The sequence below is a fragment of the Somniosus microcephalus genome, chromosome 5 (assembly GCF_052327205.1).
Source record: "Somniosus microcephalus isolate GS21.2 chromosome 5, FLI_Smic_1.0, whole genome shotgun sequence".
NCBI lineage: Eukaryota > Metazoa > Chordata > Chondrichthyes > Squaliformes > Somniosidae > Somniosus > Somniosus microcephalus.
The window spans coordinates 87620648-87692736 of NC_140991.1; positions in this window are offsets into that span (position 1 = coordinate 87620648).

Below are 72089 nucleotides of genomic sequence, written 5' to 3' on the forward strand. Positions count from 1 at the left end.
GTATTATCGCATAGATTCCCTGATGGCTCGGAGCGGCCGATAGCTTTTGCATCACGCTCATTAAACTCAGCTGAGTGTAACTATGCCCAGATCGACAGGGAGGCACTCAGCCTGGTGTGGTGGGTGAAGAAATTCAACCATTACCTACACGGACATAAATTTCCCTTGTTGACTGACCATCAACCCCTCGTCTCCATATTAAACCCTAAAAAGGGCGTTTTCATTATGACAGCGCAAAGGCTACAGAGGTGGTCCCTTTTCCTAGGAGCACACCAATATGACATAGAGTACAAAGGAACAAAACAGCATGGGAATGCTGACGGGTTATCGCGGCTACCGTTGCCAACGGTGGAAGAGGCGCCTACAGTGGACCCAGTGGAGATATTCCACTCGACCATAGTGGAATGTCTACCGGTGACAAATTCTACCATTGAAAAGGAAACGCGAAATGACCCGACTCCCTCACGAGTCTACAATTTAACGGTGAAGGGATGGCCAGTGTGGTGTATGTGCCTTTAAGAGCCCCCTGTGTACTGTAATGCCGGTAATGGCCACTCGGGCTATATAAGCCTGTATATTGTCTTGTATCTGTTAGTTCACCTCCAGACTTTGTTCAGTAAACACCTGTGAAACCTACCCCTGCCTTCCGTGTCTCTATTAACACACGGATACAACAGTGGTGATGAAGTGGAAACGGACTTACCTGCAATTTGGCAGCACCTCAAAAAGATCGATTCCTCAGACGAAAGTCAAAGAAAAGCAAGAAAAAAAACTGTGGTTTCACCAGCTAGCCGAGCTGGTGGCAGGTACTGCAATAATCCTTCCTGGGTGGCAGGCTGGGGCTCCATCAGTTGGCTCTGCAGCGGAGCCGAGCAGCGAAGGCGGAGGCAAACACAGACAGAGGGTGGGAGCACTCGGGAGACGGCCGGCGCTGCACAGCAGGTCGGCGTTCGGACAAGCAGAGGGAGGGAAAAGTCCCAGAGAGTCCGGCGGGAACGAGTCTCCACCTGTAAATAAAAACCGCGGATAACAGCATTGTCATCAGCAGCAGCGGTGGGAAAGCGCGGGAGGCGCCATTTTCTTTTTCCAAGATGCCTAAGGCTGGCAATATTAATGCTTTCAATAACGATATAGAGAATTGGACCACATATGTGGAAAGAGTGGAGAAATATTGCACAGCGAATGAAATAAAAGATGATAAAAAGGCACCGGTACTTCTAAATCTAATGGGCGCAAGGACATACGGGCTGTTACGAAACTTAATCACTCCAGCCAAACCGATGGACAAGAATTTTAAGGAGATTGTTGATACCCTACACTGCCAATTCGGGACAGGACTGGCAGGTTCTCTATGAGACAAATTCGTCTGCGGTCTCCTAAGTGAAGGAACACAAAAAAAGCTACTTTCTGAGAAAGATTTGACACTGGACAAGGCTTTCAGTGTGGCTGTATCATACGAAGCAGCAGCAAGAGGAGCTGCAAAGATACAGCAAAAGCCACAGGACTTCGGCACCCATGAACTGACACGGGGTTTCGAGAGATGTTATCGCTGCGGCAGATCCACCCATGACCAGAGGGACTGCTGGTTCAAGGACAAAGCATGCAGGCAATGCGGAAAGATGGGACACATTACACATGTATGCCGATCTGGAAACAAAAAATCCACTGACAGGAAAAAAATCAATAAAGAAAAGTACAAAAAGGTACAAATGATGACGGGCAGTAGCTCCGAAGACCAGAAGAGTGATAGCGACTCCGGAAACAAGAGACTAAGCTCTCTCAAATTACATAATGTAATTGCCAAAGAAGATTACCAGACCATTTGGGTTACCCTCACGATAGCGGGGTCCCCAGTTAAAATGGAGCTAGATACAGGATCAGCTCTGACCGTCATAAGTCGACAGGATTACGAGCGGCTATTTCCGCATATACCTTTGAAAGACACATCCATTATCTTGAAAACATATACGGGGCAGAAAGTATACCCCAAAGGGAAAATAAAGGTGCCTGTTGTATACAACGGCAAGGAAATACAGAAGTTGTATTTATACGTTCTGCAAGATGGTGGTCCACCGCTGTTGGGACGTGAATGGATCAGGAAGATACGTTTGGACTGGCACTCCATTCAGGCACTGACGGTGACCAGTAAGAAAAAAAATGATGATGACATCATACCTGAACGATTAAAAGACATCTTGGCCAACGCCAAAGATGTGTTCCAACAGGAACTAGGAACCTTGAAAGGCGTCACCGCCTCAATAAAGGTGGAAGATGCGACAATTCCCAAGTTTTTTAAGGCAAGGCCGGTGCCATACGCAATTCGTCCAGCAGTCGAGGCAGAGTTGGAGAATTTGGAAAAGACAGGCGTGTTATCCAAGATAGATTGGAGCGAGTGGGCAACACCCATCGTCCCGGTCATGAAGAAAACGTTAAATAATGATAAATCTGAAGAACAGAGAAAAATTCGCATCTGTGGGGACTTCAAGGTGACTGTAAACCCAGTCCTTCACACGGTACAGTATCCTCTTCCGAGGATAGAAGATATTTTCGCCTCACTATCCGGAGGGAAACGTTTCACAAAAATTGACTTGGCACAGGCATATCTACAGATGGAGGTTGAGGAGGCCTCTAAAAAAGTATCTCACAATAAACACACACAAAGGCCTGTACCAGTACAATTGACTGGTTTTCGGAATAGCATCAGCTCCAGCTATCTGGCAAAGAGCTATGGAACAAGTCCTGCAAGGGATTCCTGGGACTCAATGCTACCTAGACGACATCCTTGTAACAGAAGAAAACGACAACGAACACCTTGCCAATTTGGAGAAGGTACTCACTAGGCTGAGAGAACGGGGCCTATGAGCAAACTGCCCCAAGTGCGAATTTTTCCAGAAACAAATATCATATTGTGGCCACATAATTAATGAAGAAGGGTTGCATAAGTTCCCTGAGAAAATTGAAGCGGTCATAAAAGCACCAGCACCTGAAAATGTCTCACAATTAAGGTCGTTCCTGGGATTGATAAATTACTACCATAAATTTTTACCGAACTTGTCAACTGTTCTGCACCCTCTTAACGAACTGCTACAAACGGGAGTAATTTGGGAATGGAGCGAGGACTGTAAACGTGCCTTCCATAAATGTAAAGGCTTGATCACGTCCAAGGAAGTTTTGGCTCATTGCAACCCATCACTGCCAATCAGACTGGCGTGCGATGCATCCCCTTACGGCGTAGAAGCGGTATTATCACATAGATTCCCTGATGGCTCAGAACGGCTGATAGCTTTTGCGTCACGCTCATTGAACTCAGCTGAGCGTAACTATGCCCAGATCGACAGGGAAGCACTCAGCCTGGTATGGGGTGTGAAGAAATTCTACCATTACCTACATGGACAAAAATTTACCTTGTTGACTGACCATCAACCCCTCGTCTCCATATTCAACCCTAAAAAGGGTGCTCCCATTATGACAGCGCAAAGGCTACAGAGGTGGTCCCTTTTCCTAGGGGCACACCAATATGACATAGAATACAAAGGATCAAAACAGCATGGGAATGCTGACGGTTTATCGCGCCTACCGTTGCCAACGGTAGAAGAGGCACCTACAGTAGACCCAGTGGAGATGTTCCACTCAACCATAGTGGAATGTCTACCAGTAACAAATTCTGCCATTGAAAATGAAACGAGAAATGACCCGACTCTCTCGCGAGTCTACGATTTAACGGTGAAGGGATGGCCAGCACATGGTGAACCACTGTTGCCAGCATTCTCGCAAAGAAGAGAACAGCTGTCAGTGTGCCGAGGAACCTTGATGTGTGGATCCAGAGTGGTGATTCCACCCAAACTCCAGGATAAAGTGCTAAAGGAGCTTCACGAGGGGCATCTGGGTGGAGTGAAAATGAAGAACCTAGCTAGAGCATTTGTGTGGTGGCCAGGTTTCGATGGAGACATCGAAGAAATGACCAAGAGCTGTCTAGGATGCCAGAAGGTCCAAAACACCCCACCACAAGCCCCTCTACATCCATGGGAGTGGGCCTCATCTCCATGGGAAAGGGTACACATCGACTTTGCTGGTCCATTTATGGACTCAATGTTCTTAATCGCGGTTGATGCACACTCCAAGTGGCCGGAGGTAATAAAGATGTCCTCCACCACCACGGAAAAAACAATCACAGTATTAAGGACCATATTTGCCAGGAATGGGCTGCCTGAACAGATCTGTTCTGATAATGGACCGCAATTTGTGTCCGAAGAATTCAGGAAGTTCTTTAAAAAAAATGGGGTTAAGCACTACATGTCCGCCCCATACCATCCCGCCACCAATGGATTGGCTGAAAGGTTTGTCTAGACCTTCAAGAAGGCCATAAAGGCCATGGGTAATGAAGACATAAAACTTCAGCATAAGGTAGATAACTTCTTGTTTGCATACAGGAATGCAACACATGTGGTTACAAACCAAACTCCCGCCATGATGTTCTTCAATAGAAGCCTAAGATGCCGGCTGGATTTGATCAAGCCAAACATCAGAAGGGACCTGGAGAACTGACAATTTCAAGGCATGAATGAAAGGCCAACTAGAACCTTCCAGATAGGTCAACAAGTTTTGGCCCGGGACTACCGTACCGAGAAATGGCAGCCTGGAACTATTTGTACACGACTAGGACCGCTGATGTATACTGTGGACATTGGAGAAAGCATAATAAGGCGCCATGCTGACCAGATCATAGAGTCATCCGAAAAGGGACAACCTACACCACAACTCTATACGCCTAATGATGAAGTAGAGATACCCATAGTATGTACCTCCGATCCGGTGATACTGGAACCAGATGAACCCGACACTGTCATTCAAGCCGAATCAGCCTTGCCAAAAGAACCTACTACACCACCAGAAACTACTACACCACCGAGGCGTTATCCGGACCGAGTCAGGAAGCCTCCAGAAAGACTGACTTATAATTGATTAACTGCAGCAATGTGTAGATTATTGTTCTTGTAACATGTTAATTAATGATTACTTAAAATATTATGTACTGGTTGTCTAAAAGGGGAGGAATTGTGGTGTATGTGCCTTTAAGAGCCCCCTGTGTACTGTAATGCTGGTAATGGCCACTCGGGCTATATAAGCCTGTATATTGTCTTGTATCTGTTAGTTCACCTCCAGACTTTGTTCAGTAAACATCTGTGAAACCTACTCCTGCCTTCCGTGTCTCTATTAACACATGGATACAACAGCCAGCACATGGCGAACCACTGTTGCCAGCATTCTCGCAAAGAAGAGAACAGCTGTCAGTGTGCCGAGGAACCTTGATGTGTGGATCCAGAGTGGTGATTCCACCCAAACTCAAGGATAGAGTGCTAAAGGAGCTTCACGAGGGGCATCTGGGTGGAGTGAAAATGAAGAACTTAGCCAGAGCGTTTGTGTGGTGGCCAGGTATCGATGGAGACATTGAAGAAATGACCAAGAGCTGTCTAGGATGCCAGAAGGTCCAAAACGCCCCACCACAAGCCCCTCTACATCCATGGGAGTGGCCCTCATCTCCATGGCAAAGGGTACATATCGACTTTGCTGGCCCATTTATGGACTCAATGTTCTTAATCGCGGTGGATGCACACTCCAAGTGGCCGGAGGTAATAAAGATGTCCTCCACCACCACGGAAAAAACCATCACAGTATTAAGGACCATATTCACCAGGAATGGGCTGCCTGAACAGATCTGTTCTGATAATGGACCGCAATTTGTATCCGAAGAATTCAGGAAGTTCTTAAAAAACAATGGGGTTACGCACTACACGTCCGCCCCATACCATCCCGCCACCAATGGATTGGCTGAAAGGTTTGTCCAGACCTTCAAGAAGGCCATAAAGGCCATGGGTAATGAAGACATAAATCTACGACATAAGGTAGATAACTTCTTGTTTGCGTACAGGAATGCAACACATATGGTTACAAACCAAACCCCCGCCATGATATTTTTCAATAGAAGACTAAGATGCCGGCTGGATTTGGTCAAGCCAAATGTCAGAAGGGACGTAGAGAACCGGCAATTTCAAAGCATGAATGAAAGGCCAACTAGAACCTTCCAGATAGGTCAACCAGTTTTGGCCCGGGACTACCGTACCGAGAAATGGCAGCCTGGAACTATTTGCACACGACTAGGACCGCTGATGTATACCGTGGACATTGGAGAAAGCATAATAAGGCGCCATGCTGACCAGATCATAGAGTCATCCGAAAAAGGACAACCTACACCACAACTCTATACGCCTAGTGATGAAGCAGAGATACCCATAGTATCTACCTCCGATCCGGTGATACTGGAACCAGATGAACCCGACACTGGCATTGAAGCCGAATCGACCTTGCCAAAAGAACCTACTACACCACTGAGGTGTTATCCGGACCGAGTCAGGAAGCCTCCAGAGAGACTGAATTTGTAATTGATTAACTTCAGCAAATGTGTATATTATTGTTCTTGTAAAAATGTTATTTAATGATTACTTAAAATGTTATGTACTATTTATCTAAAAGGGGAGGAATTGTAGTGTATGTACCTTTAAGAGGAACTATGTTTTTGAAGCCCCCTGTATACTGTAGTACCAGTAGTGACCACTCGGGTATATAAGCCTGTGTAGCATCTTGTGTTGTTAGTTCACCTCCAGACTTTGTTCAGTAAACACTTGTTAAATCAACTCCTGCATTCCGTGTCTCCATTAACACACGGATCTAACATTCGGGGTAGCATCAGCTCCGGCTATTTGGCAAAGGGCAATGGATCAAGTCCTGCAAGGGATTCCAGGGACCCAGTGTTATTTGGACGACATCCTGGTCACGGGCGAAAATGACAGTGCTCACCTCGCCAACCTGGAGCAGGTGCTCACTAGATTGAAGGAATATGGGCTCCGAGCTAATCGCCACAAATGCGAGTTTTTCCAGAAGCAGATCTCGTATTTGTTATGTTCATTAATAAATAGACATTCTTATGAACACAGCTAGCTTTTGCTAGCTACTTTTATTGAGCACATGTGGACTTGTACAGCATCTTGTAGAGGCTTCCATCTTGACTGCTGCCTTGTGGGTAGCCTAGCCTCGTGGGTAATGTAGTCTTAATATATATATAGCTGGGTAGTGTAGTCTTATACATACAGCTATATACAGCTCTACAGCTCCACCTAGTGTCCACTATAGAATGACATGCTATTGATCACTACATCCCCCTTTCTTTGAGGTTGAACAAAATCAATATCAATCAACTTTCAAGAAAACAATAAAGATAATATCAGTAACACTTTTGTTAGTGCTCTATAAACATAAACATTTTCAAAACAGTCAACACATTTTCAAAGCTTTACATTGTAGTCAAAGATTAAGTCTATCAGGCTTTTTTACTTCACATGTGGATCTTCTCAACACCGGTAAGTCTGATGTGTCTTCATGAGATTGTTCTGGCGGTGAATGACAAGATGCAGTTGCGGCATTGTCATCAATCTGCTCTTGTATAGATCGAGGTCTCCTTGCGATCTTTGGTTGGAGAGGGTTTCAGTGTTTCCTTCACTCTTCATGCCATAACTCTCAATGTAGTCAATGCACTCTCGAAAAACTGCTGGCAGCTAGATCCCATCATACAGCATAGTCCTCTCAGCAGCCTCGGCTAATGGAACACCAAAGATTGGCCTGAGGGAAGAAGGAGTATCCACCGGAACTGCTTCCTGCTGTGGTGCAGGCTTCTTCTTTTTCTTTTTCTTTTTCTCTTTCCACTGCTTAACAACATCTGCTGCGGTTATATCTTTGGACTTTTTCTCCTTGTGTTTTTCCTCTTTGTGCTTTTCTTCCTTTGGCTTCTCTTTGACCTTAAAGTCTTTTTCTTTCTTCTTGGAGAAACTAGGCTTTTTGAAGACATGGATACCCTTTGGCCTTTTCATCCTTGATGGGCTCTCTGCTTCATCACCTGAGTCATCTGGTCTGCTTATGGCACAGTTTATACGGTAGACTCTCTTGACCAGTTCTAAGTCTTCACAAGCTTTGTCACCCAGTAGTGAATCAAGCCTTTCAGCCACAACAGAAAACATGAGATGATGCACTTTGTCTTTGACTGTCACTTTAAGTCTGCATACACCTAAGCTATCTATTTTCTGTCCATTATAGTCCTTCAGTAGTACTGACTTTTTCTGTATTTTGGGCTTTTCTTTCATATTGTTAATGTCACTCATACTGATTAAGTTTGCTTTTGCCCCAGTGTCTAGTTTCAAGGTAACTAATGCTCCATTTACCTGCAGTGGGATCATCCATTTATCCTCTTTTACTGCATTAACTTTATGTTCAGCATTGTCCATTTCTGAGGGCTGCACATTTTCTATATCCTTTTTGATATTGTCACATGACACCATTCCTACAAAAAATGTCTCACTTAAATCAGTGTCCTCAATTACATTAACTCGTTGCCCTTTCTTAGTTTTTACTTTTGAAAAGCATTGTTTGGCAAAGTGATTCTTTCCATTACATTTGTGCACATTTTTCCAAACGCTGGACATTGTCTGAACTGGTGTTTGTAACCACAGCGTTTACAATTAAAAATGTCATCCTCCGATTGCTTTTCATTTCTGTTCTGCCCATGTTTCTTCCCCTTATAGGACACAGCACCGACAGCAGCATTATCACTCATTACAGTCGCATCATTATTGATTTCACTGAAAGTCTTCGCGTGCTTTCGAGCTAGCTCGCTGGCTTGGCATATTTTCACTGCATTTTCCAAATTTAGTTCGGTTTCTCTCAACAGACGTTCCCTGACTTTTTTTATCATGAATACCAAACACAATCTGGTCACGAATCATGGATGCTTTGAGCTCAGAGAAATTACATGTCTGTGCTTTCAGTTTCAGATCAGTTATAAAGCTATCAAGTCTCATTTTGCTGCTGTGTCCTTGAACAGAACATGTATCTTTCATAGGTCTCATTCTTTTTGGGAAAACAATGTGCATCAAATTTCTTTAGCACATCGTCTAATTTGTCTCTGTTCTCTGCTGGATTAAATACAAATGTATTAAATACCTCTATCGCCTGTGGGCCTGCAACCGTAAGCAGCAACGCTATTTTCCTTGCATCTGGCTTCGTACCGAATCCGATGGCTGCAATGTAGAGTTCGAATTGCTGTTTAAAAGTCTGCCAATTGTAGTTGATTTTTTCTGTGAGTTTCAAACGCTCTGGTGGCTTCAAATTCTCCATGTCGCTTTTCACAATTTTCAGCAGATCTTCACCACCCTGGTACCATGTTATGTTCATTAATAAATAGACATTCTTATTATGAACACAGCTAGCTTTTGCTAGCTACTTTTATTGAGCACATGTGGACTTGTACAGCATCTTGTAGAGGCTTCCATCTTGACTGCTGCCTTGTGGGTAGCCTAGCCTTGTGGGTAATGTAGTCTTAACATATATATATAGCTGGGTAGTGTAGCCTTATACATACAGCTATATACAGCTCTACGGCTCCACCTAGTGTCCACTATAGAATGACATGCTATTGATCACTACAGTATTGTGGCCACGTTATTGATGAAGAGGGGTTACATAAGTCCCCTGAAATGATTGAGGCAGTAGTCAAGGCTCCAGCACCGGAAACTGTCACAACTGAGGTCGTTCCTCGGGCTGGTGAACTACTACCATAAGTTCTTGCCGAATTTGTCTACAGTTCTACACCCACTGAACACCCTACTGCAAACGGGGGTACCATGGAAGTGGAGTGACGAATGTAAACGAGCTTTCCAGAAGAGCAAAGCATTGATCACATCAAAAGGGGTGTTGGCTCATTTCAACCCAGCACTACCAATTCGGTTGGCGTGTGATGCATCACCCTATGGCATTGGAGCGGTGCTGTCGCACAAATTGCCGGACGGCTAGGAGAGGCCAGTAGCCTTTGCATCTCGGTCACTAACCTCAGCCGAGCGTAACTACGCCCAGATTGACAGGGAGGCCCTCAGCCTAGTGTGGGGAGTGAAAAAGTTCAATCACTATCTGCACGGGCAGAAGTTCACCTTGCTGACTGACCACCAACCACTTGTCTCCATCTTTAATCCAAAGAAGGGCGTTCCGGTGATGACTGCACAACGACTACAAAGATGGTCACTTTTTCTAGGGGCGAACCAATATGAAATCGAGTATAAGGGCACGAAACAGCATGGAAACGCTGATGGGCTATCACGCCTGCCACTGCCTACTGCGGAGGAAGCACCAGCAGTGGACCCTGTCAAAATATTTCATTCGACTATAATTGAACGCTTGCCAGTAACTAACGCTGATATAGAGAAGGAGACCCGAAATGACCCGACACTGTCTCGGGTATATGACTTGACGTTGAAGGGATGGCCAACACATGGTGACTCACTGTTGCCAGCATTCTCATCCAGAAGAGAACAGCTGTCAGTATGCCAGGGGACCTTGATGTGTGGATCCCGAGTGGTAATTCCACCCAAGTTAAGGGAGAGAGTGCTCAATGAGCTTCACGAAGGCCATCTGGGAGGGGTGAAAATGAAAAGCCTTGCTAGGGCTTATGTGTGGTGGCCGGGGATCGATCAGCAAATCGAGGACCTGACAAAGAGCTGCTCAGGATGCCAGAAGGTCCAAAATGCACCACCACATGCCCCTCTACACCCATGGGAGTGGCCCTCACCTCCATGGCAACGGGTGCATATTGATTTTGCTGGTCCATTCATGGACTCAATGGCCTAGAAATTCAGTATAGCCACTTTTGGGGCGGTAAAGTCGGGCGGGCGCTAAAGTTAGCGCCCGCCGGAAAGTGGAGGCCACTTCGCCGAAATTCAGTAGCTTTGGCCAAGGAGTTTGGGCGAGCGCTGAAACTGGCGTTGCACTCCTATCTTTATACGCTAAGCCGGCGGTGCGGACTGATAACGCCAAGGCCGGGCGCAGCGCAGGTGCGGTCATGTTTTGATTGACAGCAGACACCCTGACGCCGGCCAGCTCTTAAAGGGGGAAGGGTCGAATTTGTCTGCAGCCACGCCCTGGATAGTGGAGCCCTGCAGCTAGGCCTGAACACTGCTGGTGGACCCAAATAGCGCCTGAAGCCATGCAGAAGGCGCGTGAACGAGCGCAGCGCTTCTCAGAGCATGCTTTGAGGGTGCTGCTTAGGGGGTTGGAAAAGAACAGAGAGATCTTGTGCCCGGACAGTGGCAAGAAGGCTCCCAGGAGGCAGTACAGGAGAGCCTGGAGGGAAATCGCCCTGAGGGTGTCAGCCAACAGCGATGTCCCCAGGACTGCTGACCAATGCCGCAAGAAGTACAACGACCTCAGTCGGTTGGTCAGGGTGAGTACCCTTTCCAGTGTCCTCCTCATCCTTGCATGTGCACCTCACATTATGGGCAAAGGGACCTCAAAGGCCTAATGGCCAGCCCTCCTCCCACAGCTATGGCACTGGCATGATCATCAATAGCACTCGCTGCACTTAACACACTGGCCAAGCTATTCGACCATGGGAGGCAGTGCACACAACAACAGGGCACCACACTGTACTTAGAGGCCGTCCTTTCTCTTGCAGGCCAAGCTGGCGCGGAATTTGAAGAGCCAGACTCTCACCGGGGGTGGCCGTCCCCAGTTCCAGCAGCTCAGTCAGCTGGAGGAGAGTGTGGCTCGACTCGTGCGTGGCCGGGTGACTGGCCCCGTTGCTATTGGAGATGCCGACCCTGTGCTGGGACCCAATGGTAAGGACATGACCGTTTGGACCTCTCTGGTTCCCCTTGCGCTTCAGATCTACATCCTTTGCCACTGTCCCACCAATGCGCATAATGGCACCACTCATGCCTCCCTCGCTGACGCCCTGTCCTCACTCTAAAGCTACTCTTGTGCCTTCCTGCTTTCAGCTGGTGAGGAGGAGGTCCCTGAAGCTGAGAGTGCCAGTCCCTCGGAAGAGGAGGACGACGAGGACCAAGAGGAAGGCGGCACATCGGGGGAACCCTCATCCGCGCCAGGGGATGGCAATGGAGGGGACACGTCTTGCCTGGAGGAGAGCCAGGGGGAAGTGTTGCAGGGGGGTGTAGCTACTGGGCCCAGTGGCGTCCAGGCACGCGGGAAGGGTCGGGCAGCACGGCTGCCTTCTCCCCAGAGGGGGGAAGTGTTGCAGGGGAGGGCAGTTGTTGGGCCCAGTGGCGTCCAGGCACGCGGGAAGGGTCGGGCAGCATGGCGGCCTTCTCCCCAGAGGGGGGAAGTGTTGCAGGGGAGGGCAGTTGCTGGGCCCAGTGGCGTCCAGGCACGCGGGAAGGGTCGGGCAGCTCGGCGGCCTTCTCCCCAGAGGGAGAGTCCGCCCTCCAGTCCGGAGACGGTCCTCGCCCAGGAGGTGCGCCTCCTTGATGAAATGTCCGCGGCCTCGGAGCGGCGCCACAACGAGTTCATGGGGGTTGTGGGACAGTTGCCTTAGGCCATTGAGTCCCTGGCTCATAGTGTGGCCAATTTTGGGGACTCACAGGCCAGGGGTGTCGAGCAACTCGCGGCAGCACAGGACGCGAGTCGCGAGTTCATGAGTGGTGCCGTCCAGACACTGGCTGATCTGATGCGGGCACAGACCAGGGCAGTTCGCGCACTCACTTCTGCCACACTCGCTGTGTCACAGAAGCATCGCCAGGGCACCCGCCGCCCTGCTGCAGCACAGCGGTCTGGCCTTCACCAGATTGCAGCGCTTGCTGCAGTGCCAGGCCGGCCGAGTGCCAGTGTCTCTGGCGACCAGCGAGCGCCTGGCATCAGCCAGCTTGCCCCCATTGCTGCAGCTGCCACTGCCACTTCCCCAGCCAAGGTGCGACGAGCTGCTGGAGAGACTGATGCTGGCCAGCCACAGCTGCAGCAGTCAGCAGCCCGCCCCTCCAGGGCCAGACCTCGTCTAGGCCAACCCCCAAGGGCATCTGCCGTCACGCATTGTGCCCCTCAGGAGCCTTCCCCCAGCCTTGCAACACCCACAGGGCCCAGGTTGAGGCGGAGCAACAGGTCGGGCAGGGGCCGGAGAAGCCTGCACAAGGACTCGCCCTCTCGGCACACCAAGTAGAGTGTGTTGCCAACTGTTTTTTTTATATGGGGGTGTTTGTGTTCTGGACGGGGGGGGCTTATTTTGGTAAGGCCGAAGATGAAGGCAAATGTTTTTTTATATGGGGGTGTTTGTGTTCTGGAGGGGGGGGGCTTATTTTGGTAAGGCCGAGGATGAAGGCCAATTGGAAGGACAATTTTTGTTATTCCTCCCCAGGTTGTGGGAGTGAGATATGTTTTTGACTGTTTTTTGGGGGTCTTGTCTGTTTTTCTGTTTCATGTGGGAAGGGCCCTGAGTTTGTTAAATAAAGCTTTTTATTTATTCAGCTTGTCCAGGTGTCATGTTTCAAGTGGTTGTTGCGTTAACCGGCTGAGGGCTTGCGGAGCGGCTGCATTCAGGTGCGTTCATTGCCACAAGCCATTCCCTGACAGGGGGCCTAGAAGTGTCGTTCAATAAGCCGCCGGCGGACGGCCCTTGGACCTTGTGACTCCCTCCTGGGCTGGTACTCCTCCTCCTCCTCCTCCTCCTCATGGTCCTCCTGCTCGTCCTCCTGAGGTGGTGGTCCAACGCGAGGTGGCAGTGCTTGAGTCCTGCGGATAGCCAGGTTGTGCAGCATGCAGCAAACGACGATGAACTGGGAGACTCTATCCGGCGAATACTGTAGAGATCCGCCGGAACGATCCAGGCAGCGGAACCGTTGCTTGAGGACGCCAATCGTTTGCTCTATGATGTTCCTTGTGGCTTGATGGCTTTCGTTGTATGCCTCCTCCGCAGGGGTCCTGGGCGCGCGGAGCGGGGTCATGAGCCATGTACACAAAGGGTAGCCCTTGTACCCAATAAGCCATCCCCTTGGTGGAGGCTGTGCCTCGAACATGTCAGCCACAGTAGTCTGGCGCAGGATAAATGCATCGTGGCTGCTTCCTGGAAAGCGGGCATTGACAGCTAGGATGCGCTGCCTGTGGTCACACACCAGCTGTACATTGAGGGAATGGTAGCCCTTCCGGTTGCGGTAATCCTCGGCATTGTCGATAGGTGCCCGCATAGCCACATGCGTGCAGTCAATGGCGCCCTGCACCATGGGGAAGTCGGCGATCCTGGCAAATCCGACTGCACGCTGCTCCTGCCTCTCTAGGGTCATGGGGAAGGAGATGAATTGGTGTGTCCTTGCGAAAAGGGCATCGGTGACCTGCTGGATGCAGCGATGCATGGCGAACTGGGAGATGTTCGCTATGTCCCCAGCAGCGGCTTGGAAGGAGCCGCTTGCATAAAAGTTCAGAGCCACCGTGACCTTCACTTCCACCGACAGAGACGTCCTGCACATCAGCTGTGGACGCAGATCTCTGTGAAGCAGCTGGCAGATCTCTGCAACCACCTCCCTTCTGAAGCGCAGCCTCTTAACACAATGCGCGGCAGTCATGGTGAGATAGGACATCTGCTGCCGGTATTCCCTGAGTGGGTAAGGCCTACATTGCCGACGCCTGATGGCCCCTCTGCGTCTAGGCATGGCTGGCCCTCTCACACAGCGTCTGCGAGCCCTTCGCACATAATGCTGGAACTGAGGGTTGGAACCCCATGCAGCCCCCATAATAAACTTGCAAACAGTGAAATCACAATGAGTCTAATTTCCAAGCTCTGGCCAGAAGCCAAAAATACCTCTCCTATGTTGTCCCAAATCAGTAAGGTCTGTTCCTTGGTCTCTGTCCAGAAATCCAAAGCACTAAAGTCATTGCAGCAAAATGGCTGGCCTTTATAGTTCAGTCTAAGTGCCCTTTAATTAGCGCTCCCCGAGGCCCGCAGGGCCTCTGCTGCGTTCCAGTTCACAGTGCTTAACAGCGCCACGCCCACATTGGGCGGGCGCCACTGAATTTCCGGTTTGGGGCGCACAAACAGCATTGCACGACGAAATGACGTCATAAGCTACGCGCGCAGCTGAGCGGGCGCAAACACTTTGCGCCGGCGCTAAATGTCAACTGAAGTTGGGCGTAGGCGCAGATCGGACTGCGCCCGGGCGCTAAGTGCCTAGCGCTGGAAATGTACCCCTCTTAAGGCGTTAACGGCTGGCGAACGCTACTGAATTTCTAGGCCAATGTTTTTAATAGCCGTGGATGCACACTCGAAATGGCCTGAGGTGATCAAAATGTCCTCCACCACCATGGAGAAAACTATTGCAGTCCTACGGACCATATTTGCCAGGAACGGCTTGCCAGAGCAGGTTTGCTCTGATAACGGACCACAGTTTGTGTCCGAAGAGTTTCGAAGATTTATGAAAAGGAATGGGGTAAGGCATTACACATCCGCCCCGTATCATCCAGCCACAAATGGATTGGCTGAGAGGTTCGTACAAACCTTTAAAAAAGCAGTAAGGGCCATGTGCGATGACGACATTCCACTGCAGCATAAGGTGGACAATTTCCTGTTAGCCTACAGAAATGCAACACATGCAGTCACCAACCAGACCACGGCCATGATGTTCTTTAACCGAAGGTTGAGATCTCGTCTGGATTTGCTCAGACCAAATGTACGAAGAGATGTTGAGAATAAGCAATTCCAGCACATCAATGAGAAGCCGACAAGGAGCTTCAATGTAGAGCAACCAATCTTGGCCCGTGACTACCGAACAGAGAAATGGCAACCAGGAACGATATGCACACGGCAGGGGCCACTAATGTACACAGTGGATGTTGGGGAGAACATTGTGAGACGCCATGTTGACCAGATCCTAGAGTCACAGGAACGAGTTAACCCCATGTCTCGCCCATACGTACCTGGTGATGAACCCGACATACAGGTAGCATCTACCCCAGAAACAGTAGCATCGGAAGCTGATGAATCAACCGACGACAGGGGGCCAGAATTGCCTCCGCACCAAGAGCAAGACACTCAGGAAAGGCGCTATCCAGAAAGGATCAGGAAGCCTCCCCAAAGACTGAATTTATAAATAGACTATTTTCAGTTAATGTTGCATGTTAAAAGTGTTAATTGTAATTAGTTGATATTTAATTGTTAAATGAATGTTATGGGACTGTTAATCTAAAAGGGGAGGAATTGTAATGTATGTACCTTTAAGGGGAGAACTACTTTTTACAGCTCCTGTATACTGTAGTACCGGCAGTGACCACACCTGTATATAAACCCTGAGTAGGGATCTGTACAGTTAGTTTTTAGAGTAACCCTCATCCAGTAAACCCCTGTTGATTGTTCCCTGCAGTCTCTTGTCTAATTATTGAAGGACACAACATCAAGATACACGGATCTAACACCTACAATGATCAAGCCATTCCTTTCACACTGACCACTATTGCTGGAGGAAAAGTTAAGGGGTCAATTTTCATTGACCCATGGAGTCGGGATTGGAGGCGTGCGGGGGGTTTAAGTCCCGAATTCGGGGGTCCCGACACCATCCCGCCGCCAACCCGTCTCCATGTAAGTTTCAAAGGAGGTGGGTACCCACCCCGCACTGGGACCCGCCTACCCGAGGCAGGAAGGGATTAGTGCCAATTAACTGCCTGTTAACAGGTAGTTAACGGGCAGTTTTTAGCCTAATCCCTATTTTAAAGCTTGAAGTGAGGGATTCCCGATGGCTCCAAATCACGCCAAGTTAGCGAGGCGGGCCGTTGGGTTGAAGGACTTGGAGGGGTCGAGATGTCGGTGTTCAGGTGAGTGATGGGTGCATGAGTGGAAAGGTAAGTGTGTTTGGTGTGTCTAAAGTGTGTAAAAAAGTTTAAATTACCTGTACTTACCTTTTCAGCCTTCCTTCCTCTAGGTTTCGGGAGTCCATCATCTAACCGGCACAGAAAGCAGAATGGCTGTGAACTGACAAAAGTGACAGCCTGCAGCTTTCTGTGCTGGTGAGATTTCTAACTGAGTCTGTGTAGAAGGACTCAGGTTAGAAGTAAGACTGTCAATGTTTGACAGCTTCAAACAACTGTGAAACGCTGATATTTCATCTGTCAAAACGTCTTGACAGATGAAATTTCAGTCTGTGACATCACCTGTTGCCGGGTGGCCCTTAATTGGCCTGCTGAGCCCGCTGGGCGGGCTCAACAAGGTCAATCAAGTTAAAATTGCATGGATTGGACGCATCTCGATGGAGGCGGGACTACAACCCCAAAAGTTGTAGTCCCGCCTCCTTCCCGACTTCTGAAAGAAAATCACCCCCTATGTCTCACCATTCAACCCAACTCACTAAGCCACTTCCAAAGTTGCAGACAGAATTGGCCATGGTGAAAATAATAATTTTTATCTGTGACATCAGATTAATGGAAACTTCACACAAACAGTTATTAAAACACCCAAGTGCTTACCCTTGTGCATCTACTTGTGTGTTATCTGTCTCTTATACGTACTTCTACGAGGTGCTATCCCTGTGGCTTCAGCAGAGGTAGAGGCAGCCTGCTCACTTCCCTGCTGCGACTGCATAGAGATTTCTGGCGGACGTCCTCTGGATCTTGAAGCCTATGATGACCCCACCAAAGCCTGCTCCTCCTGCGACTGTGCAGGGGCAGACTCAGCCATCGCGATCCCAGGAGGCATGTGGGGCTCTGACTGAGGGGGAGCCAACAAGGGAGAAGTGTGGGCACTTTGAGAGGCCCCCCCACTTCCATGTCCCCTCTCACCATCATCCCTCTCATGGGCCACCTGCACTTCCCTGCTAATAAGGAGGTGGAGAGGACCTTGTTGCACATCAGTGGGGCCATGAGGACCCAAGTCTACGTTTACATCCCTCCTAGAGAGGAGCTCAATGAGCGTCTGCCATCTGCTCTCCATAGATAGCCATCTATTCTCCATAGATTCCATATGCTCCTGTGAATGGCGCATGAGCTGCTCCATGCAGGTGGCCATCCTCTTCCTCCTGGACAGTGCGGGAGGGGGCTCTTGATGGACATGTGGGAGAGTAAAGAGATGATTTAGAAATGTCATATCAAGAATGGGTAACGATACCATTATGCACATGATGAACATTCACTGGCTGCTGACATCAGTCCCCATATGAGTGACTGCTGTATGCCATGAGGCTGTATGAGATGTAATTCTGTCACCAGGTCCCCCTTTCTCCATCTCCCACCTCCAGCTGCTCTGCAACTCCTCAGGCTTCCAGGGCGACCTCCTCTGCTGCAGTTAAGGTGGTCAATGATGGGGGGCCACCTTTGGTTCTCTCCCTCTTATTGTGGGCTCTTCTGCAAGGAGAGAAAGGAAAAGTTTGAGTGAGAGTGATGGAATGAGTGTAAGGAATGGATAGGTAACATATTTAGATGGTGACTATAATGGAGTGGGGTGCCAATGCCAAATGGTCTCCTTGTGTGTTGTTAGTTGGTATGATTGTACTAGGATGAGGGTGAGTGTAAGGGGTGGCTAGTCAGATAGGGATGTGATAATGTAGATAGAGGGCTGGGTGGATGTGCAAGGTATGTTGGTGTGAGTAATGATGTGCAGGAGTGGGCTTGGGAAGGCAGAGTGATGGGGATGTGAGGAGAGGCACAGCAGGATGAAGTTGAGTGTGGCTTTGCACTCACCTTTCCTGATCTAATGAGATCATGGAGGTGTTTCAAGCAGGTCCTCTTGACAACATCCTTGTAGTTGACCTCCTCTGCAATCTCCAACCAGGCTCCTTTGGTGTGCAGGGGTGGTCTCTTCCACCCATCCAAAGGGAAGAAGACCTCCCTGCGTGCTCTCACTCCCTCCACAAGCATATGGAGGGAGCCATCTGAGAACCTGGGTGCAGCCCTCTGCCTCTGTGCAGTCATGTTTCCAAGTGTTTGGAACACTCCAATGCTGCAGTGTAGTGCCTGCACAATCCTAGATGAACCTTCAGATGCAATGTGGCCATGGCTCCTTTAAATATCCCGGCTGAAAACGCGTTATCGATGACGTCATCAGGCGCGCACCATTTATTAGGGCCGGGTAAGAACATAAGAAATAGAAGCAGGAATAGGCCACTTAGCCCTCGAGCCTACTGCCTTAATAGGTGCCGTTAAGGAAAAGTTGATCTCAGGTGCAGAATGAAATGAGGAACGGAGTCACGACCCGCCATGGCGGGTGAAGATAACAAGTAATATTGTTGTAAATAGTTTCAATAAATCACTGGACTAATTACTGGAATGACTGGTTGGTGTTTGGCTAGATTTTTGGAGATTGCGGAATGGGTAATATGGTTCTTCTGCTGTGATAGTAATCTTTCATGTCATCATGGCTATATGTAAGAAGCTATGGTTTTGCTATGCAGAGAGATTGTTTGGTGAAATGAGGTTGATAATTTATGAGAGAAGACCTAGGACGTTTAGGCATCCAAGAAGGTGTCCCAACTGACTTTGCATTTCTGCTCTCGCTAGCTGCCATAGCTTGTGGACCTGCTGCATGCTCTTCATGGTGCTGGTCTTTTACATCTAATATATCAGCATCTAACTCTCCAGCCTCCTAAGGAATTGTTACCATCAGGCCTTTCTGGAGCGTGAAATTGTGAATGAAGCAGCGCACAGTTGGAGAAACTGTGCCTGGCGCATACTGTCGGGTACTCCATACCTATCCAGGCACCTGAATCTCCATTCAGCCTCTTAATTGCTTGCTGATTTTAATGTGTGCCTCGTTGTAGTGCTCCTCTGCAGCACTGGTTGTCCTACTCAGTCGTATCATGCGCAGGAGGGCATCCCTCCCTTTTCAGCAAGCAGCCATCCTGCCACATGCCTTTGCCATTGAAGGACAGCAGGGACGCTGGACTGCCAGAATATAAAGGCATCACGATAGCTCCCAGCATAATGTGCATTAATGTGCACGAATCTGTACCAATGATCGCACATTAACTGCATGCTTAGGCAACAAAAACCTTTTTGATTTAAGTCATTATGGGAGTTCACATTTGGGGTGTGCATTGCCACATGAGTGCAATCAATAGCCTTTGATCCCTTGGGGAGCCCTGTGACTCTGTAGAAGTTGATTGCCATCTAATTCATTTTTCTGGGACTACTGTTGAACTGTATAAATTGAGGTGCTCTGGCAAAGTAGGCATTTGTGACTTGCCTGATACTCATATGGATAGTGAATTGGCTCATCTGGCCAAAGTCTTCGGTGATTCCCTGGAATGAGCCCGTAGCATAAACGTTCAGAGCTGCAGTGACTTTCTCTGCCACTGTGCAAGTTGTCCGTTCTGTTGATATCGTATGAAGATCTAGCTGCAGCAGCGAACAGAACTCTTTCAAGGCTTCATGGCTGAAGCGCAGCCTCCTGAGATACAACTCTTGACAGGCATCTTGGATTAATCATGAGTTGATAGGCTGTATAATAAGATAAATCACCTTAGAAACATGAAACAAACATTAGTATCAGTTTCTGGTGAAGGGAATATTAATAATGTATATTAAGACTCAAACAATTGAAGCAAAAATAAAATTTCTAAAAAGGTAGAAACATAGCAAACTATAGGACTGGAAAAGACAATTGCCAATTGCAGTCCCTCTGGCTGGTCCCAGTGTCATTTCCCATGATACCTCTATACTCCTCTAATAATTCTTTCTCCAGGTACTTATCCAACTGTCTCTTAAATTTACTGATATAAACACCCCACCCCCTCTCTTAGACTTCCATTCCATACATTCACTACTCTCTGTGCACTGTAGCTGAATTTAAGCTGTCTTTTCACCCTCCCTGTTTTAAGTTTGAGGTTATACACTCTTATTGTCGAATCTGTGACTTTGCTAAATAGATTGGGACAGGTTTTCCTCTTTTGTGCTTGCGTGTAAATAATCACATAGAGGAAAATTGTCAAGGATCGCATGCCCATAGTGGAGCCCACCAATTTTCTGTTTGTTGATGTTTATTTTGTCTATCTCCTTTAAAATCTTGAATACTTCAATAAGATCACCCTGAGCCTTCTCTTCTCAAGTGCAAACATTCCAAACTTCTGGAACCTCTTCTCACAACTCAGGTGCTTAATCCCAGCTATCAATTTAGTTGCCTTTCATTGCACCTTCTCCAGTCCCTGGATGATGACCAGAACTGTACAAGGGTACTTCAGGTCGGGTTGGACCCCGCGCACTGTATAAACTCAGAATCACTTCCTATGTTTGGGCTCTATTCCTTTGGTTATGCAGCCGAAGATTCTATTTGCTCTTTTTACTGCTGTTACACACTGTGCGATGGCTTCAGCGATCTTTTCACCAGTAACTCAAATCACTCTTCTGTGCTATATCCTGCAGAATAATAGCTTATATTGCCAGAGTTTATTATCTTTTCCCAATTCATGACTTTGCACTTGTTCATATTAAATGATATCTGCCACTCATTAGCCTAGCTCCTCAATCTATCTAGGCCCCTCTGTATTTGATAAGGATCTTCCCAGTCAATTGCAGTCTCAGCCAGTGTGGCATTATCTGTAGATTTGGGAGGGCATTGTTTCTGTTTCCACCTCCATGTAATTTATGCACATTGCAAATGGCAATGGCCCAGCATTGATCCCTAAGGCACACCAGTAGTTACCTCCTGCCAGGCTGATCCAGTGCCACATAAAATCATCTTTTGCTTCTGCTAGTTCAGCCAATTTTTGATCTATCTCAGAATCGCTCAACTTGTGGCGGGCCTTCCAGTTTGTGGGCCAATTTCTTATGTGACAAGACCATTTTGTCTCTTGCCATTCATACATTTGTGACAATGTGTAAGCATAATGATAGTTTTTTATAGAAAGACATCAAAGTTACAAAACAGAAATAGGCAGTTTGTACCAATCAGTCTGTATCAGCGATAATCCTCCACACGAGCAAATAGTTCTAAGCACATTTATCCACCCTATTCCCATTTCCCTTTAACCCCTTTTCCTAAACTCAATTTCTTAGCCACCAACTCCATCCCTCTCCCTCACAACTGTCTGAGGCTGAACCAGACTGTTCGCAACCCTGGTGTATTATTTGACCCTGAGATGAGCTTCTGACCACATATCCACGCCATCACTAAGACCACCTATTTCAACCTCCTTAACATCGGCTGACGCCTCCCCACCTCAGCTCATCTGCTGCTGAAACCCTCATCAATGCCGTTGTTAACTCTAGACTTGACTATTCCAATGCACTCCTGGCTAGCCTCCCATCTTGCACCCTCCATAAACTTAGGTTCATCCAAAACTCTGCTGCCCATATCCTAACTCGCACCAAGTCCCATTCACTCATTGCCCCTGTGCTTGCTGACCTACATTGGCATCCGGTTAAGCAACACCTCGATTACAAAACTCTCATCCTTGTTTTCAAATCCCTCCATGGCCTCACCCCTCCCTATCTCTGTAATCTCCTCCAGCCCCGAGATATTTGCGCTCCTCCAATTCTGGCCTCCTGCGCATCCCTGATTTTAATTGCTCCACCATTGACGGCCATGCCTTCAGCTGTCAAGGCCCTAGGCTCTGGAATTCTCTCCCTAAACCTCTCCGCCTCTCTACCTCTCTGTTCTCCTTTAAGACGCTCCTTAAAACCTACCTCTTTGACCTATCTGCTTAATATCCCCTTATGTGGCTCAGTGTCAAATTTTGTTTGATAACGCTCCTGTGATGCGCCTTGGGATGTTTTACTAAGTTAAAGGCGCTATATAAATGCAAGTTGTTGTTGTTATAGGAACATGAGTAGGCTAGTCAGCCCCTTGAGCCTGCTCCACCATTCAATTAGATTGTGATTTGTACCTCAACTTCATTTGCCTACCTTTGTTTCATATCCCTTGATACACTTACCTATCCAAACCTGCGTAGACATAGCTTCTGCCTCAACCACCATCCCTGGAAGTGAATTGCACAGCCTCACAACTCACCGTGAAGAAGTTTCTCCTGACCTCCGGTCTAACCCAGATGTACTTCTGCAGTTTCTGAACAGAAAACTTGACATGAATGCAGTAACATAGAAGATCTATAGCAAGGTCGCCATTAGATGTTTAGAAAGTTTATGTATAGATATTTACTGTAGTGTATGTATCCGTCTACCTTTAAGAAAACCATTGTATGTAACCGTTCACCTTTAAGAGAACTATTTTAGGTGTGGCACTACTTTGTTGGCTTCTGTATAATGTAATACCGACGGTGACCACACCGGTATATAAGTGCTGTGTCAGGATTTATTTGGCAGATTCGCCCTGACCTTCGAATAGTAAAGTCCTGTTTTAAGTTACTCTGGTAGTCTGTGTATTAATTAACTAAACAACTCACAGACTTTACAGTGGCGACGAGTCCGATCGTACCCTGCGGCAACAATACTTCCGAAGCAGTTAACGAGCGTTGAGAAGAGGCAACCGCCCTCGTCGTTCTGCTGGGAGAAAACTCGAGGCTGCAGAACTAGAAAGGAAGAAGAAGTTAGAGACAAAGACTTCCATCAGCAACAGGCACTGACTGTCCCTTCTGCCACGGTGAGGAGTGAGCCGATCAGCACAAGAAGCAAGGCGGCCACGGTGACTGTGAGTAAGGGAAAGTAAAAAGAATAACCGGAGGATAAGGGCGGTGCACTCGACCACGGTCGAGGGGGAAAGGAGCCGGACAGAAGTCGGGTCCAGAGGCGCTGAGACTGGGGCGGCGTGGAGCAAGGAAGCTGCGGTACAGACAGGCTGGGGGACGCAACGGCGTCGTGAGACAGCTAGACCGCGACCGGCGAAAAAGGCCGGGCAGCGACCGAAGCCACGAAGCGCTGCGACCGGGAGCGTAGGCGCGGGAAGAGATAAACTCAGCCGCAGCCGGGGAGGGAAGCACCGGACTGCGAGAGGGCTGGGAGGCGCGATTGGGAGCCGAGTGAGCGGGAGAGGCAGAGCCGACCAAGGGGGAACTGAGCGAGAGCCAGTCCAGCGGCTGAAACTGTTCTCCGTCAACGGGGTGTACCCAGCGCCGGTAGAGCCGAGCGAGCGGGAGAGAGACAGAGCCCGAGCAAGGGGAACCGAGCGAGAGCCAGCCCAGCGGCTGAAACTGTTCGCCGTCAACGGGGTGTACCCAGCGCCGGTTGCCCTGCCGAGAAAAGGGAAAGCCCTGAAGCCGACGCGCAGGCTGTGAACCTGAAAGCTAGCGGCCGTCGCCCGTGGGGAAAGTGTACCCCTCCCGCTAGGGAAGAAACGCAGGAAGCCGCCATTAGGCGGGGAAGAAGACAGAAGCGGGAAACCGCCATTGAAGTGGGCGGGGAGAGAAGATAAGCGCGAGAAACCGCCATTTTCGTGGGAACCGCCATCCTGGAAAAAAAAAATAAAAGAAAATTTAAAGAAATAATTCGTGGTGTTATCAGGAAGAGAGGAAGATGCCTAAGCGTGGTAACATCGACGATTTTAATTCCGAGGTAGAAGACTGGGCCACGTATGTGGAACGCATTGAGATCTATTGTGAGGCCAATAAAATAGAAGAAGATGACAAAGCTATAACCTTGCTAAACTCGATGGGCGCGAAGACATACGGGCTCTTGAAGCATCTACTAGCACCAGCTAAACCGGCGGATCAGACTTTCGATGATATTGTGACTGTTCTGAAGGATCACTTGAACCCCACACCGTTGATGTTGGCGGAACGATTCAAATTCTATGCGAGAATGCAAAGGAAAGACGAAAGCAACGCAGAATACTTGGTCGAACTGCGTAGACTAGCGAAACACTGCCAGTTTGGAGGGAATCTGACAGAGGCATTGCGAGACAAGTTCGTGTGCGGGTTGTCAAAGGAAGGAACGCAAAAGCGACTACTCGAAGAGAACGACCTTACACTTGACAGGGCTGTCCTTATTGCAGCATCGCACAAAGCCGCAGCGAAGGGAACTGCGGAAATGCAGCTAAAGGCAGCGGCACTCAGTGTGGATCAAATTACCTCGAGTACAACAAAATGCTATCGTTGTGGGAAGACAACACACGACCAGAACCAATGCTGGTTTAAGAACCAGGAATGTAGGAAATGTGACAAACTGGGTCACATAGCTAAGGTATGCCGGTCAGGGAAGAAGACCAACAACCAAAGGAAGCCATCACAGGAAAAGTACAACAAGGTACACAAGGTGGCTGAGAAGAGTTCAGACGAACAGAATTCGGACTCAGACCCAAACGGCCAGGAGCTGGGCAGTCTGAGAATTCACAATGGGAGTAAGGAAGCTGACCTACAAACTATCTGGGTCATGCTAAAAATAGCTGGAGTCCAAGTGAAAATGGAGTTGGACACTGGATCAGCTCTATCAGTCATAAATCGAAGGGATTACCACCGGCTATTCTCACATATACCCTTAAGAGATACCAAGTTCGTATTGCAGACATACACGGGGCATAAAGTATACCCCATGGGGAAGATAAGAGTCAAGGTGAGAGATGGGGGTAAAGAACACCCAAGAATGAACTTATACGTACTACCTGAGGGAGGACCACCACTTCTGGGACGGGAGTGGATCAAGAAAATAGACATGGAATGGCACTATCTAAAAGCCATAACGAGTGAGGACTCGGTGCAGACAATCAGCTCAGATTCTGAAACAGATGACGATAAGACCAACCCAAATATGAAAGACAAGGCTAAAATGGACTTGCCGACTAAGGTTGGAAGAACGAAGGCATGCATAAAGGCTTATGCTCCAGAGAAGAACAAAGTTTCAGAACAGAACTCCACCGAACAACGACAACATAGTTTGACAGAGAATTCTGAGTCTGTTCAGTTTACGGACATATCCATGACTGACGAACACCGAGCTCGGACTCAACTTTATTTCAAATTACGACAGCAAGTAGAACAAGTGAGTTACCATCTCGAACAAGAGATGAAAACAATGAAAAAGTTCTATGACACCGAATGGGAGAATCTGGAAAGACAACAGAAGCAGCTAGCTCAAGCAGAGAGCGACCATAGAGCCATTGTGACCAATTACCGATCACATCTCCCTTATGCTGTTCAGGAGTTAGAATATTTGCAGGAAGGAGCAAATGAAGAGGAATCTTCAGGAAGCCAGGATTTTATTCCCGTTCTTCTCTACGACTCCTTACAAGCAGAGTTTGAGAAGTTGAAGGAACCGTATGAACAGGCCCAGGCTACAATCCTGGAGGGGATTAACTCGGCAACCTCCGAAAAACTAGTTTCAGTAGAAGCATATGAGCAACTAAAGGTTGAACATGAGCAAGAAGTCCAAAGGCTGCAGGAAATTCTTGATGAGCTCAAGGCCAAGACAGACTCATCGGTAGAAGTTCCATCCATAGATGAGAAATTAGAGGTGAAAGACATGGCAGAACATGAAAGACAAGATGTCCAAGAACTCATAAAAATATTGAAGGAAACCCAAGACAAATATGAGGCAGCAATGACCGAGGTTCAACAACTTGAAGAACAGATTCAACTGGGAATCCTTTCAGTGGAAGAAAAGGAAACTGTAAGAAACACAGAGACTGTAAGAATGGCCCCTGAACATGAGCTAGAGAGCATCAAGGTGCAACTTCTCCGAGCGCTGAAAGCCAAAGTACAAGAGGAAAAGAAGGTGAAAGCATTGGAGGAAAAGGTGGATAAAATGGAGAAGACTCTGATCCACAGTGTTCCCGTGGAAGAGTTAACGGTCAGCCAACTCCTTCATATGCTGAGGGACAAGACTCTGCAATGGGAACAATCTGAACACGAGCTTCAATCTTCAAAGGGAAGGAGTTCGGAGCTCTCAAAAGTTATGGAAATAGCTGAGGTTGCAACACAGATTTTACTGAGATGCCAAAAGTACGCTGAATCACGTCTATGTGAACAACAGAATGTTGAAACAGCTGCTCCAGTAGAAGGATTGAATAGCCCGATCAATCAATCCCCGATGGAAGGGGAAGTATTGAAATCACAAATGAGGTCATTAGTGAAGGATTTGCAGGAAACCCAGGAAGAGCGGGATGAATATGAACGCATGAAGAAGTCTCTTCAGGAAAGATGTCTAGGGAGGGAACAACAGTCGGCTAACGTCCAGTTGGGTAAGGAAGAAGTAGCAGGCCCTCTCGCTAGACTAGTTCAGGATGACGCTGAATATTACCATGACCTGTTGAGTGACATGGAATATTACGAGGACTTGGTCTGCCCAGCTTGTGATGAAAACTCCCAAAGTGCAGAAATCAGGATGAAGCACTTAAAGTCTAAGGAACATAGGGAGATGGTGGCGCTACAGCTGGCAGCTGATAAGGGAGCCCCGAGAGTCTCCAAGAAGCAGAAAAGAAAAAGACGAAGCAGAAGGTGATAACCATCTAAATCATTATCACTTCTACCAGATCATGTACGTGGGCCCTACGAAGGGAGCCAAATCAGTTGGCAAGTAGGAAAAATTACCAAGGCAGTCCAGCGGTTTGTAAAAGCTAGCACTGCTGGTTCAGCAGGACGGAAGTTCAAGCTGTTAAGTCAAGGGAAAGACTATTGGATGAGTCACGCTAGCAATGTGAACCGGCTACACCAGAGAGATGTTGTTCGGACCGAGTCAAGACCAGAGACTGAACCTGTGAACTGTTCCCGCAGAGACTGAATCTGTAAACTGTTTCCCGCATAGATTATACCTGTGAATTGTTTTACATGAAGTTGAATATATGTTATGTTTAATGGGGGACTAAGTATGTTGTAAGCTAAAAAGGGAGGATTGTAGTGTATGTATCCGTCTACCTTTAAGAAAACCATTGTATGTAACCGTTCACCTTTAAGAGAACTAGTTTAGGTGTGGCACTACTTTGTTGGCTTCTGTATACTGTAATACCGACGGTGACCACACCGGTATATAAGTGCTGTGTCAGGATTTATTTGGCAGATTCGCCCTGACCTTCGAATAGTAAAGTCCTGTTTTAAGTTACTCTGGTAGTCTGTGTATTAATTAACTAAACAACTCACAGACTTTACATTTACAAACTTCTCTTTTGTAAGATGCAAGATAGTTGCAGTCTGTCTGAACAGCAGATCATGGAAACATTGGCAGAGCAGCACTAAATATATCGTTCTCATCACTTTTACGCGAGTAAGTGAAATTGCTAATATTAAGGTATGATTTGCTTATTCCATTTTTAGGACCGTATATATGACAGGAGTTTGACTTGAGAGGCACTAGTGAAACTGAATTTTATAGTGACAAGTGTGCTATGATCTTTCTGTTGCACTAGGTTCATAGGCCTAGAAATTGGGTATAGCCCCGCTTGAGGCGTTAGAACTGGCGCTGCGCAAAGTTTATAGCCAGACGAAACTTATCGCTGCCTGGCGAGATATTGGGTTGCATCGCCCCCAAAGGGGATTGAGGCGCTAACTCAGACGTTGCACGGGGCTCCTAAGGCGCAAAAGTTCAGGCACTACCCAATATCGTCGCGGACGGGCACAGCGCAGGTGATCTCAATTACCGGAAACCACGAGACTTCCAGGCGCCGGCTGGCTCTTAAAGGGGTGGGTCAGTCAGCCTGAGCTGCTACACTCAACGCCCTGTAGGCCTCAGAATCGGCGCTCGCCCTTCTCTGGCGCAACAAACTTGGTGAGGATGGAGGTGGTGAGACAGAGAGCAGAGCTCTTCAGCACTGAGTCCCTGGACCACTTAGTGTCTGCAGTTGAGCGCCGTCGAGGTGTTCTGTATCCTGACAATGGCAAGAGGCCGAATCAAAAGGCTTACCGGCGATCTTGGAGGGAGGTTTCTCAGAGGGTCAACTCCAACAGCTTGGCGACCAGGACCCCTGTTCAGTGCAGGAAGAAATTCAACGACCTCACTCGGGTCGTTAGGGTGAGTGTTGGTTATGCAAACTTCTGATTCCCTCCATCTGCACCTAACTTCGAGGACCCTGTTGCCATGATGCCCCAATGGCCATCTGTCAGCAAGCACCCATGGCCCTTTCTGGGCACACACATGGACATTTCACTCAAGGCCACATGTAAGGGCTCTTGCACCATGGGGGGCATGAGATGATCTCTCAAGGCCACATGTAAGGGCTCTTGCACCATGGGGGGCATCAGATGATCTCTCAAGGCATCATGTTACAGAACTTCCCCTTCTTTCCCCTGCAGTCCAGGCTGGCGACGATGCGGAGGGAGCAGCGTCGAACCAGTGGCGGACCTCCACAAGTGGTCACTCTCACGGATCTCGAGGAGAGAGTGCACCAGATTCTTGGAGGACGTCTGTCCGGTCCTGTTACCACTGCAGCTGCCGACCCCATTCTCGACAGCGAGGGTAAGGCTCTCACCTTTTGCAACTGTCTCCTTCCACTTGGTCCCCCCGCCAGCATGCTTCCTCAGTGTGCCGCAATCTGCCATGCCTTTCCGCCAACCTGTCCTTTTGCTAAAGCCACTCTTCCACCTCCCTGCTTTCAGATGATGCATCACCAACTGGGGCTCCACGCCCTGAAGCTGCCAGTGCCAGTGCCTCCGGAGTTGAGGATCAGGAGGAAGCCGGACCATCCGCTCCAATCTCAGAGGAGCATACACATGTACAGACTGGGGATAGTAGTTCTCTGCAGGGGAGGGGGGGGTGGCTCTGATGATCAGGCAGTTGCCGGACCAAGCGGCATGCAGCAACGCAAGGGGGGTAGGCAAGTTCGGCCACCGTCTCCCCGGAGGGCAAGGCAGGTAGTGATGACTGCTGCACAGAGTGCAGAGGAGGTGCGTCGCCTGGCTGAAATGAGCACCCAGGCCCGGCTCAGGCACACTGAGCTGATGGCTGCAGTGGGGAGGATGCCTCAGTCAATAGATTCACTGGCAAAGAGTGTGTTAGACTTTGGGGCAACAATGGAGAGGACTCTCCAGGGCTTCGGGGCAACAATGGACAGGACTCTCCAGGGCTTCGGGGCAACAATGGACAGGACTCTCCAGGGCTTCGGGGCAACAATGGAGAGGTCTGTCGAGGGCTTTGCACCAACAATGGAGAGGACTGTCCAGGGCTTCGAGGCCGCTATGGAAAGGACTGTTCAGGGCTTCAGACAATCCCTGGAAAGGTCTGTCCAGGGCTTGTCCGAGGCAGTGGAGCGGTCAGCACCGGCCTTGTCCGAAGCAATGGAAAGAACTGTCCAGGGCTTCTCCGAAGCACTGGCACCTGGCTCACAGGTCCTCACTGCTGCCACGCAGTCACTTGCCGGCCTCGTCCACACCCAGATTGAGGCAACGCGAACTCTCACTGCAGCCACCCTATCTGCATCAGCTAGGATCACCCCGGGCCCTTCCAGTCCCATACAAGGCCAGGAATCAGTGGAGCATGCGATTGTGGCGGATGAGCCGAGCCGGTCCCCTCAGAGAGCCAGTGTGTTGTCCGACAATGGTGCAGGTGTCCTCTCTCGGCAGGTGACCATTCCACATGCCAGCGCTGGCACGTCTGCAGTGCAGCTGCCACCACCTGCAGCGCACACTGCTTCCAGCCTTGCTCAGATCAAGCATCCTGCGTCCGCACCCTCCAAGCCCAGAGGTCGGCCAGGCCATCCCTCAGGGGCTTCTGCGCTTCCAGACAGTCAGCAGGCATCCCCCAGCCTTCACCCCGCCACTGGGGTTCAATTACGTAGGAGCAGCAGGGAGGGAAGGGGCCGAGCACGAAAGAGAAGTCGTTCTCCATCAAGGGGCCAGCAGTAGAGGGAGATCCTGAGACGTTTCTTTGGCCAAACTCAAGGAGACCCTCACCTGTTGGAATTGTTGGAAATAGTTTGTTCAGTTTTGCGGCTTTGCCGAAGAGTTTAGTGTTATTTTGTTTGTTATGGTTTCTGTTGACATGACGTTGTTTTGCTGTAATGAAAGACTTTTGTGCCAATAAAGAGAAGTGTAAATGTGCTATGGTGTACGTGAATAATTACAGTGATACTGGCCTTCAGATGCTTTCAAACATCCAAAGTGCGCAGCAGTTAGGACACTCATCATTCCGCCAGAGGGGCCTCGAGACGACTCCTCATGAGCCAGTGACGGATGGCCCTTCCACTTTCAGGAGCCCTTCCATCTTCCTCCTCCTGCTCCTCCTCCTCCTCCTCCGCCTGCTTCTCCAGGGTCAGAGGGAAGGTGATGAATTGACGCCTTCTCCTATAAAGGGCAGCTGTAACTTGCCAGATGCAGCAGTGGACTGCAGCCTGAGAGATATTCGCGATGTCCCCAATGGCTCACTGAAAGGATCCGTTGCCATCAAAATTGAGGCCAACAGTCAGTTTAGCGGCCACCGACAGAGAGGTCATGCACCGTTGACGCGGCTGCAGATCCTCAGTAAGCAGGTGGCACAGCTCAGTAACAACGTCCATCCCGATTCGGAGCCTTCGCACACACTGCTCCTCCGACATGTCAAGGTATGACCCCTAAAGACCCTCGCAGCATACCCTCGGATTGGGCAACCTCCATTGCCCCTCCTCCTTCTGGCCAATCCCGGCCCTCTCTCCCGCCGTCTTTCTGCCCCTTCATAGTGTTCGGCCTGGAGCCCGTCGCCCTCCAAAGCATCTCCCATTCCGATGCCAGTTGGTCAGAAGGCTGTTAGGTCTAGTGCTCCAACTGCTCCGGACAGGTTTGAGGGTCCCAAGTACTGTAATGCTAAAATCCAAAAACTCTGCTCCACAGTAGCTCCCCAACTCTCTCCACCAACGATCGCAATGAACAGGCCAAGTGGCTGAAGCTTCTATACTGAGCTGTCCCCTTTAAATAGCGCCCCCGACTCCGAGAAGGGCCTGCTAACGCTCCCTCGAACTGTCACTAATAGCGGTAGGCGTTAAGGCGCCGGGCGCCACCCAATATCCGCTCAGGTGCCCCTAAAAGGCGTTGCACGATGAAATGACGTCATTATGTGCTTGCGCTTGCGGGCGCGCGCAAACACTTAGCGCAGGCGTTAAATGTATAGTCAATATGGGAGTTGTCGCTATCTTCATTGCGCCCGCCCCAACATTAGGCAACACCCCAATTCTCGGTCTCTTAAGGCGCTAACCGCTGGCGCAAACAACCAAATTTCTAGGCCATAGTGTCATAATGTAGATACTATTGATCCAGAACTATGAGTTGGTGCATCATACACAGAAACTCAACATCCTTGCAACTCAAGGTACACTTCCTCTGCTTGAATTATTACTGTCAGTGCTGTCTAAGTCCTAGGTTTTAAACTTATAGCCATAAACAAAGATTATTAGTCTCTACCGTATTATCTGACAGACCTATGACAAATAAATTACAAAGATTACGCTAATGTTCTGTAACTAACTTTAATTGATTGCCATAAATCTCATACCTACATATGCAAAACTATAAATATGTAGGAATGTCTAGTTCCTATCAAGAGACTGAGGTCGACTCAGGCGGCCAAACAAACGATGTTTAATGTGAAGCTAATTGAGTTTAACACAGATGCAAGAAAACTACGAATACAGGTCTAGTCAGTTTGGAAGCTCCATGAGGACTGCTTGGACGGTCCCGTGGCTGGCGTCATGACGTCATCACATTTTTCCTGCCAATGGGGGATCACCTGATGAATGGCGTGACGTCATTGCGTTTGCCCGTGCTCTTAAAGGGACCGCGCTCTGTACATGCAAACAGTATATACAAAGATACAGACTCAGGCTGTAGTTAACATATTGTTAAAGGGAATTATATACATTTGATCGGAGTCCCTTAGTGGCTCCGCCACAAATACACATATATAATTAGAAATGTATGAATGTCACTTCTGGTACTTTGATTCAATTGTTTTAAAGTCATAATAGAAATGATTACTATTACTTCACTACAAATTCCAATCAATATTGTTATAAAAGGAGAGCAAGCAAAAGTATAACCATTTCTAGAAAACATTGTAATTTAACTCTAAGAAATAAGAACAGGTTTGGCAGAAGTGGTTTATTTTTTATTCTACTTTATAAACAGATGGAAGATAGAGGACATTTATGTCTGATTATCAAAAATTGCATTTTGGCACAATTGCCATAGTGGGGTAATTTTTAGCACTGCTGAAGTGTAAAATGGAGCTGTGGGTTGGGCACCTTTTCTAGAAAATGTCCCATTTGGACGGTTTCTATATTGGATTCCCGACTCACATTACTGTTTTTATGTTCCGGCAGTAATTTGAGAAATATCCCCATTATGTCCAACAGCACAAATATCTTTGAGACATTTTTATTGTCTTTGAGGTGTGAGGCACTTTTAAAACTCTTTTCTGCAAGGTTGCAGTGCCTAAGCATCTAGGACCTGGTCATAAATTCAAAGGGTACTCCAGGACAAATGCTCATTTGATGTCAAAAACTGTGTGGACCTACAACATTCCTTTCTCTACAACACTTTCTCTATGCCCCTTGAAACCAGGTGTAGCAACAGCATAGGAAGGAAAACAAAAACTTAAAAAGCAAATAAATCAGCCTTCAAAAATCCTAGCATTCATAATTTAACCTGCTAAAGCTCCACCATTCTCAAATCAGCCTGTAAATGCCCTATTGTTCTTTGACTCCACAGTGAGTCAATAGTATTCCTATACTATGGTATGATTTTATATATATGTGTATCTGGAGGCAGAACTTCTCTAATTTGATAAACACATTGGGAACATGCTGAGAAGCCTAAACTTTGACATAAATGGTTGAACAACAGTTTAAGTTTTAAACTGACAGTGTTTGTATTCAAGGACAAATGTGCGATCATATAGGCAGTTTTAGTAAATGTGTAATCCTTCCAAATTGTAATGCCAATTATTGATCATAACTGAATTAAACTCATTATGAGTTGCCTCAAGCTGTAATGGAAAGTAAGGCCATTAAGTTAGGATAATAAATTATTAATAACCTCTGGAAAAGAAGCTTCTTCTTTCTGACAGCTTTAAAAAAGCATCTAGCACAAGAAGTGAACAGCCAATATCACTGGGCTAGATTGAGGCAAATCAGTTTTATGTTAATTAATAAACTGTTTTCAGCCCCTAATCATTTGGTAGGTCTATTGCTAAATTTGCTTCTGAGTATAAAAATGTTTTCCAGAGATGGTAGAAGATTAGTCGATGGTACATTGCTTAAGAAACCTTAAAGGGTACGTTTTTTTTTTAGATGTTAGGAGTTGTCATTCTTGTAATCTCCACCAGTGCTTAATGAAAGAATGCGAGCAGACAGGTCAAAGGGAACTCCTCAGGTTGTCGAACAGGAAGCATTTATTGCCAGCAGATGATGGAGTGAGAGTTAAATTGACTTGCAGCTTACTTAGAAGAAATTACTACACGAGGAAAGCTAAAATGTTACTGTAAGTGACACCATGGAGGGTTATTAGTAAATCTTTTGTCCTAAGTCTTTAGCCCTTTGAAAGCTAGCTTTGCTTCTTTACAGTGTTATGATCTAATTTGAAAAGTTATAAGTATCAATAATTTCTCTTCATTCTTCCCTCATTCATAGGATTACATAGGATATATGGCACAGAAACAGGCCATTCGGCCCAACCAGTCCATGCCGGCATTTATGCTCCACGCGAGCCTCCTCCCGTCTCCCATTCATTCATTTGTGGTTTGTGGAACCTTGCTGTTCACAAATTGGCTGCTGCATCTGCCAACATAACGCCAATGACTGCACTTCAAAAGTAATCCATTCGTTTAAAGTACTTTCACGCATCCAGAAGACATGAATGGCACCCTATTAATGCAAGCTCCAAAGCTACCTGCGCCTCTAGCCAAGTGTTCCAGTACAGCTACAACACGGGCATCTGTCTGACAATGTGGAAAACTGCCCAGGTGTGTCCTGTCCACAAAAAGCAGGACAAATCCAATCCGGCCAATTACTGCCCCATCAGTCTACTCTCAATCATCAGCAAAGTGATGGAAGGTGCCATCGACAGTGCTATCAAGCGGCACTTACTCAGCAATAACCTGCTCACTGATGCCCAGTTTGGGTTCCGCCAGGACCACTCAGCTCCTGACCTCATTACAGCCTTGGTCCAAGCATGGACAAAGGAGCTGAATTCCAGAGGTGAGGTGACAGTGACTGCCCTTGACATGAAGGCAGCATTTGACTGAGTGTGGCATCAAGGAGCCCTAGTAAAATTGAAGTCAATGGGAATTGGGGGGAAAACTCTCCACTGGCTGGAGTCATACCTAGCACAAAGGAAGATGGTTCTGGTGGTTGGAGGTCAATCATCACAGCCCCAGGACATCACTGCAGGATTTCCTTAGGGCAGTGTCCTAGGCCCAACCATCTTCAGCTGCTTCATCAATGACCTTCCATCCAAAATAAGGTCAGAAATGGGGATGTTCGCTGATGACTGCACAGCGTTCAGTGCCATTTCCAACTCCTCAGATAATGAAGCAATCCATGCCCACATGCAACAAGACCTGGACGATGTTCAGCCTTGGGCTGATAAGTGGCAGATAACATTTGCACCACACAAGTGCCAGGCAATGACTATCTCCAACAAGCGAGAGTCTAACCACCGCCCCTTGACATTCAACGGCATTACCATCACTGAATCCCCCACCATTAACATCCTGGGGGTCACCATTGACCAGAAACTTAACTGGACCAGCCACATAAATACTGTGGCAACAAGGTCAGTGGCTAGGTATTCTGTGGCGAGTGTCTCACCTCCTGACTCCCCAAAGCCTTTCCACCATCTACAAGGCACAAGTAAGGAGTGTGATGGAATACTCTCCACTTGCCTGGATGAGTGCAGCTCCAACAACACTAAAGAAGCTCGACACCATCCAGGACAAAGCAGCCCACTTGACTGGTACCCCATCCATCACCTTAAACATTCACTCCCTCCACCACCGGCGTACCGTGGCTGCAGTGTGTACCATCTACAAGATGCACTGCAGCAACTCGCCAAGGCTTCTTCGGCAGCACCTCCCAAACCCGTGACCCCTTCCACCTAGAAGGACAAGGACAGCAGGCGCCTGGGAACACTACCATCTCCAAGTTCCCCTCCAAGTCACACACCATCCTGACTTGAAAGTATATTGCCGTTCCTTCATTGTCGCTGGGTCAAAATCCTGGAACTCCCTCCCTAACAGCACTGTGGGAGTACCTTCACCACATGGACTGCAGCGGTTCAAGAAGGCAGCTCACCACCACCTTCTCAAGGGCAATTAGAGATGGGCAATAAATGCTGGCCTTGCCAGCGACACCCACATTCCAAGAACAAATTTTTAAAAAGTTCCTTCTTCCTATAAGTTCCATTTAATTTTTTCTGCTCCAATGAATACAGCCCCAGTTTTTCAGGTCTCTCATCATAACTATATCCAAATTATCTAAGTAATTTCTTTTTTTTGACTTGTCGCTTGATAAAATTTTGTTTTAGTTTTCATGTTTTGCTTCATAAATGGTAAGTTTAAGTTATTTTGCTTACAAAGTAAACAATTGTTCTAGCAATTATAATGGCCCAAGGTTTCTCAGGTATGCTATTAAGTTTAAATAAAAGCTGCAGCTTTAATGTATAAGACATTATTTATACATAGGATGGTTTGTCAAAACAGGGATTGTCTTACAGCATCAATAAGGCTCTGTATTGTTAATATTGTGCAATTCAACACATTTCCTGGGAGTTTTTCCAGAATTTATTTTGGACTTTTAAAAAGTAGGTGAACATTGGGGGAAGAGGTAGAGAGAACAGTAAAATTGTTGGTGGAAATCAATTTCTTGCACAGTTGAGATAAGTTGTTGGGCATTATGCCATCAAAATTCATTCTCAGTGTCTTCTCACTGTGTGAGTGCCTAAATATGTCACTACAACTCCTTAACTGTGACATAAAAGAAATAAAGCTCTCTAAAAAGCTGTGTGCAATTACAAGTAATATGAACAAGTTGTTATCAATATTTTCTTCAGAACTCTTGGTTTGGAGCAGTTAGGACCCTTTCCTCATTTACCGACTGTCCTGAAGATAGGTCAAGTTTGAGAATGTGCATTCAACATCATCAGGACCAGAACTTCGACAGAGACCCAGTCAGTTTCTTCTCATATCAGAACATTTTCACCGTTACACTGTCAATACAACTGCTCACTAACACATTGCTCACGGCTGATAGACCAAAATGTTTGCACAAACCAGAGCTGATTTCTTCGCCATGACACAACAGAAGCAAAACACGACTGCAAGAACAAGACACTTCAAAGCATCCTGAGATTCTTCAAACACTATGATTGATACGACATTACTTCCACGAGCTCCTTGGTGCATTGGTCCAAAAAACCCATTAGATTGTCTGAAATAGAAATGTTTCTGGAACAGAGTAATACTTGTGCACAATGCTGCCAATGGGCCCTTAAGGAAAATGCAAAAATGACCCAACAAACTTGTTCATCTGGTTTCTTTCTTTATTCCATCCTCTGCTTGTTTTGTGTTTCACCACCAGTCTTCAACTGAACATGCTGCTTTCTGACAAACTGTTCCTTAACTCAGTCTGCTTTGCAGTCAACTTGAAAAGAACAAAATTTGCAAATAAATAGCTCGTCCTTTCCTTCAGTGTGTACTGTGCCAGAGTTTTGCACTTTCTTTCCACTGTGCCTTGGTAGTGGCACAAATGAGAAGAATCAAAATGCAGGGCCAGACGACAAGGAGGAATTGATTTTCAGCAGCCATATACAACATTTGAAATTCAAATCCAAGTAGAATCAATGGAAAAAAAGAGTGTTTAATTGGCGAATAATGAAATGCCAAGAAAGTGAAAAATCGAGAAAAAATGAAATGATAGGGCAAAAAAGTAGACATTTTCCCACTATTTATAAAAAATGAAAAATGCAGAGACCTAAAGATCAGTAATAAAAGAAAAGTTCTAAACACTTTGGGGTAGAAATTCCAGAAGCTCATCTCTGCTGACATATGTGGGGTGGCCGGGACATCCACTCCCCCATTTGTCCTCGCCTTGACACCATCACAAATCCCGAGGACAGGGTCATTTGAATAATAGGGACAAACACCCGCTCCAGTGCTGGTGCTGCTCGGGGACCCAGCCCACAGAGCCAGTGCTACCTGGAGTGCAGGCTGATCTGACTTAAGTACTGCAAAACATAAAAATGTTGAAAAGACCCTTGGGCCCTCGCTGATCTGCTGCTATCCAAATGGTAATCAAGCTCTGGCTGATCAATTACCATTTGGATACAGTATTGTGGGGCCTAGTTATGGCACTTGAATGGTTAGTAGCCTACTTCATGCAGCTGGTACGCATCACTGGGCTTACGATTGCGACCTTTATAAAATCAAAAAGCAAGGTAAGAAAAAGGACATTTAATCAACTCCTCTGACAGTATAAAGTTAACTCATTCAAATATAATGTTTGAAGTAGAAATTCATATCTAAGCTTCAGAGTTCTAACATATCAGAATCCTTTCTATAAGTAGTTTGTTCTGAAAGGGAAAATACTCGTTAAGCAAGCACATTTTAAAAATAGAAAAGATTAATCACTCTAATTAGGTTTTGCATTAATTAAGACTGTCCCAAATTAAATTTGTGTACCATCATCAGCATATTAATGTTTTCTGTCACACTTCGTTGATTTAAGTAAGAGGAGGGAGCATTAATTTTAAACATGTTTCTAGTTTCTAGTCCTGTCACATTGTTCAGGGATCAGCTGTGTAATGCCATTTGATTTAGCAAACTCAGGTAGTAGCCATAATGCCCTATTTTTCACGTTTTTGGTTTATTGGCATAAAGTTAGGTTTGCAACCACTGTGCTGTTGTGCACCCCATACACATGCAAGAAAATGTGTGTTTGAGCTTCTGGTTGGTGAGAGGAAGGCCATACGTCAGCTGGCACTATGATTGGACTAGAATTTTATAGGTAATGGCAGAAAATCTAACCTGAGCATTTCTATTCAGTTGCAAGATCTGTAATTGCCCCTCTCTACAAACTCCCCATATGCATAATGGTTCCAGTTCAATGCATTAATAGAGCCTATATCAAATAGACATTATAATTTGTTATAATATTGTATCTGTCTGCACTATCCTATTTATGCCCAATTTGAAACAATTTTTTCACAGTAGATTTTAATTCCCACAGGGATCCCTGCCTCAGATCATCTGGTACTGAAACCTTCATCCATGCCTTTTTTACCTCCAGACTCGACTATTCCAATGCTCGCCTGGCCAGCCTCCCACCTTCCACTCTTCGTAAACTTGAGCTCATCCAAAACTCTGCTGCCTGTATCCTAACTCACACCAAATCACATTCACTCATCACCCTGTGCTCGCTGACCCTCATTGGCTCCCATCCCGGCAATGCCTCAATTTTAAAATTCTCATCCTTATGTTCAAATCCCTCCATGGCCTCCTTCCTCCTTATCTCGGTAACCTCCTCCAGCCCTACAACCTAACTTACACCTGCGTAATAGCACCTGTCTTGGGCACGCCTCAGCTCATCTGCTGCTGAAACCCTCTTCCATGCCTATGTTACCTCGAGACTCGACTATTCCAATTCTCTCCTGGCCGGCCTCCCACCTTCCACCCTCCGTAAACTTGAGCTCATCCAAAACTCTGCTGCCCATTTCCTAACTTGCACCAAGTCCCATTCACATCATCCTGATGAATCTATGCTGTGTTCTCTCTGTTGCTTTAATGTCCTTTCTCTAATGGGTGCCCAAAACGGCACACTGCTCTAATTGTGGCCTAACCAATTATTAGTATAAATTCATCATTGCCTCTTTACTGTTGTACACAATACCCCTAGATAGTAACGTTCCTTTAATCGCAGGTCAAAACCCCAGGGCTCTGAAGCCAAGGAATGATGCGAGCTGGTTGTCCGGCCCGTAAGTTCTTGCTCCTCCACCGATACCTTCACATGGTCCTATTGTGATTCACCCAGTGTCTTCTCCTCAATCTAACTCTCTGAACCCTCTGGGGTGGATGTATCAGTAATAGTGCTCGGGATGATTGCTGGTTATCTTTTGTTAACTGAAATGCTCTGTCTGTGGCAGTCACAGCATTGTTGAACATTTTCAGCACTAACTATTCCAATCATTTGGGTGGGGGGGGGGCGCGATTGCCCAGGCAATAAGCAAAGTATTATGTCTGTTAGATCCATGGTTCAGTGGATAAATAATCACACGGATGCTGTACCTTAACAAATAACAGGTCTTTACTGGAGGAGGGTAATCTCTAGACTGGGGTACAGAGGCATGTGCAAAGCTTATATACCGGTGTGATTACTGCCGGTACTACAGTATACAGGAGCTGTAAAAAGTAGTTCTGACTTAAAGGCACATACACTACAATTCCTCCCCTTTTAGATTAATAATACCCCCTTAATATTCAAATAACAATTACATTTTTACATGTACATTAAATAATAAAAGTCCATTTATAGATTCAGTCTTTGGGGCGGCTTCCTGACCCTTTCGGGATAGCGCCTTTCCAGAGGTTCTTGTTCTTGGTGCAGAGGCAATTCTGACCCCTTTTCATCGGGTAGTTCATCGGGTTCCACTGCTACTGGGTCTGAAGTAGATGCTACCGGTATGCCGGGTTCATCCCCAGGTACTCGAGACATGGGGTTGACGCGTTCCTGTGACGCTAAGATCTGATCGACGTGGCGTCTCACAATGTTCTCCCCGACATTAATGGCCCCTGCCTTGTACATATCATTCTGGGTTGCCACTTCTCTGTTCGATAGTCATGGGCCAAGACTGGTTACCCTACATTGAAGCTCCTTGTCGGCTTCTCATTGATGTGCTGGAATTGTTTGTCCTCAACATTTCTTCGCACATTTGGTCTGAGCAAGTCCAGACGAGATCTCAACCTTCGGTTAAAGAACATCATGGCCGGGGTCTGGTTGGTAACTGCATGTGTCGCGTTTCGGTAGGCTAATAAGAAGTTGTCCAGCTTATGCTGTAGTGGAATTTCCTCATCGCACGTGGCCTTTATCGCCTTCTTAAAGGTTTGTACGAACCTCTCAGCCAATCCATTGGTGGCTGGATGATACGGGGTGGATGTGTAATGCCTTACCCCATTCCGTTTCATGAATTTTTGGAACTCGTCGGACACAAACTGTGGTCCATTATCAGAGCAGATCTGCTCTGGCAAACCGTTTCTGGCAAATATGGTCCATAGGACTGCAATCGTTTTCTCTGTAGTGGTTGAAGACATCTTTATCACCTCAGGCCACTTTGAATGAGCATCCACTGCTATTAAGAACATTGAGTCCATGAATGGACCAGCAAAATCAATGTGCACCCGTTGCCATGGAGAGGAGGGTCACTCCCATGGGTTTAGAGGGGCATGTGGTGGTGCATTTTGGACCTTCTGGTATCCTAAGCAGCTCTTAGTTAGGTCTTCGATTTGTTGATCGATTCCTGGCCACCACACATAAGCCCTAGCAAGGCTTTTCATTTTCACTCCCCCCAGATGACCTTCATGTAGCTCATTTAGCACTCTCTCCCTTAACTTGGGTGGAATCACCACTCTGGATCCACACATCAAGGTCCCCTGGCATACTGACAGCTGTTCTCTTCTGGATGAGAATGCTGGCAACAGTGAGTCGCCATGTGTTGGCCATCCCCTCACCGTCAATTCATATACCCGTGACAACGTCGGATCATTGCGGGTCTCCTCTATATCCGCGTTTGTTACTGGCAATTGTTCAATTATCGACGAATAAAATATCTCGATAGGGTCCACTGCTGGTGCTTCCTCCACAGTTGGCAGTGGCAGGCGCGATAGCCCATCAGCGTTCCCATGCTGTTTCGTGCCTTTATATTCTATTTCATATTGATTCGCCCCTAGAAACAGGGACCATCTTTGTAACCGCTGTGCAGTCATTACTGGCATGCCCTTCTTAGGATTAAAGATGGAGACAAGTGGTTGGTGGTCAGTCAGCAAGGTAAACTTCTGCCCATGCAGATAGTGGTTGAATTTTTTTACTCCCCATACTAGGCTGAGGGCCTCCCTGTCAATCTGGGCGTAGTTGCGCTCGGCTGAGGTTAGTGACCGAGACGCAAAGGCTACTGGCCTCTCCAACCCGTCTGGGAATTTGTGCGACAGCACCGCTCCAATGTCGTAGGGTGATGCATCACATGCCAAACGAATTGGTAGTGCTGGGTTGAAATGGACCAACACCTCTTTTGATGTGATCAATTCTTTACACTTCTGGAAAGCTCGTCTACGTTCGTCATCCCACTTCCATGGTACCCCTGTTTGCAGTAGGGTGTTCAGCGGGTGTAATACCGTAGACAAATTTGGTAAGAACTTGTGGTAATAGTTTACCAGCCCGAGGAACGACCTCAGTTGTGACACATTTTCCGGTGCTGGAGCCTTGACTACTGCCTCAATCTTGTCAGGGGACTTATGTAGCCCCTCTTCATCGATGACGTGGCTGCAATACGAGATCTGTTTCTGGAAAAACTCGCACTTGTGGCGATTAGCTCGTAGCCCATACTCCTTTAATCTGGTGAGCACCTTCTCCAAGTTAGCGAGGTGATCACCGTCATTTTCGCCCGTGACCAAGATGTCGTCCAAATAACACTGGGTCCCTGGAATCCCTTGCAGGACCTGATCCATCGCCCTTTGCCAGATAGCCGGGGCCGAGACTGCTCCAAACACCAGCTGGTTGTATTGATAGAGACCTTTATGAGTGTTGATCGTAAGGTAATGTTTTGAAGCTTCTTCTACCTCCATTTGCAAGTACGCCTGGGCTAGATCAATTTTGGTGAAGTGTTTACCACCAGATAGCGAGGCGAAAATATCCTCAATTCGTGGAAGCGGATATTGCGCCGTGTGAAGGACTGGGTTCACTGTCACCTTAAAATCCCCACAGATGCGGACCTTCTTTGGTTCCCCAGGCGTATTACTCAACGACCTCTTCATTACAGGAACGATGGGTGTAGCCCACTCGCTCCAGTCCACTTTGGACAGTACTCCTGAACGTTCCAACCCTTCCAGCTCTGCTTCAACAGCTGGTCTGATCGCATAAGGCACTGGTCTGGCCTTCAGAAGCTTTGGGCTTGCATTTTCCTCAATTTTAATCGTTGCTGTTATTCCTTTTAGTTTTCCTAGTCCCTCCTGGAACACTTCTTTTGCGTCAGTTAGCATTTTTGACAGTCGTCCAGGTGTGACGTCGTCATCCTTTTTGGCCTCAACCTTCAGTGCCTGTATGGAATGCCAATCTAATTGTATCTTCCGGATCCATTCACGTCCTAGCAGTGGTGGTCCTCCATTTGGCAATACATATATATCCATTTTAGGTATTTCCTGGCCTTTATATATCACTTTCACCCTTATTTTTCCTTTGGGGTAGACTTTTTGCCCCGTATACGTCTTCAAGACAATCTCTGTAGCTTTCAAGGGTATGTGTGAAAATAGCCGCTTGTAGTCTCTTTGATTTATGACTGTTAGAGCTGACCCTGTGTCCAATTCCATTTCCACTTGGACTCCGTCTATCTTGAGTGTAACCCAGATAGTCTGGTGATCCTCCATTTCGGTTACATTATGTAGTTTCAGACAACCCAGCTCCTTGCTTCCGGAGTCTGTGTCACTTTTCTGTTCGTCTGAACCACTGTCCATCACCTGGTGTACCTTTTTGTACTTCTCCTGTGGAGATTTCTTGCTGTTGGTTTTCTTCCCAGACCTGCAGACTCTTGCTATGTGTCCTGCTTTCCCACACTGTCTGCACACTTGGTCCTTGTACCAACAATCTTTCTGGTCATGTGTTGTTCTGCCGCAGCGATAGCACTTCCCTGTTCCATAGGTCATTTCGTTGGTGCTATATTCTTGCGGTCTCCGTTGTATCTCTGCAGCACCCCTTGCGGCTGCTTCGTGTGATACTGCCATACTGAAAGCTTTGTCCAGCGTAAGGTCCTTTTCTGCTAGAAGCCGTTTTTGGGTTCCTTCACTTTGTAGTCCACACACAAACTTGTCCCTCAACGTGTCTGCTAGTCCCGCTCCAAACTGGCAGTATTTCGATAGCTTGCGCAGTTCTGTTAGGTACTCAGCATTGCTTTCATCTTTGTGTTGGTTCCTTTTATGGAACTTAAATCGTTCTGCTATCAGCAGCGGTGTGGGGTTTAAGTGGTCCTGTAGGATTTCTACTATGCTTTCAAAATTCTTGTTTACCGGCTTCTCTGGGGTTATTAGATTTCGCAGTAACCCATAAGTTTTTGCACCCATGGAATTTAACAGAACCAGTGCTTTATTAGCATCTGGCACTTCATTCGCCCTGCAGTACACCTCAATATGTTCCACATATGTCGCCCAATCTTCGACTTCATTGTCGAACGTAGAGATACTGCCACTCTTCGGCATCCTTGGTTGTGCGTTAACTATCACCAATGGCGCCTCCTGTGCTTCCCCTTCTTCTCCGCTGGCACAAAATGGCATCTCCTGTGCTTTTCTTCCTTCCCGCGCTCACCCTTCTTCTCCGCTGCGGCTTCTCAAAATGGCGTCTCCCGCGCTCTTCCTTCTCCGCGGCTCAATGGCGTCTCCCGTGCTCTCCCTGCTTCTCCGCGGCTCAATGGCGTCTCCCGCGCTCTCCCTACTTCTCCGCGGCTCAATGGCGCCTCCCGCCCCGTGGACCCTGATCAGCCCGTGATCCTTGGCTGTGCTCTGCGCGTTCTTCTTTTGATATTTTCCAACGCCGCTCAGTCTAGAACCCGGCTGTTTCTTACCCTCTCTCCGGTTTGCTTTATTTTTCCTCGACGCCGCTCGGTGTTCAACCCCCGGCTGCGCCCTGCGCTCTTCACCCTCTGTCTTACCCCGTCGACGCTGCTCGGCTCTCTCTCTGCCGTCGGTTGGCTCCAGCCGCTGCTGCTCGGGAAGGGTCTGCTCTGGACCTGTCGTCGGTCTCTTACTGCTCGTTGTGGCTGGGGAACCAAGCCCGGCTCTCCACAGCCTCCCCAGCGAAGTTGGATCTCTGCCTGATTGCTTGGCGGTTGCTCGTGGTCGACGCCCGTGATGCTGGCCTCGATTATTATTATTTATTTTTTTCTTTTATGTTGCAGGTAAATTCGCATCGACACTCGTCGCCACTGTTAGATCCGTGGTTCAGTGGATAAATAATCACACGGATGCTGTACCTTAACAAATAACAGGTCTTTACTGGAGGAAGGTAGTCTCTAGACTGGGGTACAGAGGCATGCGCAAAGCTTATATACCGGTGTGGTTACTGCCGGTACTACAGTATACAGGAGCTGTAAAAAGTAGTTCTGACTTAAAGGCACATACACTACAATGTCCACTTGCATTCAAGAGGTTACTGCACTCTCCTAGAATGATTACTGGCTCACCGATATCCGCATATATACATATATATAAACAGCACATAGTTGGAAATTTACCCCCTAGGTTTCATTTTAGTTAAAACATGGTAGACAACATCACATAAGGGAACATACTTACCAATATTCATTGCTAGCCTCTGATGCGCTATCAATTACTCAAAAGACTGAGGTTAAGCGAGTAACTAACAGGCTTTTATTAACAAGAGAATGAAGGTGTGCCTCGAGTGGTCGACCAGTCCAGAATACAGAGGGACTGTGGAGCAGTCACCTTTATACCTGGACTCGTGGGAGGAGTCAGCCGAGGCATGTACAGACACGTACACAGTGGAATACAAACACACACACAGGCAGGTATAACAGTGGTTTACCACATTCACCCCTTGTTTAAAAATGAGTCCGGCGGGGTGAAGTGTATTAAAAGTTTGTGTATTGGAGTCTCTCCGGAGGTCTTGTCTGCCGCTGTGATCGACGTGGCAACGGCAGGGGTAGTGAAGCGTCCGGCGTCGAGTCCCGCGTAGGCTGGGGCACTGGTGTGTAGTCCTCGTGGGTGTCGAGCGGGTCGCGGGGCCCAGGCGTGCCGTCTGCTGGGGTTGGATATTGGATCGTGGTGGGGGGGGGTGGTAGTGGGTTACTGGGGCCCCCGAGGGTGCGAGGTCTCGTATGGAGACTGTGTCCTCCCGCCCGTCCGGGTACGCAATGTAAGCATACTGGGGGTTGGCGTGGAGGAGGTCGACCCTCTCGACCAGGGTGTCCATTTTATGGGTCCTCACGTGTCTTCTCAGTAGGACCAGCCCTGGGGACATCAGCCATGGCGGTAGCGATGTCCCCGATGTGGACTTCCTTGGGAAGACAAACATTTTCTCATGAGGGGTGGCGTTAGTGGCAGTGCAGAGCAATGACCGAATAGAGTGGAGTGCATCGGGGAGCACATCCTGCCAGCGGGAGGTCGGAAGGCCCCTAGACTTTAAGGCTAGCAGGGCGGCCTTCCAAACTGTCGCATTCTCTCTTTCCACCTGTCCGTTCCCCCGGGGGTTGTAACTGGTGGTCCTGCTTGTGGCAATACCCCTAGCGAGCAGGTACTGACGGAGTTCGTCGCTCATAAACGATGAGCCCCGGTCGCTATGGATATAGCTGGGGAAACCGAACAGGGTGAAGAGGTCGTTCAGACATTTAATGACCGTGGCACTGGTCATGTCCTGGCAGGGGATGGCGAACGGGAAATGGGAGTACGCATCAATAATGTTGAGGAAGTACACATTGCGGTCGGAGGAGGGGAGAGGCCCTTTAAAATCAACGCTCAGGCGCTCGAAGGGGCGAGTGGCTTTTATCAGGTGAGCCCTATCTGGTCTATAAAAGTGCGGTTTGCACTCAGCGCAGACTTGGCAGTTCCTGGTCATGGTCCTGACCTCCTCAATGGAGTAAGGCAGGTTGCGGGCCTTGATGAAGTGGAAGAACCTGGTGACCCCCGGGTGGCAGAGGTCATTGTGGAGGGCCCGCAGTCTATCGATCTGTGCGCTGGCGCAGGTGCCACGCGATAGAGCATCCGGGGGTTCATTGAGCTTCCTGGGCCGGTACAAGATCTCGTAGTTGTAGGTGGAAAGTTTGATTCTCCACCTCAAGATCTTGTCGTTTTTTGATTTTGCCCCTCTGCTTGTTGTTAAACATAAAAGCAACTGAACGCTGGTCAGTGAGCAGGGTAAATCGTTTTCCGGCCAGGTAGTGCCTCCAATGATGCACAGCCTCCACAATAGCCTGGGCCTCCTTCTCAACAGCGGAGTGTCTGGTCTCCGGGCCCTGGAGGGTTCGTGAAAAGAAGGCCACGGGTCTCCCCGCCTGATTAAGGGTAGCGGCCAGGGCAAAGTCGGACGCATCGCTTTCCACCTGGAAGGGGATGGATTCGTCCACTGCGTGCATGGTGGCTTTGGCAATGTCTTCCTTGATACGGTGGAAGGCTAAGCGGGCCTCTGCCATCAAGGGAAAAGAGGTGGACTTGATCAGCGGACGGGCCTTGTCCGCATAGTAGGGGACCCACTGGGCGTAATAGGAGAAAAACCCTAGGCACCTCTTCAGGGCCTTGAGGCAGTGGGGCAGTGGGAGTTCCATAAGGGGACGCATCCGGTCGAGGTCGGGGCCGATGACTCCGTGTTCCACAACACAGCCAAGGATGGCGAGGCGGGTTGTGCGGAATATGCACTTCTCCTTGTTATACGTCAGGTTCAGGAGTTGGGCGGTGCAGAGGAATTTTTCGAGGTTTGCGTCATGGTCCTGCAAGTCATGGCCGCAGATGGTCACATTGTCCAGATATGGGAAAGTGGCCTGCAACGCATTTTGATCAACCATCCGGTCCATCTCCCTTTGGAAGACGGAGACCCCGTTGGTGACGCCAAAGGGAACCCTAAGGAAGTGGTAGAGGCGGCCGTTTGCCTCAAAGGCAGTATACTGGCGGTCCTCAGGGCGGATAGGGAGCTGGTGGTATGCTGATTTCAGGTCAATGGTCGAGAAGACGCGGTACTGCGCGATCTGGTTGACCATATCAGCTATGCGGGGGAGTGGGTAAGCGTCCAGCAGGGTGTAGCGATTTATTGTCTGGCTGTAGTCGATGACGAGGCGCTGCTTCTCGCCAGTCTTAATGACCACAACCTGGGCTCGCCAGGGGCTGGTGCTGCCCTCAATAATCCCTTCCTTCAGGAGCCGCTCCACTTCGGTTTTAATGAAAACCCTGTCCCCGGCACTGTATCGCCTGCTCTTTGTGGCGATGGGTTACAGGTCGGGGGTGAGGTTAGCAAACAGTGGGGGGGGGGTGACACTGAGTGTGGAGAGGTTGCACCTGGTGCGTGGCGGGCAATTTGGAAGCTGCTGGCTGCGGACTGTGAGTGGGGGGAGGGGTCCACCGTACGCCATCGTAACACTTTTAAGGTGGCACTGAAAATCTAACCCCAGTAGAACGGCAGCGCAGAGGTGGGGCAGGACCAGAAATTTAAAATTATCGTACACAGTCCCGTCTACTAAGAGTGTCACCACACAGTAGCCGCCAATGTCCGCCGACTGGGACTCGGAGGCCATAGAAATCCGCTGGTGCGCAGGCAGGACTGGGAGAGAGCAACGCCGCACCGCGTCGGGGTGGATGAAGCTCTCCGTGCTCCCAGAGTCAAAAAGGCAGGTTGTTTCGTGACCATTTACCTTAATGTCCATTGTGGACCGGGCCAGTTGGTGCGGTCTCGCTTGGTCCAGCGTAACGGAGGCCAGCTGCGGGTATCAGATGAGGCGGTGTTGGGGGCCTGCTGTGTCCCGGCTGGCGCCCAAGATGGCGGCGTCCATGATCCCCATGTGGCTGGAGGCATCCAAAATGGCTGCTGTTCCGGTGGTTCGCACATGGCTGGGGAGGCCCAAGATGGCGGCCCGCACGGCCCACACGCGGTGCTGCTGGGGTTCGGGGTGGCTTTGGCCCTGCAGACGCTGGCGTAGTGTCCCTTCTTCCTGCAGCCCGAGCAGATCGCATTTTTCGCCAGGCAGCGCGCTCTGGGGTGTTTGGCCTGGCCACAGAAGTAGCATTTCTGGCCTTGGGACACTGCTGCGGTAGTTGGGCCGTTGCTGGGATGTGGCTGGGGTGGCACGGCGCTATGAGACGGTCCTACCGTGTCCCAGGCTGTCGTTCCCCGCGGCGTCCACGGTGCAGAGGAGTAGGCATCCATGCCCCGGTAGGCTGCGTCCAATGATAGTGCGAGTTCAGTGGCCTTGTTGAGGTCGAGGTCACTCTGCTCCAACAGTCGCTGTCGGGTGTAATTGGACCTGTGGCCTGCAACAAAAGCGTCCCGGATAAGTTCATCTGTGTACACGGCGGCCTTTACATCCTTACAACCACAGGCCCGGCCAAGCACAGACAGTGCCTGAAGGTATTCCTCGGTCGATTCCCCAGGTTGTTGTTTACGACTCCCCAAGAGGTGCCTGGCGTACACCTCGTTCACTGGGCGCGTGTACTGGTCCTTGAGGAGCTTGAGAGCAGCCGTGTATGAGGTCGCGTCCTGGATGACCGAGTACGCTCGGTGATTCACTTTGGAGGTCAGGACATCCAGTTTGTCCTCATCCGATTTGACCGTTGCAGTGGAGGCGATCAGGAATCTTTCAAAGCACTTAAGCCAGTGAGCAAACTTGGTGGATGCGTCCGCCTCCCGATGGTCCAAGTCGAGGCATTCTCTTGTAAATAAAATTGATGCGCTATCAATTACTCAAAAGACAGGTTAAGCGAGTAACTAACAGGCTTTTATTAACAAGAGAATGAAGGTGTGCCTCGAGTGGTCGACCAGTCCAGAATACAGAGGGACTGTGGAGCAGTCACCTTTATACCTGGACTCGTGGGAGGAGTCAGCCGAGGCATGTACAGACATGTACACAGTGGAATACAAACACACACACAGGCAGGTATAACAGTGGTTTACCACAGCCTCTTTCACCTTTTCAGAGTCTTGAGGCCAGACAGATGGTTCACAGATCTTTCTGTCTATGTGAGAGCTTGAAGTTGCTGTGGCCCTCCCCTGGTAGTTTTTTTGGCTGGATGGTTTAATGCTATTTTCTCCCCTGCTTTTTCCACAGATTCATTTTTTCAAACCTCCTGCCAGGTCCATCTGTGCGTCAAGATAAGGTTCAAGCACTTTGATATTTGCTCCAAAATGTGTGAATTCGATGGGCACTCTTCTTAACAGTACCTTATATACAAGGAGGGCCACCCCAACTCACTACCATTCTATCAACTCTCTCTGTAGACCATGTCTCATTATTTCAGCATGCCAAGTGTCTGCTTGATGAGGTTCCTGCCTCTCATATCTATACCATTGGGTCTGTTGCAGTGTGCTAAAAGGAATGCACAAGTGAGCAGTCAATCATAAAGCACCTGCAACAATACTGCAGAACTGCGCTAAATAGCCACTTAACTAGTGTAACTACTGCATACTGGGTCAATCCAGTAGCGAGCGCACAATGTCTGATTAAAGTGATGGGAAATATCAGAATGAGGATCTGCAGCTAATAGCAGAGGTGTGAGGCTGTGCCAAACATACTTCTTACTGTGGGGAAGGCACTTCCTTTCAGCAGATGATATAGCAGATGTGGAACTGAATCACTCAGGCTGTGAATTCAGGGTCACACACCAAAGGCAGGTGGAGTCTTTGTGGTTAGACACATATTCACAAACATGTGTCTAACCACAAAAAGCTGTCTGACCTGAAATGAAAATGTGAACAAAGAGGATAATGGTGAATAAATGGAGGGAGACTCTTATAGAGAGGCTTACCATATGGAGAATGGTAGAATCATTGAATCTTGCAGAAGGAGCCAGTTCCCCCCTGTATACTTGTGCCAGATTTCTAAAAGAGCTATCCACTGAGCTGCGTTCACCTACCCTTTCCCCATCATCTTTTGAATTTTCCTTTTTTGAATATTTTTCCATTTCCTTTTTAAAACCTATTACAGGTTCTGTTTCCACCAAGGCATAAACTGTGCTGTTGCCTAAAACACAAAATATACACTCATTCCATGCATATTGCTCTCCTTGCAAAGAAGGCTGCTTTTAACTGAAATTGGCAAGACCAAATGTGGTGGGATCCAACAAATGAAAATGGGGGGCTTAACATGGGAGGCCATACATGGCTTGGACAATGGCAAGCTGGAGAAGAGGACCGCACATACCTTAACTGTGTTGATGTTTCAGCAGGTGTCGAGGAGTGATTGTGTTGTGCTGCAAAATGTGCTATGTAATGTCTGAGCAGCAATAACTTTGCACAGGTACTGATCATGTGCTCTTTTCCTTTCTACAGATATGTCTGAAACTCAGTAGCAGCAAGCTGGCCCCTCTCATTAACAAGTCTCACCGTAGCACTCAACACCATCCTGATTATTTACAGACACCAGCATAGAGACACACACTCCCAGGGTGTTAGTGAATTAGAAGAGGAAGCACAGGGTCAATGTGGAAGGGGCGCTGGTGATGGCTGAAGAATGGATGGCTGCTGTTGAGCATAGGCACTGTATCAGTACAGGCTCTGCTGAGTCATTCCTGACCTAATGAAGCCAACTGTAAAATGGAGGATTATTCCCTTTGTTATTTAATCACTCCAGCCCTTCACTCTATCACAAACCTTTCCTTATTGTTCTTTGCTTGCAGACCCCTCCCACCGCCCCTTCTGCCCCAGCCCCCCTTTCCCTGGCTCTGCATTTGTTTAAAAGCTGTTCATCTCTAACCTCTTTCAGTTCTGATGAAAGGTCATCGACCTGAAACAACTCTGCTTCTCTCTCCACAGATGCTGCCTGACCTGAATGGATGCATCAGTCACTTGGTTCCTTGTAGACCATGCAGCAATCTGTAGTCACTATATTTGTGGGCTCTACTCCCATTCAGCAGCATTGCAGCATCAATGGCAACAGCAGGGAGTCCTCAGAAGCACAGATGGTGAGCACAATTGGCGCATCTGTCAGGAATGATTCCACTAATGATATCAAGATGTTGAGGTCCATACTCCATGACAGGAAAATGAGCAGAGATCAATGAACTTGGAAACAGACTCCAGGAAACCGCTGGGCTTTATTTGCGCTTTGTGATTTGCATTTCATATGTGCTTGTATGAAAGTCCTTCCTCCATTATTTCGACCAAGGTGGTAACCTGTTTATTTAACTGTAACACAGAGCGACTTCACCTCATGTGAATGAGGGATTCAGAAATCTTGGGGGTAATTTTAACCTAATCCACCCGACGGGAATGGGGCAGGTTCAGGACAGATACCTGCTTTACACCCCGCCTGATTTTACGTTCCATTAACTCCAACGGAGCATAAAATCATGCTGGGGGTAAAATGGGTGTCTGACCCGAACCCTCCCCATTCCCATCAAATGGGTTAGGCTAAAATGACCCTTGTTGCAGATCATTGGTCGACTGGCAAAAAAAAGCACCAGACCGGAAGATTGGGGGCAGTACAGGATACAGCAAAAGAGGACAAAGGGATTAATCAGGAAGGGGAAAATAGAATACGAAAGTAAACTTGCAGCAAACATAAAGACAGACTGCAAAAGCTTTTATCGGTATATCAGGAGGAAAAGACTGGTAAAATCCCAAGTCGGTCCCTTGCAGTCCGATTCGGGAGAATATATAATGGAGAATAAGGAAATGGCAGACCAATTAAACTCATACTTTGGTTCTGTATTCACAAAGGAGGACACAAATAACCTCCCAGGAATATCGGCAAACATAGGGACTAATGAGAGGGAGGAGCTGACAGAAATTAGTATCTCTAGGGATATGGTGTTGGGTAAGTTGAGGGGACTGAAGGCCGACAAATCCCCGGGGCCTGATAAACTACATCCTAGGGTACTTAAGGAGGTGGCCCTGGAGATAGCAGATGCTCTAAGGATCATCTTCCGGAACTCCATTGACTCGGGAACAGTACCCGTGGATTGGAGGGTAGCTAATGTTACCCCAATATTTAAAAAGGGGGGTAGAGAGAAAGCAGGGAATTATAGACCAGTAAGCCTTACATCGGTTGTGGGCAAAATGCTAGAGTCCATTATTAAGGATAAAATAGCGGAGCACTTGACAAATGGGGAAAGGATCGGACAGAGTCAACATGGATTTACAAAGGGTAAATCGTGTTTGACTAATCTGCTGGAATTTTTTGAGGAAGTAACTGGTAAAATAGATGGGGGAGAGCCAGTGGATGTGGTGTACCTTGACTTCCAGAAAGCCTTCGATAAGGTTCCACACAAAAGATTATCATGCAAAATTAAGGCTCATGGAATTGGGGGCAAAGTATTAACGTGGATAGAGAACTGGCTGGCGGATAGAAAACAGAGAGTTGGAATAAACGGCTCGTTTTCGGAGTGGCAGGCAGTGACCAGCGGGGTGCCGCAAGGATCTGTCCTGGGACCCCAGCTGTTCACAATATATATAAATGATCTGGATCAGGGAATTGGATGCAATATTTCCAAATTCGCTGACGACACTAAACTAGGAGGAGGGGTGGGCTCTGATGAGGATGTCAGGAGGCTACAGTGCGATTTGGACAGGTTGGGGGAATGGGCGGATACGTGGCAGATGCACTATAATGTGGATAAATGCGAGGTTATCCACTTTGGGGGTAAAAACAGGAGGGTAGATTATTATCTAAATGGCAATAGATTGGGAGATGGGGAAGTGCAGAGGGACCTGGGTGTTCTTGTGCACCAGTCACTGAAGGAGAGCATGCAGGTGCAACAGGCGATTAAGAAGGCAAATGGTATGTTGGCCTTCATATCAAGGGGGTTCGAGTATAGGAATAGGGATACCTTACTACAGCTACATGTACATGTACATAGATCCCTGAAGGCAGCGGAACAGGTAGATAAGGTGGTTAAAAAGGCATATGGGATACTTGCCTTCATTAGCCGAGCCATAGAATATAAGAGCAGGGAGGTTATGATGGAACTGTACAAAACGCTGGTGAGGCCACAGCTGGAGTACTGTGTGCAGTTCTGGTCGCCTCACTATAGGAAGGATGTGATTGCTTTGGAGAGGGTGCAGAGAAGATTCACCAGGATGTTACCTGGGATGGAGCGCCTCAGCTATGAAGAGAGGCTGGACAGGCTGGGGTTGTTTTCCTTGGAGCAAAGAAGGCTGAGGGGGGACCTGATTGAGGTGTACAAAATGATGAGGGGCATAGATAGGGTAGACAAAGAGGAACTTTTCCCCTTAGTAGGGGGGTCAATAACAAGGGGGCATAGATTCAGGGTAAGGGGCAGGAGATTTAGAGGGGATTTGAGGAGGAACTTTTTCACCCAGAGGGTGGTTGGAATGTGGAACTCAATGCCTGAAAGGGTGGTAGAGGCAGGAACCCTCACAACATTCAAGAAGCATTTGGATGAGCACTTGAAATGCCATTGCATACAAGGCTATGGACCAAATGCTGGAAAATGGGATTAGACTGGACAGGGATGGATGGGCGGCGCAGACACGATGGGCCGAAGGGCCTCTTTCTGTGCTGTAAAACTCTATGACTCTATGACTCTATGAGCTGTACAAGGTGCTGGTGAGACCGCATCTGGAGTATTGTGTACAGTTTTGGTCGCCCCATCTGCGGAAGGATGTTCTTGCCATGGAAAGAGTGCAACGGCGATTCACCAGGCTGATACCTGGAATGGCGGGAATGACCTACGAAGAGAGATTAAATAGTTTGGGCTTGTACTCACTGGAGTTTAGAAGATTGAGAGGGGATCTCATCGAAACATATAAAATTATGGCAGGCCTGGACAGGCTGAATTCAGAGAGAATGTTTCCAATGGCCGGGGAGCACAGAACCAGGGGCCACAGTCTAAAAATAGCGGGCAAATCATTTAAAACAGAGATGAGGAAGAATTTCTTCACTCAAAGAGTGGTGAGCCTGTGGAATTCCCTGCCACAGAGGGCTGTGAAGGCTAATTCAATAAATATTTTCAAGAGAGAATTGGATATATTTCTGAAGGCTAAGGGGATTAAGGGTTACGGAGAAAAGGCGGGGACGGGGTACTGAACTGGTAAGATCAGCTATGATCTCAGACGAAGATCAGCCATGATCTCATTGAATGGCGGAGCAGGCTCGAAGGGCCGAATGGCCTACTCCTGTTCCTATCTCTATGTTTCTATGTTTCTATGTAAGGGCTCGTCTTCTGGAAGGTGCATGGGGGCAGAAGCATTGGAACAGGCGGGCGACTCTTAAATGATCATTAACCCTTTGTCAGAACCTGCCTTTGTACCAGTGACAGGAGAAGGCCCCCACTACAAGCCTCTGCAGGCAGAATAGCAGAGACAGGAATATCAGGAATTGCCTAGAGCTAGGCAGCCAGCAGAATCACAAGCAGATCTGCAACAATCTACATCATTTGGAATCGGTACAGTAGTACACATTGTGGAAGGGGTAGGCTCAGTTGTACATTACGTTAAATAGCACCTTCGCCATTACTATATAGGGTTACCAACTCTAATTGGACTTATTCTTGGCGGTTTGATCGCGTGATATCTGATCACGTGATATCTGATACCAAAAAACAGGGCAACTGGAGATGGGCATTAAATGCCAGCCTTGCCAGCAATGCCCACATCCCAAGAATAAATAATAAAAAAATCTATCTGACAAAACACTTTGGGGGTGTTCAAAATACAGCTGGATATGAGAGATTTATATAGCAATAAAGGGATGAGCTTTCATGGGTCAGGTGGACTTTTTCTGATTATTTTTATGTTTGCATTCATTCTCCTGAATTCCCAAAATTCAACACGAGAAAGTTCTGCTAAAATATTATGGAAAAATGGTTTTTGGCAATCTTACACTGCAGTTACTAAGAAGTTATGTGTGGCATAAGCATTACATGTTCCCAAAATTAATTACACTGCAATATTTCATATTGTATACTGGGTTTATACAATGGGAAGCAGTGGTGTGTGGAACAATACATCAGTTTGTGACATTGTAAATCACGAGCACTATTGGGTCAGAACACCACCACCTCCTATCATGCATACTGAATATGGTACAAAATACTGGGGTGGGATTACCCTGACTGCCCTGTTCAAAATCACTGACTTATATTTAATTTGAACTGACCGGGGGTGCTGATTTTCGTTTCCATTGAAGTCTTGAAAGAAAATATGTCTTTGGTCCATCCAGTGTGTCCCACACAAATGCGATGTCTTGCTCAGGCCAACATCCCCAGCATTGAAGCTTTGACCACGCTCGATCAGCTCCGATGGACGGGCCACATCGTCTGCATGCCTGATACGAGAGTCCCAAAACAAGCGCTCTACTCGGAGCTCCAACACGGCAAGAGAGCCCCAGGTGGGCAGAGGAAACGCTTCAAGGACACCCTCAAAGCTTCCTTGAAAAAGTGCAAGATCCCCACCGACACCTGGGAATCCCTGGCCCAAGACCTCACAAAGTGGAGGAGAAGCATCCGGGAAGACACCAAACACCTCGAGTCTCTTCGCCGGGAGCAAGCGGAAGCCAAGTGCAAGCAGCACAAGGAGCGCACATCAACCCAAGCACCCCACCCACCCGCCCCTTCAACCACCGTCTGCCTGACCCGAGACAGAGACTGTAGGACCCGCATTGGACTCATCAGTCACCTGAGAGTTCCGAGGGACTGCCTAAGCTAAGCTGATGTCTTGTGCATCACCATACATACACTCCCCACCCACCTGGCTGTAATCTCCTGGGAGAGGTGAAAAAGTTCATGGTATACACTTGCAAAATTGGGAAATTAGTAATTTTAGTCTTCGTTAAAAACACAATTGTTTTAAAGTAGTCTGTTAAAATAAGCATTGTATATCATCTAACTAAATTGTTATTTATATGAACTATAATCTTGCTATAATTTATTTGATTCAGCCATTCCCTTGTATTCTCACTATTTTGCCTGTAATTTGATGCATAAAATTGTATTAGAGCACTTCAGGAGAAAGATAACATTACAAACTTAAAAGGACAGATACTTTCGAAATCTTCTTCAGCTATAAGATAATGGGAATATGAATTGAAGCAAAAATGTTTGTCGGTTCTGCATGATTGTTATAGAATCATAGAATAGTACAGCACAGCAGGAGACCATTCGGCCCATCGAGTCTGCACCAGCTCTTTCGAAGAGCAATCCCGTTAGTCCCACTCCCCCGCTCTTTCCCCATATCCCTGCAATTTCTCCTCCTTCAAGTATTTATCTAATTCCCTTTTGAAGGTTACTATTGAATCTGTACCCACCACCCTACCAGGCAGTGCATTCCAAATCCTAATCACTCGTTGCGTAAAAATGTTTCCTCGTGTCGCCTCTGGTTCTTTTGCCAATCACCTTAAATTTGTGCCCTTTGGTTATCGACCTTTCAGCCATTGGAAACAGTTTCTCTTTATTCACTCTACCTAAACCCTTCATGATTTTAAACACCTCTATCAAATCTCCTCTTAGCTTTCTTGGCTCCAAGGAGAACAACCCCAGGTCTCATTATTGCATCGTGAGAGCCCTTTTAAATACTGATTCATCCTTAGCTATCCCAATTTTATTGAATTTCCTCTTTTTTTTGAGAAAATCAAGGCTCATAGTCACTGAGCGCTGTTCCAGACATGACAGGAAATTCTTCAGGCAGGAAAATTGGGCAAAAGCCATTTACGCCTGATTTCCACCATTAAAACGCTTCCAAGTTCCTTTACGCTTTTTGAGCCATCTAGCGAGCCGCCCATTCTGTCCCGCCTGACATTGTTTGCACACGTCAAAATTAGGGCCGTTAGTGAAGCAGCTCCAAGCCTCCTGTTTTAACACTCTTAATAACTTAAACTGAGATTTATAAGATGTTGCAGCTGCCAGGACCAGCTGATACAGGTGGAAATGAGGGTCCTCCAAGTCTGAAGAGCCTAGAAACTTTGAATAGTGATTTCTGCAGCTGTAAAACAATTTTTTCGTGTTTTCTTTTGCCATTCTGCTACAGACACCTGCACTTGCTTCTGACCACCAGCAGATTTTCAACCTCTCCGCCCCCTATTCACAGTGACAGCTTCTCAGGAGCAGGTATAGCATTCCCTATGGGTGCACCCTTGCGGTGGTTCAGGAGGAGCAGCACAGGATGGAGTAAAGGAGACTCCTGTGAGGGATGTGACAGGATGGCTGTTAGTGACAAGGGATACCCTCTGCAGAGCTGGCTGGCGACATCCCTGTGCAACCCCACCATGCACAAGAAGCACAGACACAATCGAAGCCAGGATCCTTATAGAGCCCATGATAGGAATGCCCAAGCAGAGGTTTAGGTGTCTGGGGGCCTCGCTGCTATATACCCTAAATAGTCGTAGTCTGCTGCATATTGTACAACATTGCATTGCAGAGGAGCCTGCATTTGGAAGAGGAAGAGCAGCAGCATCAGATGAGGATGACCTGGAGGAAGGAGAGAAAGCAGAAAAGTCTGTGGGCAAGTGTAAATGTAATGAACAGCTGGCGCCATTTGTTCACTGAAGACCGCAAAATCCAGGCCAAGTTTGTACAAATAGATCGATAGCACAACCAACCCTTAGCAGAGCCGAACAGCAGCAGCCATCAACACCAGTGGTATATCTTTGCTGTTGGCAGTGCTATGTCACCAACAGCGTGGGAATAAATGACTTCATAAGGCGGGCGCTGGAGGCGCTAACGTTGTTCAATTAACACCGCCATCAGTCGGGCTCCCTCCAGCAATAGTTCTGTAATGTCAATGCAGTAATACTTGCTGAAACTTGTCAGTATTTGACAGGTTAGTACTTGTCAGCTAAAACTAGTCCTACTGTATGCAAGCACGATAGCAAAATACTGCAGATGCTGGAAATTCGAAAGAACAACAGAAAATGCTGGAAAAACTCAGCAGGCCAGGCAACATCCGTGGAGAGAAATTACAGTCGATGTTTTCAAAACTGGAAAGGAAATGAAATAGATCAAAAGCCAGGGCTGGGAGAGGACAAAAGAAGTGAAGAGACATTAAGCGGTATTCAAAACAAGACGAGATGGTGATAGGACTAGTGGAGACAAAAGATGGCTCAGACTAGGTGTGAAATGTTATGCTGTATGCATATTTGAATCTCCATGCCACTGTTAAATTAATCAATAGAAACCATTCACACCTTTGCACCTTCATTCATGATTTTGAATACAAATGATGACTAATTCAAGTGTGATTACAAGGAGTGTAATCAGAAAAAGAAATTGACACCAAGTCAAAGAAGGAGAGCTTAGGACAGGTGACCAAAAGCTTGGGTGGTTCTAAGGAGCGTCTTAAAGGAGAAGAGTGAGGTGGAGAGGTTTAGGGAGGGGATTCCAGAGCTTTGGGCCTAGACAGCTGACGCACGGCCACCACTGGTGGAGCAGTCTTAGGTGTAAAGTCCGCGCCTCAATAATACACGGACTTCGGGAGAACAGTTTAACAGGTACTTTACTGAACAAGAGGCAGCTTGAAACTGAAACTACAGAAGCCTGCTAGGGCCTTTTATACAGGGGTGGTCACTGCCGGTACTGCAGTCTAAGGCCAGTTATTCCCTTAAAGGTACATACACAACAATTCCTCCCCTTTTAGATAAACAGTACATAACATTCATTTAACAACTAAATAATAACTAATTACAATTACAATTACAATTTTCTCAGTAATATATACATCAACTGAAATAGTCATTTATAAGTTCAGTCTTTGAGGAGGCTTCCTGATCCGGACTGGATAGCGCCTTTCTCGAGTATCCTGTTCTGGCGGTGGAGTCAATTCTGGCTCATTGTCATTGGTTGGTTCGTCAGCTTCCAATACCCCTGCTTCTGAGGTAGACGCAATCTGTACTTCAGGCTCATTACCAGGTGCACATGCTTGTGGTACAGGTTTGGCTTGTTCCTGTGACTCTAGAATCTGGTCAGCATGGCGTCTCACGATGCTCTCTCCAACGTCCACTGTGTACATTAGTGGTCCCTGCTGTGTGCATATCATGCCTGGCTGCCATTTTTCTGTTCGGTAGTCGCGGGCCAAGACTGGTTGCCCTATCTTGAAGCTCCTGGTTGGCTTCTCATTTATGTGCTGGAACTGCTTATCCTCAACATCTCGTCTTATGTTTGGTTTGAGCAAATCCAAGCGACATCTTAGTCTCCGGTTAAAAAACAGTACGGCTGGAGTTTGGTTGGTTACTGCATGTGTTGCATTCCGGTAAGCAAACAGGAAGTTATCCACCTTGTGTTGCAGTGGTATGTCGTCATTATACATTGCCTTTATGGCCTTTTTAAAGGTCTGAACAAACCTCTCAACCAATCCATTTGTGGCTGGATGATATGGGGCAGATGTGTAATGTTTCACCCCATTATTCTTCAGGAACCTCCGGAAATCCTCAGACACAAACTGTGGGCCATTGTCGGAACAGATCTGTTCTGGCAACCCATTCCTGGCGAAGATGGTTCTTAGGACTGCAATAGTTTTCTCCGTGGTGGTGGAGGACATTTTAATGACCTCTGGCCATTTCAAATGGGCGTCCACAGCAATTAGAAACATTGAGTCCATAAATGGACCAGCGAAATCAATGTGTACCCGTTGCCATGGAGATGAGGGCCACTCCCATGGATGTAGCGGGGCCTGTGGTGGAGCGTTTTGGACCTTCTGGCATCCTGTGCATCTCTTGGTCATATCCTCGATTGCTTTATCGATTCCCGCCCACCACACAAATGCCCTGGCTAGGCTCTTCATTTTTACCCCTCCCAGATGACCCTCATGAAGCTCATTGAGTACTCTATCTCTCAACTTGGGTGGAATTACCACTCGGGATCCACACATCAAGGTTCCCCGGCACACTGACAGCTGTTCCCTCCTTGGCGAGAATGCTGGCAACAGTGAGTCGCCATATGCTGGCCATCCCTTCACCGTCAAATCATAGACCCGAGAGAGTGTCGGGTCATTTCGGGTTTCCTTCTCAATATTTGCGTTTGTAACAGGCAAACACTCGACTATGGTCGCATGGAATATCTCCACAGGGTCCACTGCAGGTGCTTCTTCCACCGTAGGCAACGGTAGGCGCGACAGCCCATCAGCGTTTCCATGTTGTTTCGTACCTTTGTACTCTATGTCATACTGATGTGTCCCTAGGAAAAGTGACCATCTTTGCAGCCGTTGCGCCGTCATCACCGGAACGCCCTTCTTTGGGTTAAAAATTGAGACCAGGGGTTGATGATCAGTCAGTAGGGTGAATTTCTGCCCGTGCAGATAGTGATTGAACTTCTTCACCCCCCACACCAGGCTGAGGGCCTCCCTGTCAATCTGGGCGTAGTTACGCTCGGCTGAGGTTAGCGAGCGCGATGCAAAGGCTATTGGCCTCTCTGAACTGTCACGGGATTTGTGTGACAGCACCGCTCCAATGCCGTAAGGTGACGCATCACATGCCAACCGAATCGGTAGTGTTGGGTTGTAGTGGGCCAATACTTCTTTTGAAGTGATTTGGCATTTACATTCCTGAAAGGCATGCTTACACTCATCACTCCATTTCCATGTCACTCCAGTTTGAAGGAGGGCTTTCAGTGGGTGCAGAATTGTAGATAAATTCGGCAAGAACTTATGGTAGTAGTTCACCAACCCGAGGAACGACCTCAGTTGCGACACATTTTCTGGTGCTGGAGCCTTGACTACAGCCTCAATCTTGTCCGGCGACTTATGCAACCCTTCCTCATCAATCATGTGGCCACAATACGAGATTTGTCTCCTGAAGAACTCGCATTTGGGACGGTTGGCTCGTAGCCCATATTCCTGCAATCTCGTGAGCACCTGTTCCAGGTTGGCAAGGTGTTCATTGTCATTTTCGCCCGTAACCAGGATGTCGTCCAAATAACACTGGGTCCCCGGGATCCCTTGCAGGACTTGTTCCATTGCCCTCTGCCACATAGCCGGGGCCGATGCTACCCCAAATACCAGTCGATTGTACTGGTAAAGGCCTTTGTGAGTGTTTATCGTGAGGTATTTCCTAGGTGCTTCTTCCACCTCCATTTGTAGATACACTTGAGCCAGGTCAATCTTTGTAAAACGTTTCCCTCCAGATAGCGAGGCGAAAATATCTTCTATCCGCGGATACTGTACTGTGTGCAGGTCTGGGTTCACAGTCACCTTGAAGTCCCCACAGATGCGAACCTTCCTTGGCTCCCCAGGCGTGCTGCTCAATGCTTTCTTCATTACAGGAATGATGGGTGTGGCCCACTCGCTCCAGTCCACCTTAGACAGCAGCCCCGAATGCTCCAGACTCTCCAGTTCAGCTTCCACAGCTGGGCGTATCGCATAAGACACCGGTCTGGCCTTGAAAAATTTTGGGGTTGCGTTATCCTCAATCTTTATGGTTGCCTTTACTCCTTTTAGAGTCCCAAGTCCTTGTTGGAACACCTCTTCCGCGTCAGATAGAATTTGTGACAGACGTCCAGGTGCGACGTCATCATCTTTTTTGTCAGTCACAGTTAGTGCCAGAATGGAATGCCAATCCAATTGTAGTCTTCGGATCCATTCACGTCCCAATAATGGTGGTCCTCCATCTCGTAGTATATACATGTATAGTTTCTGTGTTTCCTTTCCGTTATATTCAACTGGCACCCTTATTTTTCCTCTGGGGTAGACCTTTTGCCCCGTGTATGTCTTCAATACAATGGACGTGTCCTTTAAGGGTATGTGTGAAAATAGCCGCTCATAGTCTCGTCGATTCATGACAGTTAGGGCTGATCCTGTGTCCAATTCCATCTTCACTGGGGACCCTGCTATCATGAGGGTGACCCAAATGGTTCGGTGATCTTCTTTTGCGATCACGTTGTGTAACTTTAAACAACTTAGTCACCTGCTCCCAGAGTCCTTATCACTCTCCTGATCTTCTGAACTACTATCTGTCAGTTTCATTACTTTCCTGTACTGTTCCTTAGTAGTTCTTGTCATGTTGGTCTTCTTTCCCGACCTGCAGACTCTTGCTTTATGTCCCATTTTCATAGATACATAGAGATACATAGAGATAGGAACAGGAGTAGGCCATTCGGCCCTTCGAGCCTGCTCCGCCATTCAATGAGATCATGGCTGATCTTCGTTTGAGATCATAGCTGATCTTACCAGTTCAGTACCCCGTCCCCGCCTTTTCTCCGTAACCCTTAATCCCCTTAGCCTTCAGAAATATATCCAATTCTCTCTTGAAAATATTTATTGAATTAGCCTTCACAGCCCTCTGTGGCAGGGAATTCCACAGGCTCACCACTCTTTGAGTGAAGAAATTCTTCCTCATCTCTGTTTTAAATGATTTGCCCGCTATTTTTAGACTGTGGCCCCTGGTTCTGTGCTCCCCGGCCATTGGAAACATTCTCTCTGAATTCAGCCTGTCCAGGCCTGCCATAATTTTATATGTTTCGATGAGATCCCCTCTCAATCTTCTAAACTCCAGTGAGTACAAGCCCAAACTATTTAATCTCTCTTCGTAGGTCATTCCCGCCATTCCAGGTATCAGCCTGGTGAATCGCCGTTGCACTCTTTCCATGGCAAGAACATCCTTCCGCAGATGGGGCGACCAAAACTGTACACAATACTCCAGATGCGGTCTCACCAGCACCTTGTACAGCTGTAGTAAGGTATCCCTATTCCTATACTCGAACCCCCTTGATATGAAGGCCAACATACCATTTGCCTTCTTAATCGCCTGTTGCACCTGCATGCTCTCCTTCAGTGACTGGTGCACAAGAACACCCAGGTCCCTCTGCACTTCCCCATCTCCCAATCTATTGCCATTTAGATAATAATCTACCCTCCTGTTTTTACCCCCAAAGTGGATAACCTCGCATTTATCCACATTATAGTGCATCTGCCACGTATCCGCCCATTCCCCCAACCTGTCCAAATCACACTGTAGCCTCCTGACATCCTCATCAGAGCCCACCCCTCCTCCTAGTTTAGTGTCGTCAGCGAATTTGGAAATATTGCATCCAATTCCCTGATCCAGATCATTTATATATATTGTGAACAGCTGGGGTCCCAGGACAGATCCTTGCGGCACCCCGCTGGTCACTGCCTGCCACTCCGAAAACGAGCCGTTTATTCCAACTCTCTGTTTTCTATCCGCCAGCCAGTTCTCTATCCACGTTAATACTTTGCCCCCAATCCCATGAGCCTTAATTTTGCATGATAATCTTTTGTGTGGAACCTTATCGAAGGCTTTCTGGAAGTCAAGGTACACCACATCCACTGGCTCTCCCCCATCTATTCTACCAGTTACCTCCTCAAAAAATTCCAGCAGATTAGTCAAACACGATTTACCCTTTGTAAATCCATGTTGACTCTGTCCGATCCTTTCCCCATTTGTCAAGTGCTCCGCTATTTTATCCTTAATAATGGACTCTAGCATTTTGCCCACAACCGATGTAAGGCTTACTGGTCTATAATTCCCTGCTTTCTCTCTACCCCCCTTTTTAAATATTGGGGTAACATTAGCTACCCTCCAATCCACGGGTACTGTTCCCGAGTCAATGGAGTTCTGGAAGATGATCCTTAGAGCATCTGCTATCTCCAGGGCCACCTCCTTAAGTACCCTAGGATGTAGTTTATCAGGCCCCGGGGATTTGTCGGCCTTCAGTCCCCTCAACTTACCCAACACCATATCCCTAGAGATACTAATTTCTGTCAGCTCCTCCCTCTCATTAGTCCCTATGTTTGCCGATATTCCTGGGAGGTTATTTGTGTCCTCCTTTGTGAATACAGAACCAAAGTATGAGTTTAATTGGTCTGCCATTTCCTTATTCTCCATTATATATTCTCCCGAATCGGACTGCAAGGGACCGACTTGGGATTTTACCAGTCTTTTCCTCCTGATATACCGATAAAAGCTTTTGCAGTCTGTCTTTATGTTTGCTGCAAGTTTACTTTCGTATTCTATTTTCCCCTTCCTGATTAATCCCTTTGTCCTCTTTTGCTGTATCCTGTACTGCCCCCAATCTTCCGGTCTGGTGCTTTTTTTTGCCAGTTGATATGCCCTTTTTTTTGATTTTATGCTGTCCCTAATTTCCCTCGTTATCCACGGTTAAATTCTGCAATAGGCCGTACGTACTCGCACCCATCAGATTTAATAATGCCGACGCCCTCTTTTCCCGCATTGCCTGCATATTTTGTCTTTAAAGCAGCAGTCCTTCTGCTCATGGGTTGTTCTGCCGCAGCGATAGCACTTTTCGGCTCCATACGCCATTTCGTTAGTGCTGTATTCTTGTGGTTTCTGTTGTATTTCTGCAGCTCCCCGTGCTGCTGCTTCGTAGGATACTGCCACGCTGAAAGCCTGTTCTAGCGTCAGGTCCTTTTTTGAAAGTAGTCGTTTCTGGGTTCCTTCACTCTGGAGCCCGCAGACAAACTTATCCCGCAAGGTATCTGCCAGTCCTGCTCCGAACTGGCAGTGCTTCGATAACTTGCATAGTTCCGTAAGATAGTCAGCATTGCTCTCATCTTTGTGCTGGTTTCTTTTATGGAACTTGAATCTTTCTGCTATCAGCAGTGGTGTAGGGCTTAGATGTTCCTGTAAGATATGAACAATCTCCTCAAAACTTTTCTCCATTGGTTTAGCTGGGGTAATTAAATTCTGCAATAGGCCGTACGTACTCGCACCCATCAGATTTAATAATGCCGACGCCCTCTTTCCATCAGCCACCTCATTTGCCTTGCAGTACACTTCAATTCTTTCCACATACGTGGTCCAGTCTTCTACCTCGTTGTCGAAAGCAGTGATACTGCCACTTTTCGGCATCTTGGGCGATTTAAAATGGCGCCTCCCGCGCTTTTGCTTCTTCCCCAATGGAATAAAATGGCGCCTCCCGCACTTTTGCTTCTTCCCCTTACTGCCACGCTGCTCCTAGCGTTCTATGGGGTAATGGCGGCGACCCGCAGCTTTGGCGCCTCTCGCTTTCCTTCCCCCCCGTTTAGTTTCTCTCCGCTGTCCTGTTCTCAAGCACCGACCGCGCCCTGTGTGCTCCACCCTCTCTTGTTTTCTTTTCCCGGTGACGCTGTGCGGCCCGATTTGTAGAGCCGCTCGATCGAGCTTGAGCCCACCGCAGTCCGGAAGGGTCAGCGTGCTACCTGCTACCAGCACGATTCACTGGAACCACAGTCTCGCAGTTCTCCAAACACCGATGGATTCTTTGGGCGGTTGCCCTCGGTCGACGCCCGTTGCTCAGACTACGACCTTCCAGGACCTTCCTTTCAGGCGAGATCCCCGTGAGATGATGCCACACTGCAGGTGAGTTCGAACTTACTCGTCGCCACTGTAAAGTCCGCGCCTCAATAATACACGGACTTCGGGAGTACAGTTTAACAGGTACTTTACTGAACAAGAGGCGGCTTGAAACTGAAACTACAGAAGCCTGCTAGGGCCTTTTATACAGGGGTGGTCACTGCCGGTACTGCAGTCTAAGACCAGTTATTCCCTTAAAGGTACATACACAACATTAGGGACGGACAGCTTTAGTGAAACTGAATGGGAATCCAGTGGCATGAGCATTGTCACAAAGCCAGTATAAAAGCAGCTTTACTTAACTGTTTTAAAATGCGTGAAGCAATTAAAGTTTGGACTTTCAAACTTTTATTAACATAACTTGGATAAAAATATGATATGATCAATGAATGAAGAATCCTTTTTGGCCAATACGCCAGCTGAAAAGGGAAAAAATTGTAGATAAAAGGAAAAGAAACTGAGCATCATCACGGTCAGTAGTCTGCCTTTTCATTTTGTATGACTTACGGCACCTACGTATTTTCTGTGACACTACAGAATCCAGTGCATTTGACCCGTTTAGGGTTTAATGATAGATCACAAACTTGCTGTTAAGTTCTTTTTTCTCTCACTCCCTATCAGCAAAATGCACATTCACTCCCCATCAGCAAGCAATTATATGTGAATTTGGCTTTTTTTCTAAAAACTCCTCAAAATTACTGTTATACTTCAGTCAGTGGGAAAAAATGTATTTGAGCCAAATTTAGACAATGTTCCACATTCAAATACTGATTCCTAGGTATTAACCATTAGTCTGCTGTTAGGTGATGGCATCTATCCATATGTTATGTGCATCATATAACATTTTTCCAATATCAAGTGGGGAATACAATCCTTTTTATGGTTACAAAATCCCCATTTTCTTCAGTTTGTATTCTCCTACACACGATCAGCTAAGCCATTTCAATGGTGCAGATCTATGATTTCATAATCTCTCTTGCCAAAAGGCAATCCTGTTAAATTGAAAATCCAAGGAACTGCCTTCATCTTTACTCTGAATCTATTCGCTCGAAGATGGTGCTCATTTTGAGCGCTTTATGTATAGATTAGGAAGTGCTTCATGGGTATCTGACAGATTTGTAAGTAGATTTGAAGTTGTTTAGCAAAGTGAGGGACTGTTTTTATTTCAACTGGGTGGGTTTTTACTTTCTGTTTATCTAACATTGTTAATTTTCTTATACATTGTAAAACCAATTTAGATGAAGAAAGAAGTTTTTATTAAACATGAATTTCCAATTGTGATTCAACTGTGACCAGCTTCTACTGACTACGTGAGTCATAAAAAGACAAGACCATTGTTTCCGATTAAAGTGTCAGTCTTGTGGGAATAATTTGTTCAGGTGGGTTCTGCACTCAGAATTCAAAGTGAGTATGAACAGTGAATCATAGAATCATAGAAATTTATGGCACAGAATGAGGCCATTCAGCCCATCGTGTCTGTGCCGGCTGAAAGAGCTATCCAGCCTAATCCCACTTTCCAGCTCTTGGTCCATAGCCTTGCAGGTTACACACTTCAAGTGCATATCCAAGTACTTTTTAAATGTGATGAGGGTTTCTGCCTCTACCACCTTTTCAGGCAATGAGTTCCAGACCTCCACCACACTCTGGGTGAAAAAAGTTTTCCTCAACTCCCCTCTAATCCTTCTACCAATTACTTTAAATCTATGTCCCCTGGTTATTGACCTCTCTGCTAGGGGAACTAGATCCTTCCTATCCGCTCTATCTAGGCCCCTCATAATTTTATACACCTCAATCAAGTCTCCCCTCAACCTCCTCTGCTCCAAAGAAAACAATCCCAGCCTATCCAATCTTTCCTCATAGCTAAAATTCTCCAGTCCTGGCAACATCCTCGAGGAGTGGCGCAGCGTGGACCAGCAGCGGGGGTCGGGGCCCAGGGAAGGTGCGGCAGGGGCCAACAGCGAGGTCAGGAGGACCTCACTGCATCCTACGAAACCCAGGCAGAGAGGACCTGCGGGAAGGAGGGAGGAGGACAGTAGCAGTACGTTTGTGTGTGTGTGCTAGGCCGTTGTAGCAGAGCCTGGTCTCCAATCATCTTGGATCCCCTTGCCATTGGATCAAGACATTGCTCTGTCAAGCCCGTGTGGTAGCTGGTGTGCAACGGCCACCCCACGTTAAAAGAATTCACGCACATGCATCTTCCACCCTTTAAAATGAAGTTCAGGACCTGGAACATCAGGATCCTCATGGACAACCCCAACAGTAACAGACCGGAACGCCGTACTGCTATTGTTGCCCGGGAGCTCTGACATTTCGCAACCCAAGCACCCCACCCACCCATCCCTTCAATCACCGTCTGCCCCACCTGTGACAGAGACTGCAGGTCCCACATTGGACTCATCAGTCACCTGAGAACTCATTTTTAATGTAGAAGCAAATCATCCTCGGTTCCGAGGGACTGCCTAAGAAGAAGAAATCTCCTCTGTACCCTATCCAGTGCAATCACATCTTTCCTGTTATGTGGTGACCAGAACTGTACACATTACTCTACCTGTGGCCTAACTAGTGTTTTATACTGTTCAAGCATAACCTCACTGCTTTTATATTCTATGCCTTGGCTAATAAAGGAGAGTATCCTGTATGCCTTCTTAACCACTTCATCTACCTGTCCTGCTACCTTTAGGGATCTGCAGACATGCACTCCAAGGTCCCTCTGTTCCTCTACACTTCTCAGTATTCTACCATTTATTGAGTATTCCCTTGCCAGTGATGCAAATTAGGGAATAAACTTTCTCACTAACTTATTACTTTTACTCATCTGGCCTCTTGTGCACCCACCTCTGCCTTCACCCCACGATTGGTGGCCACACCTTCAGCTGCGTGGCCCTATGTTTTGGAATTCCCTCCCTCCACCTCCCTTTCCTCCTTTAAGACCCTCCTTATAACCTACCTTTTTGGTCACCCCTCCTAATATCTAGTATTGTTCATAGCTGGCAGCACAGCTTTAGCTTTGTGCAGGGAACAAGGCCAAAGAGATGATCAGAAAATCTGGCCAGCAGGCCCATATTAAAGGGACTTGCACACTTAAAGGTAAGTGGTTGCATGTGAGGATTTTGCTTCACCCTTTATCATGCTTCAAAATCAATGTCAGATATTTGTCAGTCTCAGCCAAGGCTGACAATGGGGGAGAAGTAGCAATCATAAATAAAGTGAAAGCAACCCAATTTAGAAGCACACATTAGACCCTACCCTGTGTTTGATGGATGGCTAAATGTATATGCAGCTGCATGAGGTCAGTGCGGGGAAGGTTGCTCATTTTGGCACTTCAGAATATCTTTGCCAGCGGAAAGCAGTGCACTATTCTTAGTAACCATGTTTAATACTGTGTCCTATAGGACCTGGGAACAGATGGAGAAGAAGATCGCACACTTACAGAAATCTGGCACGGGAAATGAGTAGCCAACCCAAAGACTATTTACCACAAAGTATTGCCTATTTCACATGTACTCCATACTATTCCAAGCCCTCACACAACCTTACAGCTCATTCCTTGCAACTCATGCGTATGCATACTTCAGGAAAGCATACCTTCAAAATACAATATAGAATTCAAATCCTTGCATCACTCAAATCTTTCAAGGCCATAACATTTTCCTCAGTAATCCTGCCTGAAATCAGGTGGGATCACGGCTGAAATAGAGGAAAATGGCGTAGTGAGGCCAATTGCAGCCTCACTGTCGCAACCTCAATTCCCAGCACCCTCACCGAGACCACTGCTGGCTGCCCCTTGCCCACCGCATGTAAAGTCTCAGTCAAAGCACAAAAACATTAATTTGTCATTTTTGTCATTGGGACTTTTGCTCGTTTAAGGTCCCTTGCCACCTCTTCGAATGCTGCAGTGGTGTACGTGCTGCAGCACCACCGGGATTTTCCTTTGTTGCGCTGACCGGCAGTGCATGTGAAATGGCCCTGATCAGAGGGGTGGACAGAGATCCTGCCCCATCGGAATACCAACGCAAAGAGGAACATTCAATTGTAGAGCAACCTAGATGTATGCTGCACAATGACTGACACCCTATCGGCATGCACATGTCAATCACTGTGCATGTGCTTCTTCAACTTACAACCTTTCAAGATGACTTTTCTGCTGGTGCCAGTAGGTGCCACCTACAGGGCACAATCCCAATCTACATAAAGACGTCACTGGTTGAGTGTAGGTGCCAAAGGCAGTTTCCAAGTAGCAATGTCCAAGAAGCAGTGGTGGCATTAATGAACACATCTATGTAGGGTAATTGTGGGTCTGGGCAAACTCCTCTGGTAAGGGCAGACCTTCCTCTGATGAACCCTCTGGAATTTCTCCTTATCCTCCAACTCATTGAGGGGAAGGGGAATTTCAAAAGCAATGTTGCAAATCAGATTGGTATGTGGTAAACCAAAAATAAGTAAAAGGCTAAATTATACTGAAATTTCTTCTTAAAAATGCACTTAAACAAATGCATTTAAAGGAAGCCAAAAAAGCAAATAAAAACAAATGCAACAGTTACTGTATAGCTTTAGGGAAAGCAGCCAGTACCGTCTCCTGTAAGAATGGAAAAGGATAATGAAAAAGAAAAGATTAGAGTGCTGGACTGGAAAAAAGGCAAAGTTCAGCAAGATGGCCCAAATAACTCATCAAAAAAGTTAGCAAACAGGTCAACTGATCAGCAGTGGGAAATCTTCAAACATGAGATGGATAGAGTACAAAATAAATATATTCCTTTAAGAGTTGGGGGTACATTAAATAATAGATTTCGGTGGATAAATATAAAACTAAAAACTAAATTCAAATTGAAAAGTGAGGCATATGATAAAGTTAGGGCAAACAATACCAAAGATAATCATAAGGAATATAGAAAGTGTAGGGGGCAGGGAATTACGAGGCAAGAAGAGCTAAAAATAACACTAAAAAGATTGACGTATAAAATGAAATGGTAAGGGATTTTATAAACATATAAACGTAAAAGTGATGGTTGGCAAACTTTTAGAGCTAATAATCCAAGACAAAATTAATTGTCACTTAGAAAAATATGGGTTAATAAATGACAACCAGCATGGATTTGTTAAAGGCAAATCGTGTTTGACTAACTTGATTGAGTTCTTTGATGAAGTAACGGAAAGGGTTCATTAAGGTTGATGTTGTGTATATGGACTTTCAAAAGGCGTCTGATAAAGTACCACATAATAGTCTTGTTAGCAAAATTCAAGCCCATGAGTTTAAAGGGGTAGTGGAAGTGTGGATACGAAATTGGCTAAGAGACAGAAAGAAGAGTAGCGGTGAACAGTTATTTTTCAGACTGGAGGGAAGTGATGTCTCCCAGGATCACTATTGTTAAATCCGTGGATCTTGATGTATGGTGTCCTTCAAGAAATAGACAGAGACTGCAGAGGAACAATCAACAGGTGTTTACTGGATGAGGGTTACTCTAAAACTAACAGTACAGATCCCTACTCAGGGTTTATATACAGGTGTGGTCACTGCCGGTACTACAGTATACAGGAGCTGTAAAAAGTAGTTCTCCCCTTAAAGGTACATACACTACAATTCCTCCCCTTTTAGATTGACAGTACCATAACATTCATTTAACAATTAACACTTTTAACATGCAACATTAACTGAAAATAGTCCATTTATAAATTCAGTCTTGGGGCGGCTTCCTGATCCTTTCTGGATAGCGCCTTTCCCGAGTGTCTTGCTCTTGGTGCGGAGGCGATTCTAGCCCCCTGTCGTCGGTTGGTTCATCAGCTTCCGATGCTACTGTTTCTGGGGTAGATGCTACCTGTATATCGGGTTCATCACCAGGTACGCGAGACATGGGGTTGACTCGTTCCTGTGATTCTAGGATCTGGTCGACATGGCGTCTCACAATGTTCTCCCCAACATCCACTGTGTACATTAGTGGCCCCTGCCACGTGCATATCGTTCCTGGTTGCCATTTCTCTGTTCGGTAGTCGCGGGCCAAGACTGGTTGCCCTACATTGAAGCTCCTTGTCGGCTTCTCATTGATGTGCTGGAATTGCTTATTCTCAACATTTCTTCGCACATTTGGTCTGAGCAAATCCAGACGAGATCTCACCCTTCGGTTAAAGAACATCATGGCCGGGGTCTGGTTGGTGACTGCATGTGTCGCATTTCTGTAGGCTAACAGGAAATTGTCCACCTTATGCTGCAGTGGAATGTCGTCATCGCACATGGTCCTTACTGCCTTTTTAAAGGTTTGTACGAACCTCTCAGCCAATCCATTTGTGGCTGGATGATATGGGGCG